Here is a 72,089-nt window from a genome sequence, read left to right as displayed (position 1 = left end):
ATGGTGGGGGACAGTAGGTAGCTGTTGACTTCAGCTTCAATAGCTTGCTCCATCTGCATGTCGAATGTGGTGGAGGTTGGACCTGGATTACTTTTGAGCAAACTGCCCAGTGATGGCTTTGCCCTCTTGTCGATGGGTGGATTCACACTTTTGGCCTGAGAATCTTCTCCCTCCTGAAACAGAGAGAAAAAAACATGTTGCATAATCACTTTTAGATAATACATAATCTGATCATAATCTTGTATCCCACCAGTGCTCGTGCCATTGAAATTTATAATCTAGTAGTTACCTTCTGCGATGTATCTTTCATCTCCGACATCACCCTGGTCTTGATGTCTTGGACCTTCTCAACACTGATGTAGCTGCTCTTGAACCTGGGGTCCATGAATGTTGCAACATCTAGAAGTTCTTGTGTTGCTGGGTCATCATATTTTGTATTCATGTAGTCCAGGATTTTTGCTTTGATATCATTGGTTAAATCTGTGTCACCTTCTTTTTCTGTAAGAACTGATGTCTTCAAGAGATGGAGGACTGGTTTCACATATGAAACACTCACATAGCCTTCCCCTGAAAGAGCATCAGTGAACTCTTACAAAGGGTGTAATGCTAGATTTACAAATTCAATTACCTCTAGGTCTTGCCAGGAGGGATCCAGATGCCGTGTTTTTCGGTCTGCTAAGAGGACATCAGATAAGGCCCGCTGCTGCTCCAAGATCCTCCCCATCATTTTCTGTTTTGAGCCCCACCTGGTTGGGCATTCAGTGACAAGGGCATGCTCTGGAAGGTTGTGCTTCTGTTGTGCTCTCCTGAGAGCTGTCTTCTGCTTCCAACTGTGGGAGAAATGTCCCATCATTTTTTTGCACAGCCCAGTAGCACGGGCAATGCGCCTGTCATCTTTAAGAGCATTTTCTGAAAGACATGAAAACACAAAAACAAGTTAACATTTTAGCATTATTGCAATTTTGTAACATTTGCAAAATAAAAAAAATATATACTAATTGCAGATGCATAATTTACTACACAATAAATCAGAGACTACATGCATGTTAACTACAATGACTATTAAGTCATAATTTATGGATTATTACAAGATTAGATTTATTGTCATTGCATATAAAAACACAACAAATTTTCGTTTGTAGCACCACATTGATGGATCAAAAAGCAGCAAAAAAGGGCTTACATGCTGTTTAAAAAGAAACTAAATAACTCACAGTATGTTGCAAATAATAAATAAATAATGCACAGTGACCATCAGTTGCACAGTGTACGTGTGCTTTATGGGGCAGATTAATATGTCATTTTATTTTATTTTGAATGAGCTCAAAATCAATAATTGTATTCATTTATTAGACCATACAAACTGTATGGTACACTGTATGATACAGTGTGCATGTGACAGTAAGCCTGTTTCAGGGCTGGCCATGCGGTGGGGGAAATGAACTTTATAACTTTTATGAAAGGATTGGATTTTTTTCTCTCTCTTTTTTTTAATAAGATCTATTCATTGCTTTTGAACAAGTACTGGTGAATTACTGATAATAATTTCACGTACAGCAAATCCTCTCCGAGATGCCAGCTGGTCAAAGCTTCACGTAACCCATAAGCAATGTTCTCGCCGGTGTGTTCTCCTGGAAAATACTGTGTCTGGAGACACCGTGTTTTCAGCTGAAACTCCCGGTCCAAAAAGTGAACAGTGAGACTGATGGTGGGCTCTGTGGTTCGGCTGGACCAGAGGTCTGTGGTGCAGGCAAAGTACTCGACCTGGTCCAGCTCCGACTCCACCGTCGTCCTGCACTTTTCATACATATTTGGAATAGCAACATCAGAAAAATAAGTCCGTGATGGCACCTCATATCGTCGATCGAGTTTGTGAACTAGACTCAGAAATCCGTGTCTGGTCACGGTGTTGGTGGGCATCATATCCTTCGCCAAACAGTGGGTTATGGCCTCCGTTATTTCAATGTGTCGTTTAGAGGACTTTTCATATGGAGTCAGTCTCACAAAACTCTGAGTAATGGACTGTGGCTGCAGTGATGGTCGTGTTGCATTACTACTGCTCGGCGCTCTCGATTGACTGGCCTTGAACAGCTCGTGCAGCTCTTTATGGTGGTGCAGCAGGTGGTGATGCAGGTTGGTGGTGTTACCTCTGGATGTTGCAACAACCGCCCTGCAGGTCCTGCACAATACCTGACTCTGTAGGTTGTCTTCTTTTTTGAATCCGAAGTACTGCCAAATAGCAGAGGTGCTATTTGTTTTTGGCACAAGCGTTTTCTCCGCATCCTCTCCTTCTGCCTCCGCCATCTTTGTCACTCCAGGTGTGCGCATGCATGGCCCCGAGTGTCCAGGGCTGCATCTGATTGGCCAAATGTCAGAATGCCACGCCGAGTGTGCGTGGCGAATTTATCGCATTAGAGGACCAGCTTTTGCGATGGGTTCATCGCGAACGTTCACATCGCGATGACGATGAAAATTCGATTAATCATGCAGGCCTAGTTTTCTCTATTCTAAATCCGTGGATCGGTCAGTCAAATTGTTGTGTTTCTTCTTGGTTCTTTACACAGAAAAAGATTCAAGTTAGATGGTAGGAGTAAAAGCATAAAAGAAAGCTCATATCTGCCATTATCAGGAAGGCAAAGTACTTCATTGTTAGTCCAGGTTGGACCTTGATTCATTCTCCAGCTCGCTGCTAGCAACGGATGATTTGCTCATCTGCTTCCCAGCAGGCAAAGAGCACCAAGCTATGAGACCTGTTTATCTGAAATTTGCAAAGTACGCCTTAGTTATGAATAAATTCTTGGTTTTGTACTTATATTTCAGTCTTGCACTAGTTTTTCTCCCATTCATCGTAACAGAAGGCCCTGTCTCCGTTAACATCCATTTGCAAGAACAACTTAGGAGGCTTATGCTGAGACCATCACTGCTGAAAATGATCATAACAACTCCAGACAGGAACTTTTCCACCTTGAAGAAGAAAAAAACTTTAACTTGTAATACCATGAGACACTACTAAAATTTCGAAAGCCAGCTGATTCAGCTGCTACATGACTTCATCCCCAATGTCATGGAGAAGTTTGGTTCATGCATTGGCCATATTATTGTGCTGGATGGATTGATGATAATGATGACGCCAAGTGTGAGTGTGTTCACATCTATGAAGCATATTGTTATATGGTTGTTGTCATGGGTTGGATTGGTATCTCCAAAAAAATGTCTGTGAGGTGCTGGAAGAAAGTCACTTTGTTAAAAACACGTTCTCCATATAAAAACACCACTGTAAACAGTGGTGGGAGCAATGGCGTGCTGGAATGACCCAGTCAGGTCTTAGACAGGTCTGTGTTCAACACTGATAGCTGTAGTATGTGAGTTGGAACTTGAGACCTTCTGGCTTCAGAATGGATCTCTGCAACTGCTACCCTGCCAAAAATGATAATGTTCTATCTAGGGATGGCTATAAATAAGAGCACTGGCAGTTAACACCAAAGCTCATCTGCTGAAGAAGATTAATTATTGCTGTTTGTCTCTCAGGAGTGTGTTATGGGCACAGTGATGTGTGATTGGATGCATCTGCTTTCCAACAGCAGCGGCCACGCAACCTTGTTCCCTGCATACACACCAATATAAGTGCTAATTGGCACTTTGTCGTGTGTGGCTTCCTGAGCTCTCTGGCTGTTTACTCAGATTTACCAGCAGGTATGAATGTGTGCACACACTCTACTACTTGTGCACAAAATGACATGTACACACACTGAGTGTCCAAGGTGGAAATGCTCTATAAATAGCTGGTGTTAGGTGTCTGGTGATATCTATGGAGATAAATCCCTTTATATGAGCGTTATGCATTGTTAAACATGTATGCACACACACACACACACACACACACACACACACACACACACACACACACACACACACACACACACACGCAGACACACAAACAAACCTCAGCAATTCAATCATGTTCTCCCACCCTAAATAAAAATAGGTCCAGAGCTGACATCTTATGCCCCCTGGTTCTACTGCTCTCATTCGTCATTAACCCCTCATGTGAGAAAACAGGGCCAGACCCAGTGAGAATGTTCCTGCTTCTTATGTGGTCTGAAAACACAGCCAGGGGTTCTCTGTCCTTCTCTGCTGCCCCAGATACATCACCGCACTCATTTTCTCCCTCCCAGCAAATAGACAGGGTCACCTTGATCAGGTACACAGAGGGAGGGCTGCTGCTGTCCCACACAGACCACTCAGCCTCTACCCATGGCTCTGATTAATGAGAAATCAGTTCACTGGCTCTTTCTTTCTCACATTCTCGCGCAGACACAGGCTACTGCTCACTTATCTTACTATTGTTGTATTTTATTCTATCCAACTTTTATATTTACCACAGCACACTATATTCAATCTGTTATGTTTGGAATCAGGAGGACACCAGAACCAAGTGGATCACTGCTACCATTTTAAACCATGCTTTATAACTGGATCAAGATATACAGTAAGACACCTGGAAGTACAGAGATTTGACTGTCAAAATAAAACCCTTGATTTAGATAATTAATTGTCAGCTTAAACATGAAGCAACTTTTTAATCCAATTTCCTATCTTGAGAGTTATCTTAACTCATGTAGTCAGTATCAATCCAAACACAGACTGGTCTAATACTAATTGAGCAATTTTTTTTTGACAAATACAGTGCAAAAGAATTCAGCTAGACTGGATGCAGCCTGCCGTCAGCTGAGCACCGGGAAATTAGTGTAGTTTACTTTTTGGGTATTTGCCTACGTATATCATATGATCAGATATTTTTTGGAAGTACCTTTTATAATTTATTCCTATACAAAATGCAGCTCCATGGTGCATAGGCTTAGACAACAGTAGACTGACTTAAAGACTGTGTAAAGTGAATTCAGACATTTTCTTCTAAACACATTAAATAGGTCATAAATGTATTTCAAAGGTGTAAAAAGCATTTCAACCATTTAGATTTGAATTGTGGAGCTAGGCTTCACAAACTGTGTTTCAAGATTTCTGTGTTCAGGATTTAGTGGGCGGGTCTGAAAATCATAAACCCGCCCCTGCTGCTGTAGAGGTATAAATACATTCAGCACACTACTACTACTACTACAGTCTACAGTTAGCCAGTTAGCCGCCGAGTTAGCCGCTGAGTTAGCAGCAGAAAGCTCTCAGATGTAGCGTCCATGTTTCTGGTAGAGGTGGTGACTTTGATTGACAGGTGACACTTGGTAGGGGGCGGGGTTTCAGTGAACCGGCGGGCACGCCCACAGCATTTGGTAGCAGAGAAAGAGGCTGATTTTTACACAACTTTGAAGCCTAATGTCATATATTTGGTGATTTTTTTAATCATTCAAATTTGGCAGGGTGGTTAACAACACACTTTTCTGTGGTATGTCAAACTCAGAACACATATTTGTTCTTACTTTACACAGACTTTTAAGAAAAATGTTTTGTATAGGTAGCTTTTATATTGTTTTGTTCGTTCACTTACTGTATTTCACAAACTACACACAGTATCTTGTTTGCAGCTATGATTTGTTTGTTTGGAACAAATATCAATCACCAGAAGTTGTTATTATTATGTGTGATGTAATTCCATGCAAGATGTATCATCTTTAATGATACGACCTGAAAATACATTAATTAATTCATATATAATTTACTGAATATCAACATAATTTAGGGTTGATTAGGGTAAACATTGACTAATGTGGGACAACTAGGCTCCAGTGGATTTATCTCTTTTTCTATTCAATTATTTTAACTACTATATGCGTGCTGTTTAAATTATATTGTTTAACATTACACATGTGAACATAGGCTACTTTTTTTTAACCTATGTTACAAAGAAAGCAAAAACAAAATGTGTAGGCCTACTAAATTAAATGAATAAATAAATCCACAATTTCTGAAACTATTGGGTACAAGGAACATTAATATGTGCCATTTTCCTTTTCTGTACAATATTTAAAAAATGTCTTCTGATTTAACAAGGAAACATCTTGGGGATTTCATAATGACATTATGTGTTAATATGTGGTAAACAAGCCCAACTTGCAAAAAAGTGTCCCACATTACCCTAACCAACCCTACACTTTAAAATGTTTTTCTTTCTCTACTTCTTAGACCATTTGATTATTCACTTGTTTATACAGTAGTATGTTTGGTCCTCCATACATCTGATCCATTCTACAGTACATTAGGCACTTCTCCGTCCTCTCAATACATTTTGTTTTGGAGCTTCGTCTCTCTATCATTGGACATGTATTAGTTTCCGGTCTGGTCTCAGCTGTCACAGTCATGTGAGTGCTGGTTGACAGGTTGTCTACTGTAGCTGTGTATGTGTGTGTGTTATCCTGTGTGTTATCCTCTATATAGACTGTGTGTGATATGTGCTGCTAGTTTGATCACTTGTGTAAAGATGGAGATTCCTGACTTTGAAGCGATGAACTTAACGGCGGATCCTCCGGTAGAAACGTACCCGGTGTGTGAGGCATGGAGAGACGGATCAGAGGGCTCCGTCTTCCACCTCGCTCATATCTTCCTCTTCCTCGGCTTCATGGGCGGCAGCGGCTTTTACGGACTCCTCTACCTGTTCACCTTCCTCTCTCTGGGCTTCTTCTGCTCCTCTATCTGGTCGTGGTCGGACCCGTGCAGCACAGACTCGTTCCTGTGGACTCTCGCGCTGTTCGGCGTGAGTTTGGGACAGGTGCTGCTCACCTCCTACCGGCTGAGGAGCATCACCTTTGAGAAGGATTTCACTGAGCTCTATACCTGCATGTTTAAGAAGCTCGGAGTGTCGCTCTCACATTTTGGGAAGATCGTGTCGTGCTGTGACGGAGACATCCACACTTTAGAGAAGGACCACTGCTTCGCCATCGAGGGGAAAACTCCTATTGATAAGCTGTCTGTGCTGCTGTCTGGCAGGTGATCCTCATCTCTCACATTAAAAGTGTATAGTTTAATGTTCAAATGTTTAACAAAGATCAAACACAACTGAACACAGAAAGACTTCATGTTATTTAGTTCCGCATTGATTTTTTCAATTGACTAAGGAGCCTGAGTAATATAATTTGGATTATGGTAATGTGGGACATTGACTAATGTGGGACAAAGAAGCTCCAGTGCATTGATCTTTTCTTCTTTTAAAAAAAAAAAAAAAAAAAAAAACTATGGGTATGCACATTTAATAAGGTTTTGGCAGATAAAGCTGCTTTCTATAAATCAAAGTATTTCTAAGCCTTAAAACTAGTGTCCCACATGACTAACTCTACAGTAGGGAATATTATTTTAAGTGCCATGTTACTTTTGAGTACAATATTCAAAAGTCGTCTTCTGATTTAACAAGCAAACATCTCAGGGATTTCATAATGATATTAGGTGTTGATATTGTGATTCATATGTAAATAAGGTAAATAAGTCAGATTTGCAAAAGTGTCCCACATAACCCTAATCTACCCTAGGTTAACACATCAAAGAAGTCAAGTATTTTACAGTACAGAAGACATTTGGACACAACTTGGTTTTTGGAATGTAAAGACCTTGTTTGAGATTTTAGGATATTTTAACAAACAACGTGTGTGCCTAAAGCACCATAATACACAGTGACTGATTAGTTATTGAACAGTACAGGTGAGAATAATGAAACCCTATCATAATGTAGATTTAGCATCCCTGTTCTAGCATTGGTCCCTAACATGACTTGTGTGAGTGAAGATGTTTGGAGTGACAGCAGGCTGTGGCAGTCTGTGTGTGCTTGTCATCTTAGACACTGCTCAGCATTCAAAACTTAGGCTTAAAATGATCTTAAAAACAGCATATATAATATACAGCATGAATAACAAACAGCAGCTTGTGTCATGATATGTAGTGTCATCATGTTAAACAGGAAGCTATGATGTTGAGTACATGCAGTTGTTAATAATGTATTTATGTATTTATCACACAGTCAGCCTGATATCTGTTGCAACACAACAGATGTATAAGCAGCCAGAAACACAGTATGTGTGCTGCAGATAGATACTAGTATTATAGGCATGTGTACTTAGTGTATGATTTAGAGTCTGACCGATGTATCGCTCAGCCGATATTGTCAGCCGATATTGGCCTATCACAGATAGTATCGGCGAATATGTTGTCTGATATATGCTGATATTTTTGATATGACAATATTTTTAAGGTTATATAGGCAGCATTTTATGTATATTTGATCCTTTTTCTTCATTCAAGTTTAACATATACATGTATGTCATTTTATACCCTAGCCCTAAGTTTATTGTTAAACTGTAATATATCAATATTAAAGTGTTTGATGAGCACATTTGAGAAATCATTGCAATACATATATATTATGTACATATAATCTTAACGACCAATATATTGATGAACTTTTTTGCTCCCTAATATCAGTATCAGCATTGGCCCCTAAAATCCAGTATGAGTGGGGCCCTAATATGATTGTTACTCAGTAACTCTTTAGAGCTCAGATGGTCTAGTGAATTGGTCCCATTTATGAACCAATTCACTAGTAAACAATGAAGTAAGCATTGTTATTGATGGAGCACTTCATCAGATATAGTGATGTAGTGTATGTACTGTTCATTTGATGAGGTAGATGTTTGCAGCATGTATGGAAATGTAAATTCCAAACAGCCAACTGCACATGGAAAGAGAGAGACACATTTACACTGTCATCAGAAGAATTGATTTGTTTGATTAGGATTGTTTTTTACATGTATTCATTTAGAGCTGAACTGTTAAATTAGTTAGATTTTTTTTTATTATTATTACTGATTAATTCCATGTGTTTCTGTTGCTTTGACAAGTGAACATATGTGTTGTGAAGATGGCTAGATGAAATCTCAATGATAAAACCTATTAACACTGTAACATTGTATCAAATCTGTGCAGTAAGAGATGAAACGTTCACTGCAGGTGTTTCTGTTCAACTCACAACAGCTGAAGTGATGAATGTTGAACAGCTCAGATAATGTCAGCTCTCCATTCATTCTCTCATAGAATCCGTGTGACAGTGAACGGGGAGTTCCTGCATTTCATTTACCCCTTCCAGTTTCTGGATTCACCAGAGTGGGATTCTCTGAGACCATCAGAGGAGGGAGTGTTCCAGGTTACCTCCAACTCACACGCAGACTTACATGTACAATTATTTCAGGGGTTCATCATTCACAGTGTCTATTCACTGAACCTCAAAAGTCATCATAGTTGACTGCAGGCTCTGCTCAGTCCATTCTCTTCTTCTGGACAAAAACATACTACTAGCAAGTATCAGAGTGTGATATATCTTCCACTCTGTTGTCCACAAACTATTCGAAACACAATGAGTCACACTGTTCCTTCATTACTATGATAACACACACTGTACCTTATTTTGACTAGAGCACCAAATATGGATTCATCCGCTGCTGAGTATTTAAAACCATAAAACAATATATTTGTTGTATGTTTTTAAAGATGTATAGTGAGTATGGTTAGAGGGAAGCAGTAGTTTGGGGGTTGAGAGCCACAGACAATAATAATAATAATAATAATAAACTAACACTGCTGGTTTAGGCAAGGCAAGGCAGTTTTATTTATATAGCACATTTCATACACAATGGCAACTCAATGTGCTTTACATAAAACAGAAACATTAAAACATACAATTAACCCCCTCCTCCCCCCTCCATAATAAATACAAAGTACAGAAAAATAGAAAGACATAAATAAAATGCCAGAATAGAGCATTAAATATAAGATTGCAGCATAAAATTGTAAATTAGCTTTAAAATCATTAAAAGGACATAGAGTGCAAATGAAAGACATAGAGTGCAAATGAAAGATTAAAATGTAAAGTGCTTTTTATCATAAGCACAGAAGAAGAGAAATGTTTTTAACCTGGATTTAAAAGTGTTCACAGTTGGGGCTGATTTCAGTTCTGCTGGTAGTTTGTTCCAGTTGTGTGCAGCATAACAGCTAAAATCTGCTTCACCATGTTTAGTTTGAACTCTGGGCTCAACTATCTGACCTGAGTCATTAAATCTCAGAGCTCTGGGCTCAACTATCTGACCTGAGTCAGTAAATCTCAGAGCTCTGGGCTCAACTATCTGACCTGAGTCAGTAGATCTCAGAGCTCTGGGCTCAACTATCTGACCTGAGTCAGTAGATCTCAGAGCTCTGGGCTCAACTATCTGACCTGAGTCAGTAGATCTCAGAGCTCTGGGCTCAACTATCTGACCTGAGTCAGTAGATCTCAGAGCTCTACTGGGTTTATATTCTACTAACATGTCATTCATGTATTCTGGACCTAAACCATTCAGTGATTTGTAGACCAGTAGCAGAACTTTAAAATCTATTCTATATAAAAAATCTATTCTATAATATATTCTATATAAAATTTGATGACATTAAGAAGAATATAGAATAACAGACTTATTCTTAACTGTTGTATGTATGTCTGTATATATGTACTATATGTACTGTGCTCTATTTTCTAGAGCAGGGGTGTCAAACACATGTCCCACAGGCTAGAACCGGCCCCCCAAGTGGTCCAGTCTGGCCCACTGGATACATTTACCAAGTATGAAAATTGCAGAAAAATAATTTAAATTTTCTGGGGATTTTTTTCCCCAGCCTGACCAGAATACAATTCTATGAAAAAACAATGAACACATATTGAGGTCATATTTAAACCATTCATATATTGAACATTTTGCAAAATGTTGTCAAACAGCAGCTTCTGTACAAAATAATATGTAAAAGACAATGAGACTAATGTTGAAATCACACTCACCGATATATCGATCAGCTGGTTTTTTCAGCCAATATTGACCTATCATAGATATATCAGTATTGGTGAATATGTTGTCCAATATGTGCCAATATTGTCTATTTTAATACTTTTTTTTGTCTGTTATGCATGTTTATTTGTTTGTTTGTTTTTTAGCATTTTAGCATTTTTTATATTGGAATTTTATCACTTCCTAATATTGGTGTCAGTATCGGTCAGTATGGGTTGGGCCCCAGTTATAATATAATAATATGTATTTTATGTATTTTATTATGCAGTGGTTTTACTGGTCCGGCCCACTTGAACTTGAACTGGGGGGGTATGAGCTAAAATGAGTTTGACACCCCTGAGCATTGAGGGAGCTCCTGATATGGAAATGATCAGATATTTAAATGATTGTATTTAAAGTGTATTTAAAAGCTTGATTTCATTTAAACATGTATCAAGTATCAATGTATTAGCCACATAAATCTGCAGCAGCATGGGGGGGTTAGGGTTAGGGTTAGGGTCACGAACCAAATGTCTATACATCATAACTGATCGAAATGATGGGCATAGTCCTTCCCCCTCTCTCTCTCTCTCTCTCTCTCTCTCTCTCTCTGTCTGTCTGTCTGTCTGTCTCTCTCTCTCTCTCTCTCTGTCTCCAGGTGACGCTGCGTGCTGATAACCCCTGTAGATACGTGGCGTGGAGGAGGAAGAAACTCTACCTGCTGTTTGCAAAGCACCGCTACATAGCAAAGATCTTTGCTCTGGTTGTGCGTAATGACATTGCAGAGAAACTTTACTCGCTCAATGACAAAGCCTTCGACAGCTCAGGGCATCGCTACGATCTCCGCTTACCCAGTTACTGTCACATGCCGGCGACAGAATTAGAAAAGGCAGATGTCTTACTGAAAGTGCCGGTACAGGCTGGAAGACATGCCTGAATACACACACACACACACACACACACACACACACACACACACACTGCTGTGGCGCTTACACATTTAACTCTGGCTCACTGGGGAAAGGAGCGGGTATTATTTGGGTCGGATTGTTTTCTGCACACATGTTCTCGTTAAGTTCTTTCTGCATTATGATTGGATGTCAGTATGTTCAGGTGCAGGGAGGCGATGCAGGTGACTCTAAAGTTGATGTGCAAGCTGTGGGTCACATGATGGGGTGATGCTAACTAGGCTAACATACCATAAGAAGGTAGTGTTCTGAAAAAGCAACATGCTTTTGCAGGACACACATGTCATTTACATGTGGCTGCATGACATGAACAAATCACGCTGATAAAGATTAAAGATGAAGATAAAGATGACTTTATTGTCATCGTACAAAACATACAATGGAATTCAGGTGCACTCAAGACTGGGCTCATTTATCAAAAAAAATAAAGAAATAAAGAACACCCATAGCAGTATACTTGAAGTGCATTTTATTAAGTATGCTTGAGTGTAAGTATAAGTAAAGCAAGTATACTACGGACCATGTACTTGTAGTGTACTAGAAAGTATACTAATTTAATACCTCGTCAGACTAAATTGGAACATTTTTAAGTTTATAAAAGTATACTTTAAGTATACTTTATAAGGTCATTTTAAGTTTACAAAAGTACACTTTCAAGTATACAACAAGTACACTCTATATACTACTAGTGAACTAGGTATATACTTCTAGTCCACATTTTAGTTTATTGAAGTATACTTAAAGTATAGCACAATCTATCCATCCAGTACTTGTGTGCAGCATGCCTGGCTCAAACTTGTATCCACAGACTGTAGTGTGTGATCACACATACAGTCTGTGGATACAAGTTTGAGTTCTGGAGTCTGAACAGACACAATGCTAACACAGTTCTGAGGTCTGCTCCAAGAGCAGGTTGAGCTAAGGAATGATTGAATAACAGACTAGAGCAGGGGTGACTCCCAATCTGATCCAGTAATTATGTTTTTGTTATGTTAGACATAACTTGGGGGTCAATTTTGACCCAGTCTAAAAATCTCCTCATAAAAAGTGTCTATACCAAATGTTGAAGCACAGATGTGTTTAGAAAGCATCAATAGTCAATCTGACTGATCAATAAATGTAATTAATAATATGAATAGAATAATACTGAACTATTCCAATAAGTTGATATAGTTGAGTAATGTGTTGTGTCATTATCAGAGCTCAGTTTACTGTACAGTCATACAACAGCTGCTGTTGACTGCAGTAGACCTGACTGTGTAGCTGTGACTCTACTCATCGTCTAGCATTTCTTTGAATGTCATTGCTGTTTGCACATCAGTCTGTAGTGGACTTCTCTAGTGAAGTTATGTTGTTCTCTCTGATAGACTGTATATAGTAACACATGAGCACTTTGTCATTTAAAAGATGAAATATAAAAACAAATACTAGATCTGATAGTGTGCCTTGTTCATGTAGTATGATGATCTTTACTGTGTCACAGTCAGTCTCCTTTTTATCTTCTGTTAGTCTCACAGCTTTCAAATCTAACAACATGTAAAGCTTTGACTGAAGACCTGAAATCCATTTGACCTCACCTCTGATCACTGTCCACACCTGGTCCACAAAAGAAGTATGATTTGCATTTGCGTGTGTGTGTGTGTGTGTGTGTGTGTAAATGGTTTTGGTTCATGCCACGTAACCCACTTATACCATGGTTAAAGTAGATCTACATATCTACATTAAAGGCAAATCAAGATCTTTTTGAAAAATACCAATTCATGCTCATCTATTAAAGCAGTGCTTACTTTGGTTTATAATTATAAAGTGAAATCAATACATGTGTGCGGATGTCTTAACAGCTGGAGATGATGTAATGTGTAATACTGACAGATTAGATCATGTGTTGTCAGTGTATCATTGTGTAAATGTGGATGTACATAGTGTCTATTGTACTGTAAAAAATAAATGATTTACTGTGTGGATTATTCTCATGTTGAGTGTCAGTGATAATAAGCAGAACACATTATACTGTGACACAGTAATCTTATCTCAAGGTCCATACTGCTTTTTTGGCTTTCAGCTTCATACCACAGTCTTCCATCAGTGCATGTATTGAGTTAAAAATGATTTTGTCAGAAATAATGTGAACACATTAAAATCATTACACCAAATGTATGTTACGATAGGAATAAAATAACAAAACACATACATTGTGCTTTTACTTCAACATATATTTTGGAAAAATAAATACAACTGTTTCCAATAAATACAAATAGATTGTCCCTGAATGTTTTATTTAAATCATTTTCAGCACAGCTTCTTGAAAATAGTTAGCTCCAGTTTAACAGCAGAAAGGTTCCAGAGAGCAGAGCAGCAGTCTGGCTGTGTGTTTCAGCCAGCAGGAGAATAAACTGTAAGTTATATGAAGGTTATATGAAGGATATTTATTTATTTTTTATTAAAGTCCAGCTGACAGAATGAACCGTTGCAGACACTCTCAACACTGTGGCTGGTTCATGTACAGATGTGCAGTGCTTCCCCCTGTCGGACTGTCCGGTCACTGCATGTGCTCTGCTCTCCGCTTCTTGTCCATTTTAGTCTCTCCCTGTCAGCTGTGTGGAATGTGCGACGCACATTGTGCAGCCCCCAATCTGAGGGTCCAGTGTGCAGTCACAGATCTGTGCCTGCAGTCTTTCACACAGCTCTCTGCTCCTTCTGCTGCTCTCATCCCACCAGCTGCTGCTCGATCGGTGAGTAAAAGTCTTTTTTACCTTCTCGGTACTTTGAACAGCAGTTAGAAAGTTATAGATGACAGATATTCCACTGTGGACCGTCTCTGCATGTGTGTCCCCTAAGCTATTTTTATCCAGGAACCCCCCGCCCCCCCCCCCCCAAGCACATCATCCTGAGCCAGAAAAAACACAGCAGCTGATTCTGAAGCAGCAGGGAGAGCCTTAAATATAAAGTTGTAAAGTAAATATAAGTGTAGTGTGTTTTCTCTGAGACATGTTGAGTGTTATTGTGTGTGTGCACGTTTACTTGAATGACTTTTAGATCAGAACAGATGCAGACAAACGTTTCTAGAGGAGCTGCAGGCCTGCTGTCACTTTGTGACATAACTGATCTTAATATTTCATCCAACCTATACATCTGCTTTTACTAGACGGTAAAACAAAATACAAAGGCTACAGGTGTTATAATAGATTATAATATAAAATATATAATTGTTAAGCAGTAAAGAAGAGCATCAGCTAAATGAATGAAAGTATTGATGGTGGGTTTTTTTTTTTTTTTGTTTTTTTTTTACTGTAAAACAAATAGAATAATAGGTGACTCTTCCAATGAGCTTATTTTTAATGTCATGGATTTTTCTTTTTATTACAAATGTCCATTTTATTCTCCACAGAAAGACAGTTTTATGGTTTCACAGTTATTTTGGTCACTGACTGAGAGTTGGAGCTTTTTCCTCAATAAAGCACATGTATGTTCAACAGATAGACTCCTCTGTTCTGAACTCAGCATCCATCTCATGATTAAGGATGAAGATTAAAATCAAAAGGCAACTCATGTATCTATTTAAAAATGTATTTTTTCTATTTTTCTATTCTATTCTATTTTTTTTTAAGTCACAGACTGCTAATGTTGCTCTGCTGCTGGAACTGTAATAAAACATGTTAGTCATATAAACTTTATTATGTGATCAAATGATGGCGTCTACAACTCATTCAGCCTCCTTAAGTGAACAAAAAATCACATAATGCAGCTTGAAGTTACAAACATGTCAGGTAACATTTAACATAATCAACAGTTCATCACTTTCATCTAAAGATCACATCTGTGTCACCTCAATGTTACATTATTTTCAGCCTGTAGTGCTTCATCACTCTCTGCTCACCTGTTCTCCATCCTCGCCCTGCTCTCCAAGGTGACCCCGTTGCAAGGATGTCTTCTACACCAGGGCTGCCCCCCCTCCTCCTTACCACGCTGCCCCCCTTCCCATCAGCCACTCCTGGACTCCCAAGCGTGGAGCCCAACGCCACTTCCTGTGAGGAGTGGGAGCAGACCCAACACCTGCTCTTCCACCTGGGCAACCTGTCCCTCCTGCTGGGCCTGGTCATCCCAACCACAATGAACCTGCACATGATCCTACTGCGCTCCCTGCTGATGACAGGTCAGCCCCCCCACCCCCAATCCCCTCCCCCTCCCTTAACTCTCACCCCACCCCCAAACTCTTGCTGATGGCATTCCTGCTGTGATAATACTACGGGGAATATTAGAGAAAGCTAAATTTATCTCAGCCTCTTCATGTGTATCTTTACGCTGTCAGAAGCGTCCTGCCACAGGCTTGTTAAAGTCTGTGTAAAGTAAGAATAAATACGTGTTCTGGGTTTAACGTACCACAGAAAAGTGTGTTGTTAACCACCCTGCCAAATTTGAATGATTAAAAAATCGCCAAACATATGAAATTAGGCTTCAAAGTTGTGTAAAAAGCAGACTCTGCTACCAAACGCTGAAGGCGTGGCTCACTGAAAGTTCACTGAAACCCCGCCCCCTACCAAGTGTCACCTGTCAATCAAAGTCACCACCTCTACCAGAAACATGGACGTTACGTCTGAGAGCTTTCTGCTGCTAACTCTGCTGCTAACTCTGCTGCTAACTCAGCTGCTAACTCAGCGGCTAACTCAGCGGCTAGGTCAGCCGCTAACTCCGCTAACTGACTAAATGTAGTTGGTTGTAGTAGTAGTGTGCGCTGAATGTATTTATACCTCTACAGCAGCAGGGGTGGGTTTATGCTAATCATTTAGACCGCCCACTAAATCCTGAACACAGAAATGTTGAAACACAGTTTGTGAAACCTAGCTCCACAATTCAAATCTAAATGGTTGAAATGCTTTTTACACCTTTTTTAGAAATACATTTATGACCTATTTAATGTGTTTAGAAGAAAATTTCTGAATTCACTTTACACAGTCTTTAAAGATTTAGTTTGCAACATTTGGAAGTTTAGGATTTTGTTGAAAAAGCCCCCCTCCCTCCCCTCACACACTCTTTATCAGAGCCAGAGGCCAGAAAAAGCTTGTGACAATGGAAAAAAAAAAGTACATCCAACATGTTTATCTTCAACTTGGAAGGAGAGAGGACACAGGAAGCGGCAGGATTCATGGGAATTGTGGTTGTAATTTCAAGAGAGCCATTTATTTATATTGCCCTCTAGTACAGGAACGTCTCAGCTGGGTTTTACAGGGAAAATAAAAAGGAAAGAGGAAGAGAGGGAAGAGTGTGGAGAGACGGCAGTTAATCTTGTCACAGTGACCATCAGCCTCAAACACACACACACACACACACACACACACACACACACACACACACACTGCTCTGTTCTTAAGAAATCCCACAGTTTTCTTAGACTGAAGTGTGTTCATGTTTGTTGCAGGAAGTGAGGAAGTTTTAAGTCAACAAAGTATCAAGTAAATAAATAAATAAATGGTTTATATATTTTCCATCAGATACTTGTTGTAGTGTGGTTGTTTGGAGGAAGCTTTGAAACAACATGTTGGTGTTAAATAACTGATCCATAAACATTATGAAAGTTATGAAAGTGACTCAAATAAAATAGAAATTCACATCTGGCTCTACTGGTGTGGGAGAATCACAAACTTGTAGTTGAATGTTTTAAAGTTTTATCAGGTTTTTTTTCAGTGCCCTGTTTTTAATTTTATTTCTACAACCTACATGTTCAAACTAGTAGTGATCATTCTCCACATCTGCATACACATCTGCATCTACTGTAAGGTTGTAACTATAGAACTATATGTCTTTTATTGTCTTTAAGAAAAGAAGACGTTCATAATTAAAAATCACTTTAAAAAGTTGTAAATAAAACTGCAATCTTAATGCATTGTTGCTATGACAACATCTCCTTGTTTATATCGTATTTTGTTTGCATGTAAATATTCCACGCTGGATTGAAACTTGATTTATTGATTGGTTATCCATGTTTTAAGTGTTCTGTATTATCTGTATCAGGATAAGGAGGATCTGATGTTTATGTTGCCATAGCAACACAGCGTCAAGCCCAAACCTGCAGAGTTTATTTGTGTTTCAGTGTCAACAAAGGTCAAGTCATTTTCAGATGTGAACGTGTTCTTCCCTCAGAGGCAACCAGAGAAATATATTAACATCACTGTGTGAATTTAAATGAAAATGTGTGAATTATTGTTAGAGTTAGAGTTATAGAGTAATACATTTATTTTATTGAAAGGTTATGTAACATTTAGTTTGAGACTTTATAAGCAAAAGTTTCATAACAAAAATGTTGTAATTAAAGGAACCAGATGAGCATTTATCACTATGTCAGATGCATCACATCCTGTGTCTGTATAACTGAAACAATCAGTTATTGTTTTGTTAAATTTGAGGCATTCATACAGTATATATATATATATATATATATATATATATATATATAGATAGATAGATAGATAGATAGATAGATAGATAGATAGATAGATATATTAGTTATTAATGGCAAACTGATGACTGATACATTCTATCTACATGATAATCTAAATGTTATTTCTCTACAGTAACAATCAAGACATGATGACATCAGACTGTTCACACATGTCCATTCACTAGCCTTAAAGATTGTTCATGTTGTCCACTCACATCTTTCTGATCTGATTCAGCTCCAGCATGTACAGATGTGTACAGATGTATTCACAAAAACTGACACAAAGAGAAAAAACGGTCAGAGCAGAGGGGGATCATTGGGAGGGGGTAGAGGTCTTAAAGGACAGTATTTTAGGATTTTATTAGTTTCCCCATTAGCTGAAGCAGAACATCGGCTACTCTTCAACAAAACATCAAAACATCAAAACATGACAACAAATAAGACACTTCTAGACAAAACAACCAAATGATATTTAAATCAGAGTGTAACAAACCATTTTCTTGAATACAAAGGGACATTTTACAAAATATTCATATACATAAAAATTAAAGAAAAAAACACAAAATGCGGTAGAAGGGTGAAGGTGTTACTTTAGCAGTCTGAGCTGGAAGTTCCATAAAAACACAACTTGATACAATACTGTGTTGATTTAATTGTGTTCTAGATTTAGGAACTGATACAACAGGCTGTTTAAACGTCTTTACAACATTAGCTGTACATGTATGATGTCTCTACATAACCTCTCCTTTAACCACTGCGTGTTGTGTCCTGCCCTCTGACAGGATGTGGTCTCTTCATTGCGTGGGCGGCGCTGTACAGGTGTAACCTGGACGTGATGGTTTGGAACGTGGTCTTCCTTGTGGTCAACTTCATGCACCTGTTCTACCTCCTGTACAAGCGCAGGCCAGTGAGTTCAGCATCAGCTTCCCCTCATTCACATTCTCACAGTCACTTTACATTTCAGTCTTTCACCAAATTGGAACGCTGGCTTCAGGCGTAGAGGGGAACGGTGTGTTTATTTATACGGAGGCTCAGGGTTGAGTTTTTCTCGTTGTCTGCAGACTGAGGCAGCATATCCTCCTGGGTTTGGTCCTGCTTTATGGTAATGACATGCAAGTTTGATCAAATCCATGTGTGCCACTGGGGGGTTTAGTGTAAGGCAGGGTCCTCCAGCAAGCTGACAGAATCAGACCAAGACTTTAAATAATGAGACAAGAGACCTGTCCTCAGTCTGTGCTCCTTCACCAATTTACCAGCAGTATGTGCTTTCAGACAGCCAACTGGTTGAAGTTTGCGTTTTACTTGAATAACATCTTTTCATGAGAATGATCATTTAAGGGTTTCTGTCGGTTTTTCCAGATTAAGATTGACAGGGAGTTGAGGTCGGTCTACAAGCGAATGTTTGAGCCCCTTCATGTGCAGGAGGCTCTGTTTCAGAGGCTCACAGGACAGTTCTGCACCATCCAGACGTTGAAGAAGGGTCAGGCCTACGCTGCTGAGGACAAGACCTCTGTGGACGAACGCCTCAGCATTCTCCTCAAAGGAAAGTAAGTGCCCACTCTGGATGTTGCTGTGTGTTGGTTGGGATGATAGAAAAGATTGGGATTGTTATTGGATTATTGGTAGGGATTTAGCTAGCCTGGATCTAGCCATATGGTCCTTTACTGTGTGTTTAAGGGCTTAGCCATCAAGTTCAACCATGCACTAGTTTTACAGGATTGTTCATTGATGGACCATGAAACAATTGGTGGAAATGCAGGCCTGTATGTTTTCTTTATATTTTTGATTTAATTTAAGAATCAAATAGATGTGATTCTCCTTATTTTAAAAGCATTGATGAGAGTATCTTTGTGAACATGTTCTTGTTCTCAGTATTTTAATCAGTTCATCACCTGACACTTTTGTACATTCACTAACATTTTGTATTCAGTACTGATGAACTCATCTGTCTGTAACTCAGTGCTGTACTGTGTCATTATGTTGTCCAGTACAGGTCTCTCTTGAAAATGACACCTTAAATAATGAGATAAAGATTAAATCAAATATTCGTGACTCCAGAATAACATAGACATGTTTCTAATCTGGCTCTTCCTTTTGTAATTTGTAGGTCACCATCATTTGTCTGTGCTTTTCAAAACCATTACACATCACTGTTAAAAAATAATGATGTTTCACACTGTGTGTAACGTCTGGTTAGGTTTAGGGATGGGTGATGGGCCGACTGTGACTCAGGAGGTAGAGTGATCGTCCACCAATCGGAATCCAGTCCACATGTCCATATGTCGTTGGGCAACTTAACCCCAAACATGTGTGTGAATGTGTATGAATGGTTAGTTTTTCCTCTGTGTGGTAGCTCCTGTCATCAGTGTATGGATGTGTGTGAATGGGTGAATGTGACATGTAGTGTAAAATAGTCACTTTGTTAAGGTTAGAGAAACTTGTGGGTTAAATGTACTACTTCCTTAAAGCTAGGTGACATTTGTCATAATGGCTACAATAATATTCAGGAGGTTAAAGGATGATTGTAATTACCGACTGGTTGGAAATGTGACATTTGTAGTAAATAGGAAACCAGCAGCAGTCTGCTATGTTGAAGTCCACTTTATGACCTAATGTATGGTTTTATCTGGAGAGGACAGTCTGTGTCACTGCTTTACAAGTTTCACTTTATCACACTGAAGGTTCAGGACAAAGTTTTGTGATGCATTTCTTTCAGTTTCATGTAATGTTAATATGTATGGATTCTAACCCCAGCATGTTTAATGCTGTAAAATTTCAGCTGATTGATAGAGCCTAATAATAATAAAAATAATGGTGATAATAATAAGCTTTATTTATTGAAAACTTTTTTTAAAAACAAGTTACAAAATGCTCCACAAGGCAGCAAATTACAATTTGATGAGTAAAAACCATTTAAGGTAGAAAAGGCAAGAATAGACTAACAATATTTAGAGGAGATAAAAGCAATTCAAGAAAAAATTCAATTCAATTCAAATCAAAACTCAGAGAATCAGGAGAGGTTCTCTGATAATAGTATGTTTTAAGAAGGGACTTCAAAGAGATAACTGATTCAGCAGACCTGATTTCAACAGACTCTGGACCGACACATATGGCACTAGAAGGTTTGAAATATGAATATGTGCTATCCTCTACAGATTAGTGAAAGTTCTTGTATCCATCTACAGTTGTGGTACAGTGGTCTTTATCTGTCTTCATCTTACCCATCAAACTAAATTCCTCAAAATGTCAAACTTTTAAATGGCCTCATGTTGTCACCCACTTACATACTCTCATTAACTCAGGATTGGGTGACAACTGTTGTCAAGCTTATAAAATATAAAATATTAGCTTAATGTTTGTTCACCCTTTGAACTCTGATGAACCATCATTGAAAAACTTGGTTATTGGGAGACATTACATGATTTTTTTTTACTTTTGTGACTTTTTTATCTTGCAAATCAATGTCAATAAAGTTATCATATATGTTTCGTCACCAGTCTAGGGTAAAACATTTTCCAAAAAGTCTTTTTATAAAAACTAGAGGCATGGGGAGGCATAAACAATAAACGGTTAAGGTCAGAATTGTTTTTCCTTTTAATGAAATTAGCCATATTTTTGAATAAAAGCTTTTTAACCTAATCCTAAGGTTTTATTTTGCCTGAAGCTTGTTATTTTCCCTCCATGGATTCATTTTGACTTGAAAGTTTCTGTGTGACAGGATGAAGGTTTCATACAGAGGCCATTTCCTCCACAACATCTACACCAATGCATTCATCGACTCTCCAGAGTTCAGATCCACTTCCATGCACAGAGGAGAGAAGTTCCAGGTAATTACAAGTCACACATAATGCAGATAAAAGAAATGAAGAAACTCTGTGCTATCATATTTCTTCTTAAGACTGATATAGTATATCTTCTCATCTCCTCATAAGTGTTAATGACCTCTTCTTCCTTGTGTTTGATAGAAAGAACAATCATTGCAAACAGATGTGAGGTGACTTTTTTATCTGATTTGATGAACAGGTGACCATCGTGGCAGAGGAGAACTGTAAGTTTATGTGTTGGTCTCGAGAGAGGCTCACCTACTTCTTGGAGTCAGATACGTTCCTCAATGAAGTGTTCAGGTACCTCATTGGCAAAGACATCACCAACAAACTGTACTCTCTCAATGACCCTTCACTTAGTGACAAGGTGGGTCCACATCTGCTGTCTGGCACATTAAAGTCTATGTAAAGTCAATTCATTGATTTACTTCTAAACATATCGGAATATATATGTTGGAAAATGGTTACAGAAAACATGTGAAAAAGCTGATAACTATGCAGTACTGAATTGTGGAGATAGGGTCTTAAACTGTTTCTCAGCTAATTTTTCCTGATTGTCTGAGCCTGCAAAAAAGGGTTATCCATGATGTGGTGGCATACCCTTGGTCCCTCCCCTACTATTTAAGACCGAGAGACCGCTCTCCTCAGTGGTTAACCTGCCTAGTGACGAGTTATTGTTACTACATCTAACACTACTACCAATACAGTCTACAGTTAGCTGAGTTAGCTTCTGAGTTAGCCGCCGAGCTAGCAGGTGAGCTAGTGGCAGAAAGAGCTGTAGCGTCCATGTTTCTGGTAGAGGTGGTGACTTTGATTGACAGGTGACACTTGGTAGGGGGCGGGGTTTCAGCAAACTCGGCGGGCACGCCCACAGCGTTTGGGAGCAGAGAAAGAGGCTGAGTTTTACACAACTTTGAAGCCTAATTTCATATATTTGGCGATTTTTTTAATAATTCAAATTTGGCAGGGTGGTTAACAACACACTTTTCTGTGGTATGTCAAACTCACAACACATATTTATTCTTACTTTACACGGACTTTAAGCACTGCAAGCATTTAAAAAAAATGCTTGTACTGATGATGATGATGATGAAGATGATGATGGTGATGATGATGATGATGATGATGATGATGATGATGGTGGTGGTGGTGGTGGTTGATGTATCCCAGGCAGTGAAGAAGATGGACCGCGAGCCCAGTATGTGCTCTCAGCTGTCTATGACGCAGATGAGGAACAGCATGGCCAGCACCAGCGACACTGATGACGTCATCAACCAGATACTAAGAGGAGGATCTGCTAGCTCCTCTAGCCGTAAGTCACATGATCACTGAGCGAGGTGTTTTAATGTGTTTCTACTTTAGTGGAGGACACCAAGTTTATGGCAGATGATTCCTTTAGTTTTAGTCAATGTCTCTGTAACACATATTTGAAAGTTTTTATGGGTATGGGTATGAATGTGTATGTGGTCATGGGTATGGGTGAGATGTGTTTGGGGCGCGTGTGTGTGTATTAGTGTTATGTGTATATATTTTATATTTTTATCCTGCATTGGACTGCTCAAACAGAGCTTCACTGTACACCTGCAATGGCAGTAAAGATCTATCTATCTAAACCCAATGCTTTTAGAAATCCAAACCTAAAAGAACCCTATTAGTGTGAATCTGTGAATCATACAATCACATCTAGTCTTAAAGTCCTCCACTGAAACATATGTGTTTCTTCTTGTTCCTCCAGTTAAATCTTTATGCGTCAGGTTTGTCTGTGCTCATTACAAATCTGATTTTAGAGGAGCAGGAAACTTGAAGCGTCCAGTGCACAAACACTGAGAACTGATTTTACAGTGAAGTAGGAGACATCTAGTGTCCAACAGGACTGAAGTGAAAAACAAAAAATATTTGCATATATATTCTGGAATGTTTTAATAAAGGAGATAGAAGAGATGTCATTTTATGTACTGTAGATGAGATTGTATTTCATTTATCCCACAACAGGGGAATTCACTTGTTACAGCAGCAAACAGAAGCAAACAGATGTGTAATATACACAACAAACAGAAACCCTTAAACATATACAATAAACAAATGTGTATTTTAACATGGTAATTATACTAGTAGAAACTTGTAGATATAAATTAGACACACATTATTGTTCCAGGTTTCAATGCATGTGTGGAAGGACTCAATGACACAAGCTAGGATATCAATATTACATAACATTGTAGGATCCATACAGGCACATTTACATTGAGACAATCTCCCAGAATCAGTGTTCATTAAAGGAACGTTTACACAAAACCATTAGTACTGTAAGTAGTAACATGCATAATGGTGTAAAATAAAATATATTGCTTGTATGACAGTGTGATGACACCTTTTCCTAATCTTCCTCATAAAAACAAAAACTTTCTGTTTGTTAACAGATAAATGTGACTATGTATGGCTGAATATGAAATATGTGATATTTAGTGATAATGTGTCCTCCATCCTGTTAACACTGGAATATGTCAGCTTGTCAACAGCTCTGTTAAAGTGGCAGAAAAATAGAGCAGAGCAATTATCAGCACAGTAATAAGTAGTCATCAGTGCCAAACGCACACCTGCACATCCACATTAACAGGTTTCCTCTAATTAACAGTCAGACTATTGACTGCTGCTCATCATAAAGACTGGATGTTTCTATCCATTAAACAAATGAATAGAGATATTTTCAAAATCAAGATAAATATTCATCTGTGTTGGAGAACCTCACAAAATATATTTTTACTTTAATCTTTATACATTTGACAGATTTTGGTTGAGAAAGCAGCAACTAAGGATTGCTACTAAAATATAATATTCATAGTCTGAATGGGCTTTAAATAATCTGCTGTTAGTCACAACAACACTACGACATATTAGACAATGATTTAGCTTTCAAAATGCTATGTTAATAACAGGTGCAACAACTTTAAATGATAACATATAACAGTATAAAAAACAGCTGACATGTTTTAAGCATTCATTGAATCCTCTGGACAATAATGAATGATGCACACACACTCCAGCTTTCTGTACTTTCCTTGGAGTGTACTGCTTCAACAGCACTGAGAGAGGGATGACAGATGTCAGGTTTTTGTTAAAATGTGAAAACATACTTTAAATCATTAGGAACTGCACAGTGGAAGCAGTTTTTTTTTCCTGATTGGTGGCCTTGCTCTTGTAGAAATGATGTCAGCTTTTCTCTGATGTGTTCCTCCTGTTGCTCCTCCAGCTGGGACTCCTCAGATTGAAGCATTCCCTGACAGGACTGTAAGAGCACCTCTTTTATCTCAGCCCCCCCCCCCCCCAATCCTCCTCATGTCCCAAACATCTCAAGTCACCATGTAACCAAATCATTGCTTCTTTAAACCAATCAGGATTTCACTTTGAGAGCTCCATATTCTGCCTGCTGTTAAGTTGTGTTCAGAGCCTGTGTGGTATTTTTAACATCTGCTTCATTACTGCTTCATTTCATTAGAGTGAAACATTGGTTTAAATTATTGTTAGAATTATTCAAATGAATTCAAAATCATTCAAATGAAATATGTTGATTCACATTTTATGGTCTCTAATAATGGCATCTAAATGTTTTTTTAATGAACATGTGGGCACAAAGGAAAGGCATAAACATTAAGGCACATTAAATAACAACATATAGACTTTAATTACTAAATAAAATAAGCAAATAACAGAAGATACATCTGTATATAGTATCTGTGTATATATATCTTAGTATAGTATTGTGTAGTATTAGTATAGTATGAGTATAGTATTGTGTAGTATTTGTATAGTATTGTATAGTATTAGTATAGTATTGTGTAATATTAGTATAGTATTAATATAGTATTGTGTAGTATTAGTATAATATTGTGTAGTGTTAGTATAGTATGGTGTAGTAATTAGTATAGTATTGTGTAGTATTAGTATAGTATTGTGTAGTAATTAGTATAGTATTGTGTAGTATTAGTATAGTATTGTGTAGTATTAGTATAGTATTGTGTAGTAATTAGTATAGTATTGTGTAGTGTTAGTATAGTATTGTGTAGTATTAGTATAGTATTGTGTAGTAATTAGTATAGTATTGTGTAGTATTAGTATAGTATTGTGTAGTAATTAGTATAGTATTGTGTAGTATTAGTATAGTATTAATATAGTATTGTGTAGTATTAGTAAAGTATTAATATAGTATTGTATAGTATTTTACACTACTCTGATATAGTTGTGTAAGAACAAATGTTGATTACTGTTTGTTTATGTGAGGTTGGACTTGTAGAAACTGAATTGCCCCTCAGAGATAAATAAAGTTGAATCTGAATCTGAATCTAACTATCCAATTGAAAAAAACTATCACTAAAAATATCCAAAACTAGTACTAATAAAACACATATTGGTTCATAAAGGTTCCAGAAAAAGTTGAGCGAGGTTCAACTTTTTTGGCAGAGGTTTGTTTTTTTGCTGGAGCCCTCAGCACTGATTGATCACAGCACTGACTGTTGGTCTGAATGCAGCCAGCAGATAGTGAACTTTCTTTTAGTGATCAGTCTCTTGTGAGTAGAAAAATCACAACAAAACTCATTTTAAATGTAATCTATCAGTCACTTCCTAGCAGCTTATACATATCCATGACTTATTTGATGAACCAGAGTGACATCACTCATTCAGAATCTCCAAAACAAAGTGAATGCAACACACGCACGAAGTGAAGACACTCTCTGAAACCAAATATTTGCATGTGCTGCTGCTGGGAACAGACTAAAAGCTCCTGTAGAGCAGCTTTACTCTTCAAAATGCTTTTAGTGCAGAGGAGCTGCTCCATTTCTACTCTGCACAAGAGCCCTTCTAGTTTTAATGCAGCAACTGTTGGTATTAATGGAAACACATTCACAGTATCTGTTCATCCACTCGTCCATGTGCTGGGTTTGGGGTTGTATGTGTGTATGTGTGTGTGTGTGTGTGTGCGTGTGTGTGTAAAAGATGGAGATAATAACCCGCTCTAGTTTGGAGTGTTTACTATAAGGAGAAGGGTTGGTGATATGGTTGCTGAGCCAGTATGATGCATCTACTTTTTAAATTTTTTTTTTAGAAAAATCACCTGGCACCAAGACCTCTACAAAAATGAAGCCCATCGAAGAAGGCATGGAGGACGACGTTTTTGAAGAGGCTTCTTCCTCCAAACCTCGCCGTCTGTCCAGCACCTCCACTGAAGAAGTGTAGCCTGCAGCTGGAAAACACACACGTGATTTATGTCCTCATGAAACTGCAGAACATGAAGATATGTGTCAGGTCATTTAGAAACAGTGTCTCCATGTCATTAGTTAGTCAGTCAGAGAGCACTGACATAGATTTCTACACTGCTACATGTCTCATACCCCTTTTCCACTGAGCTGGAGCTGGAGCTGATTCGGAGCCAGAGCCTGACTAAGCACCGGTTCTTTGCCTTTCCACAGCCAAAGCTCCAGCCCGAGCCTCAGAACAGGCTACGTTATACATTGACGTAACCCCGTGGCTCCTTGCTGGTGGAAAAGCAACAGGTTCATAAGAGGTGCTCAGGTTAGCACCAACTGAGCTCTGGCTCTAGCACCAGCTCCAAACCAGCACTGGCTCCAGCTCAGTGGAAAAGGGGTATCACTCACTGTTCTTAAATAGCCACATTTAAGAGATTTTCATCAAAATTGTTCATATGCTAAAAAGAAAATGAACCATTTTGGCTGATAAACTAAAATAATATGAAGATGTTGTTCTTCGTTCAACGTACATTAAAACATTTAGTTTGTATTTGTGATTTTAAAGTTTGACCAAAGTGTTTTTCTAAATTTGGATGAAATGAAGTTGGAGGAGGAAACATATGGTAGCTAGTCTAATATCAGTATAGTTTGTGTGAGGTTTGCGCTACAGTAGGTGTGTAGGGAGGCCTCCCAGCATGCAACTGGACAAAAGACTCATGGACATACGTCTCATTTTATTTTATGTGTCTGTATTGTTACTGCTCTTGTTGCATTTTACACTGTGTCCACTGTTTCCACACATCCATTGTTGAAAATATCAAATGTATAAGACTGTAATATTTGACATGATCATAAACTCTTTCAGTTGCAGATAACGTCTAGAACAGAACAAATAGAACATTTCTCATTGCAACAGTTTTGTGTGATTGTGTGTTGATGCAGATGTATTTATATTATATTTTTTATTTTACACAGACACATTAGTAGTTTCCAGTTTTAGCCACAAACTCATTAATTGTCACTTTCACAACAGTCTTTATTACTGAGTTTAGTGGTGTATTGTTTTAATGTGTGTTGAGGTACAAGCCAGTGCACTGTTTGTGTGTGTGTGTGTGTGTGTGTGTGTGTGTGTGTGTGTGTGTGTGTGTAGAAAGTGTGTGTATTGTCCTACTGTGTGCTGTATGTAAAACTTTGAATTAGTGATTTCACTGATGGACCCTAATAAATATCAGTCAATGGAGTGTTGTTTACTTTTCCACATCAGTATAATCTCCACAGTCAGTTGCTTTTAAAGGGAAGAGAAGTACTCTATGTTTTTTTCTTTCAAATAAGCTTTATTTATCATTCACTTACAAAACATACACAGTAACAGTACAGTAAACATATAAATAAAAGGATAAACATTACATTAATAATACATGAAAAACAAATAAATCATACAAAAATAAAAATATGCAAGAGGAAGTAAAGAAAAATTAAATAGAATTAAAGATATTGAAGTAGGAACACAGTCTCATAGTTTTCATAGCTTCCTTGTTTGTTTGTTTTTTAACTTAAAATACATTTCCAGCTATTTCATAATAACACAGAAAAGAGGTTTCACTTTGGCAAATTTACATTTGTGGATGTGAAGGAAGTGCTGTATGTGTATTATTTGTAAGATTACAGTGCCCCCCGGTGGCCATAATATGCCATGCATGCTCAGTTGTTTAATAAAGTCACAGATGAAAGCAGTCAGTGCTGCTCAGTAAAAACATCTCAACAAGTCATTCATCTTTCTTCAGCCCAGGGAAAAATAAATAAGTACTTCTACTTTATTAACAGGGCATATTTCATCATTTCATGAATTAGTAAGAACTATTTGTTAATACAACAAGATCAAATAAGTTGGATCACTCTTGCTCTCTGCAGTAATTGAAGAGTAGGATCTATTTATGAGACCACACACCTGCCAAATTAAACAGCAATACAATTTCTCAAAATACCTTTTTTACATATAAAATATGTCATTTTAAGCTTTTGCATTACGCTATGAACTACAGTAGCCTTTATCATACTAGTAATAACACCAAAATCAATTATCAAAAAATGCTGTTCAATATGTGTTTAACTCTTTTAAATGACCTGTGCTACAGCTCCACTTTATGAGTATATACATGACTGCTGATATTCTTTATCATTCCATGTATGTCTGTGTACATGTTTGTGTTTTTCTTTATGTATTTATATAAGTTTTATTATTCTGATCATCTTTATTTAGCACCTCTCTTAACAAGGTTACACAGTGCTGCACAAGTTAATAAGCAGAGTTAAAGCACAAATAGAATACAAAGAATGGAAGAAATAAGATACAATAGATGCATTAAGTACAAGATCACTAAATAAAAAGTTGAATTTAAAATAATAATGTAGTGTATGGAATGGAATGTACTGTAAAAAGCTTTATTCATTAACAATAAGAGTTCTTAAAATAAATGTGAGACAATGCAGGACAGCTAAATAGTAATAATGTGCTCATACTTCCCGGACACACTCAAGGAATCTATAACATACAGTATATTATAGATTCCTTGGAGCCACTTAGAAGCTGTGCTGCTGCTTTCTACTAAGTACTGTAGACTGTGTTTAGGCTGAGCCCAGAGTCTAATGTAATGCAATAATCTAGACAACATAACAAGGGAAGCTACTACTTTTTCCCCGGTCAGCTGAAGACAAGCTGGATTTTACAAATGCTTTCACTTTGTCCTCTGAACATCAAGTCTGACCCTTTCACATAGTACACCCAGATCTTTAAAATGATCATAATATATCATTTTAACTTCTCATTTAGCTCACCATTTGTAGTTTTAGAATAATTGACTAGACTATAGTAAATGAGTTAATTAACACAATTTCCTTCTATAGATTGACAGAAATGAGCAAGTTTTACACAGCTATTGATTCAGCAGGCTGTTAAAATGATCCTGTGTGAAAACAATGCATTATTGATTCAAACAGAAGCAATTTAATGTTGACTGTACTGTCCTGTGGTGAAGCAGCTGTTTCAGCTTTCTCTAATAAGGAGGGAAATAATCCATTAGCTTCCTGTGAGGCAGTCTGATGGAATTAGGTGATTCCTGCAATACCAGAGGCTGCAGTTACAGGACCACATTTCCAAGACCCTAAATTTTCTTAATGAATTGGTTGACTTGTGGCTGGAGGCTGCCATTTCTGGTGTTTATCCAAAGACGGACGACATGAGTGTGAGTACCGAATGTGAAGAATGTTTGATGTTAACAAACAATCATGGTGTCATGAATTGAGTAAACCTTTAAAACTATAAGTGGTTAGTCAAAGTAATATTTGGGTGGAATAAACCTTTAAAACAATCAAAGTAATATTTGGGTGGAATAAACCTTTAAAACTATAAGTAGTTAGTCAAAGTAATATTTGGGTGGAATAAACCCTTAAAAATAGGGTCCTAGAAATTGGGTCTTGAAACCGCGGCGTTCCTGAAACAGCAGCCCTGGAATTGCAGGAAGAGGAAAATAGGTTTTGATGGCGGGCTGTAACATAAAAACAAACAAACAAAAAACACTGTCACTGTCCTTTAAGCCAAATAGCCTTAAAAACTACACTACCCACAAAACATGGCGCTTGACCGTCATCAAAACAGGAAGTGTTAAAGGTAGGGCAGTAGCGTTGTTGGTGTCTCAGAGAGGAAAAATCAGTGTCAGAGAAGCGGCTCTGCCCCTGTCAGCGCCCATGGACGACGCCCAGGAACAACACATCCTCACTGGGAACAAATAAAGTCGACGAGCGACGCTTTGTTCCCCCGTTTCCTCTCGGTCGACCGTTCACCTATGATGGAACGGGCGATGGAGCAGCTCAACGTACAGCTCAGCCGGCTGACCCGCTCCCTCCGCCGGGCCAGGACCGTGGAACTCCCGGAAGGTAACGACGAGCCGCCGGCATGATGAAAGGCTTTTTTATAAACCGCACGAGCGGCCAGCGGGAAGAATGGTGTTTACTGTTCACGTGCTAATCTAATCATAGAGATGCACAACACTCTGCCTCGGCCTGTCACTGTCATTCTGCTGCTGCCTTTACACGAGTTAAAATGTGTGTGTGTGTGTGTGTGTGTCAGTGTGTATGTATGTATGTGTGTGTGTGTTTGTGTGTGTGTGTGTCCAGTGTGTCAGCATGGACATACTGGACACACACGGTTTTGTTATTAGTATAACTTTACAGCAGGAATTGAGACTCCATTTAGAAACAGTAGGAATAGGAACAGAATGTGAGTGTTTAGGTATGTATTAGTAAATATGTCCAGTTTAAATGCCTGGCAGTTAATACTGTGTTATTGTGTTGATATTAGGAACAGGGTTAAATATTTATGAAGCTGTCTGACCCATGTTAGTTTAGGATAACATCTCTGGTTATTAACACATGATGGGAACATTATACTGACAGCAGGAGCAATGGGGAAGTAGAAGTGGAGACACACTCCTCCTGTTATTGCTTTATTACAAAGGCATTAATACATTTATCAGCATCACAAACAGCACTTTCAATATGATCCACCTTTCTACTTAAAACAACAGTCAGGAGCCCAAATGAACATGAAGTGTGTTTTTCTTACTGTAATGATTCCTGCTGTTCATACTGACCATTAGATGATCCCTTCATAATGAACTTACAATGGAAGTGATGGAGGACTAAATATGTTTAGATTGAACTCTGTTATGATATGATGTTTTCCTCTTCTTCTCGTTCTTCCCCTCACAGACAATGAGACTGCAGTGTATACACTCATGCCAATGGTCATGGCTGACCAGCACAGGTAAACATTCCCATCACACACTCTAACATGTGTAGTGTGTGACTGACTGCATGTGTTGAGTTGTGTTTATTTGGTTTTGCTGGTAGTCATGAATAGGCATGGGATGATAACCGTGTTCAAGGTATAGCCTACGCCATTTGAAAAAGCCACGATAACTGAAACCGCCAAATTTTCTGTCATACTGTTCCTAAGGTATGAGCTGTTTATTGTCTGGTCAAAGACAGGAAGTGCTGGTCAGGAATCCCTCAGGTGGTGCAGCTGCAGCGTAGAGTATCATGACCCCTCACACTGTCATTACAGTGTATATTCAGGTTAAATGAACATGTCTGTCTTTATTTTTCTTCCTTTTAGGAACATTTTAGAGCTGTAATCACAATACTGCCATACCATGAAACCGTGATATCTTTTCTTATGGTTATCATACCGCCAGAATCTCATACCGGCCCATGCCTAGTCATGAGTCATGCCTTTGTATTTACATGTGCATAGTTAAGTGAATGTGTATGGTTGTCTCCTGAGGATATGATTCACTTGTTGCCATCCTGTTCACCCACAGGTCAGTGTCAGAGCTACTGCTCAACTCCAAGTTTGATGTGAACTACGCCTTTGGACGGGTGAAGAGAAGTTTGCTGCACATTGCTGCCAAGTAAGATGTTTCAATTTCACCCTCTGTTTCTGCCTCCCAGCAGTGTATCTAAAAAAAAAAGCTGAAGTGTGTGTGTGTGTGTGTGTGTGTGTGTGTGTGTGTGTGTGTGTGTGTGTGTGTGTGTGTGTGTGTGTGTGTGTGTGTGTGTGTGTGTGTGTGTGTGTGTGTGTGTGTGTGACATCATGGATACACAGTGTGTGATGTGGGGAACGAGGCCTGGTGGTTAGAAAATGGATAAAAGAGGGCTGATGGACAAAAGCCACTTCAAACTAAAAATACTGAATTGAAAAGTGTAACACAACAGCACAGGAAGTAGAGCAGAGAGACAGAGGATATAGTTATGATGTAGTCAGATAGTCACATACTGCTAATATTACTCTCTTTTCATTCATTGGTGGCTCAGTGAGGCAGATTTTAATGTGAAAGCTTCTGCCGTTGTTGTTCCACTGAGCACTGACTACATCACTACACTGTTTTATCCCTCCGTGTGATAAATGTAAATCAAATGATGGTTTTGGTACAATGGTGCTTTTATTTTGAAATTCATTCATTTTGGTCCTTTTATTTCTTATTTCCTGGGATTTATCACAAAACTCTTTCTCCTGACAGAGACGTGGCTTTGTTTGAATGCTCAGAAGACTCTTTAACTTTCCCTTTACATATTCAAATAGCTTCATTAAAGGGCTCAGTATTAGCAAAATAAAACAACAAAAACTATAAACTATTATTAAGGACTGGACGGCTTCAGAGACTGTCTGCATGATCTTGTTTCAGTTATTCATATGAAAACTTTTTTTTTTTTTTTTTTAAAAAGCCAGCACAGATATGTGTAATGCTTTGACTGCATCTGTATGTGACTATTTTGTGTGTGTACCCCTGGGTCGTATTTGATAGGTGTATGGATTGTGTATTAATTGTGTGTGTGTGTGTGTGTGTGTATGTTGATTTTATGTCAATTTGAAAAAATAATAATAATGGAAAAGAAAAAGAAATGCCCCTAGTTCTCTGCAGATACTGAATGTACACTTTATTACTATTCTGTTATCATTTTAAAACAATGTAACAAACCACTCATCATAATGCAGACTGCAAACATCTGCAGAGCAAACATCTGCAGACTCTGCATGAAGCACCACATAACAACAGCTTCTACCAGCATATAGACTCTTGATATAGACTTTAATCAGTGCAGTCAAAAAGAAGCAAACATTTGACACCTATACTAAGTATATACAGAGTATATACATTCCACCAAAGAAGACCAGCTTTTATCCAGCTTTGACTGAAACATTTATGATCCAATGTGCCTGAAAAAGATTTGAAAAAATAAATAAATAAAAAAATTCAAAAATGAATGAGACAGTGTATGGAGAGCCAAAGGATATTGTACATGTATGTCTCCCTCTCACTACATTTAAATGAAAGGGGAATCTGTATATCTGCAAATAAATGATGAATGAAAAGAAACATCAAATCTGTTCATGATCTGAAAAGCAGCAAATATATGAGAATAATAGAACCAAACCTTGCAGTGCACCACAAGACAGAGGAGAGGGATCGGACACAAAGTCACCAATAGAGACAGTAACATTTCTGCCAGTGACTTTTTTGGGTGATTTAACAAAAAAAAGAGAAAAAAATTGTGTTGCACATGAAATATCATGTATATGTAACATTTTGTTATCCAAGTAATTTCAGTAGAAGTGTGTTGGGTTATGTTTAGGTGATTTATCTTTACTCAATCAAAACAAAACAACTGCATTTTTATTGATATTACCTGAAATACACAATTAAATAACATGACTTATTAATATTTTCAAAAATGGATTTATAGCGTTTTGGAAAAGAGCTCTTCATATGTAGACAGTCTGTTTCCTCTCCACAGCTGTGGTTCAGTGGAGTGTCTGGTGCTGCTGCTGAAGAGAGGAGCCAATCCAAACTACCAGGACATCTCAGGCTGCACCCCACTGCACCTCGCTGCCAGGAACGGGTACGAACCTCACACTGCTTTCACAAGCACATAAGACAGTCGCTGTTAAATGTTGGGTCATGTTGTTGCATCATCACTAATTCCATCAGTACATCAACAGAGTCACGCACCACTCTGCTCACTCACTTTAGGACTGGTTCACAGTTTTCTAGTGTGTCTTAAAGCAGCAGTCAGGTGTCCATATGAACAATAAAGTGGTTTTCCTCTCTGTAATCATTCCTCCTGTTCATACTGACTATTAAAAGATCTCTTTCTAATGTGCTTTCAATGGAAGTGATGGAGGACTAAATCCACAGTGAGTCCATACAGTCATTTAAAGTCTCTGATCAGCTTCTATTGAGCTTCATCAGTGTGAGTTAGTCATATCAAGTGATATCTGACACATTTACAGTCTTTTTACCATCAAATCTCCTCTTAGTGTTTCCTGTTGAGCTGTGGTGGAAGTATAGTAACAAAAAGACTTTGATACTAAAAACACTGTAACGTTGAAACATAGAAGATGAAGATTTGACTGAAGCTTCATATTAGCTTCACATCAACTTTTAAATCCATGTTTACACAGAAGGAGGACTGTGGATTTAGTCCTCCATCACTTCCATTGTAAACATTATGAAGAGATCTTCTAATGGTCAGTATGAACAGGAGGAATCATTACAGCAAGAAAAACAAGTTTCAATGTTCATTTGCGCTCCTGACTGTTGATTTAAGACATTTTTGAAAAATTGTGAACTAAAATATTGAATGAAAACAATTGTTCTATTTAAAAGTGATGAGCTTGACATGTTCCACTGATGAAATGAGCTGTGGAAATGGACAAATACTGAATTTATCAGAACAACAGTTAAACACAGGAAGTGATGAGTTTGCATTAGAAGGGAACAGAGGAATTAAAGCCTTTCTCTAATAATAGAAGCCAGTTAGAATGAATGCTGCTTCTCTCTGCAGTGCAGATGAATAAAGGCCCTGTTTGACCATTTATCTTAGCTTGAACTTGAATGAGACTTTTTTAACCAAAAGTTAGAAGTTTATTTGAGAGAAATGAGCAGAGAGGATGTGATGAAAGACAGGGCTTGATCAGGATTTCTGGAGTTAAACATTGAAGGTATCTCACTCTATGCTGCTTTGATTTGAACCATATGTCATCTTTTAACATGAAAAGCTCTTAAACTGTCCTCTAGTAATGGTGCCAGTCACATTAGTGGAGGTTTTCACTGAGTTCAGCCTGTCAGTGGTTCGTCCAGTGATACAGCATGTACCATCCAGACACTGTGTTTTTGATGTGTGGACATTAACCGAGCCTTTGAGCCTGTAATCTGAGATCTTTCACACACACACACACACACACACACACACACACACACACACACACACACACACACACACACACACACACCCATTAACATCAGTAGGCTGAGCCAACATGACATAAACATTTAGCATTCACAGAGGAGAAGATGTCTTTCCTGCATATCTCTACTGGACTTTACTGGAAGATGTTAATGTTAGAAGCATTTCCTGCAGGTCATTTCTATCAGACAGTCCTCATAGCTCCAGCTTCTACTCATCATGCACTAAAGGCCTGATTTACTAACATCCCAAATAAAGGTAGTGAATTGTGTGTGCAGTGCAACAGATTGTGCGTTTGGTTAGTGTGTGTTTTGCAGGTGATCTACAAAGAATAACTGTGTAAATAACAACAGGTGCACACAGCAGTATTTACATGAGGCTTTTGTGTCTTAATGGAGAGTTTGGAGCATAATGAAATGTGATCCCATGGAATTAGAGGAAGAGGTTAACAAATATATTGAGTTATAGCAAAATTACCAGAAAAATATGCTATATGGGAGAGTATTAGTGACAAAGTCAATGCTGTTAATAAAACCAATAATATTAACACAGGTGGAAAAAACCTGTTGTGTGTGTATTGTGTCATTGTGTCTCCTCGTCTCCATAGTAACAGCTGGTTAATAGTTGTCCTTCAAACGTATTATTTATAGACAGAAACATATCTTCAGCTTTGTTAAATCACAATGTGTGTGCTAAATAACATATTTACATTTTCTCCTCCCTGTATTTCTCACACTGGGGTTAAAACGCCTCACATTACATATTCATTATAACAAACGTACTAAATGGACAGCGTGTATTATCTTACACATTTAATATGCACTCACACACAAGACACAAGCCTCAGTGCACCTAGTAGACACACATTTTGAAATGTACACACGTTTTTACACACACACACCTTTAGTTAATCACACCTACACACTGTAGTTAATATTTTGGATAGCTTTGTACAGCAGAATCTTTGCTTCTGTACATTTAATTTGAAAATAAAAAAATAAAGGATACTACATCAAAGGCTTAATTAGAGTGGGTTTACGTCACTATACAGTAGGATTAAGTGTGGGTGGGTGGGTGGGGGGTGGGGGGGTGTAGAGCTCTTTTAAAACATAGTTCCTATAATTGGGCTGATACACAAGAATTCATCAGCTGTAAGAAGAAATAATGTGTAACTGTCCAATTACTTCCTGTCTGGACTGTGTGTGTGTTCTTTGACACACACTCACTTGTGCTACTTTATGTCAAAATAAAGGCTGAACCTGACCTGAACTGAAGCTCTGGAGTTAAGTAATATAATAAAAGAAAACATGAGGTGAGCAGACTCAGGGAAACAGACTGTAACTGACATCTGGAAACAAATGGAACTTATCAAACTGTTTACATGATGTAAATATAAGTGTGATGTGTCATTAACAGGTCAGCGTTATGTTTTGGTTGTCCATTTGTTCCAGTCTCATGAACCTGATATCTCAGGAATGTCTTCAGGGAATTTCTTTAAATTTGGCCCAAATGTCCACTTGGACTTGAGGATGAACTGATGCGATACCTCAGAAATACCTGGAGGGAAATTCATTACATCTGGTAAAACATCCACTTGGACTCAATGTGTCCACACAGTAGAGTAAAATGAAATGATGGCATTTTATATCCAAGAGGTCAAAGGTCAAATGCACTTTTCTGGCCATTATTCTGCCTCATTACAGGAACAGAAGGGCAGATTGTGACAGTATTTTACATTTAGTCAGATGCTGAGTTGGTGACACTGATCATGAACCTGTGGTCATTGTAAAGATCTTCTGTGCCGCTGGGTTGAACATGTGTGTAAAACATCCATGTTTTTTAATCTGTAGCTTCTTTTCAGCAAGAAGTAATATCTAAAGCATCCTGTCTGCTGTCATGGTTACAACTTTGTGTTGTATCAGAATCAGATTTACTGTGAACATGTGAACACATACAAGGAAACTCCACTGAACAAACATGAGTCTGAACAAGCATGCATGTAGATAGATCTTCATGGTGGTTAAAATTAGTGAAACAACATGAAACAGACTGTGTGGGATTATCAGATGTCTGAACTCTTTCCTCCACTGTTCCCTCCAGACAGAAGAAGTGTATGGGCAAACTGCTGGAATACAACGCTGATGTTAACATCTGCAACAATGAGGGACTGACTGCAGTAAGTGGACTGTAATCCTCTGCCTCATGTTGTACTCAATGCCTTCAAATCATTGTAATACTAATGTGATCTACTCTATGTGACTGCTGGTTAATGACCTCCTGTCTCTTTGCTGCTGTGCTGCAGATCCACTGGCTGGCAGTGAACGGGCGGACTGAGCTTCTCCATGATCTGGTCCAACATGTGACTAATGTGGATGTGGAGGACGCGATGGGGCAGACAGCTTTACATGTAGCCTGTCAGAACGGACACAAAACTGTGAGCCCATTACAAAATAAAAAAAAATGTGCTAGTGAGAGGATGGGACTCAGTGTTGCCTCTCGGCTTTTAGACCTTTAAATAGGAAGTTTTACCAGCAGTGCAAACCATTTTCAACATGTTGCAAAGCACTGTGGGACATCTATTTTGAAATTACTTTTTGGCATTCTATTTTGATCCATATTTGCAGATGAGCACAGTGTGAGTAGATGCACACTTTGCTGTGGCTGCTTATGTCTGGCTGTGATTGAATACCATGTCGCTATGGTTACAGCTGTAGCTATGATTGTGATTGGCTGGCTGCTCTTTACAGCACCTATGATAGAAAAATTGGCCAAGACAGTGTTGAAAAAAATAGACAACAGATTACAAAACTAATTTTAAGGGACCCTGAAACTTATTGTTATGCTTACATGTAACGAGGTAATACAGTCTACAATTAAAGACCGTGTAAAGTGAATTCAGACATTTTCTTCTAAACACATTAAAACCAATCACTGGCTCCTGTTGTCCAGTGTGTCAGTGACACATCTCTCTCTCTGTGTGTGTGTGTGTGTGTGTGTGTGTGTGTGTGTGTGTGTGTGTGTGTGTGTGTGTGTGTGTGTGTGTGTGTGTGTGTGTGTGTGTGTGTGTGTGTGTGTGTGTGTGTGTGTGTGTGTGTGGTCAGACGGTGCTGTGTCTTCTGGACAGCGGAGCCGACATCAACCGACCAAATGTCTCCGGAGCAACACCTCTTTACTTTGCCTGCAGGTGATAGAGATGCATGAATAGATGTCTTCCTGTCATTTAAAAAAAAAAAAAAAGGATTTCCAGTTATTCATTCAAATCATGTCAGATTACTGAAATATTGAGGACAGTTATATTTTAGAATACACAAGGACTGCTTCATTTACTCAATACTCAAATATGTAAAAACTTATTTTGTAGTCACGGCCAAAGAGACACAGCACAGATCCTGCTCTCTAGAGGTGCCAAATACATCGCTGACAAGAATGGAATCACTCCTATGGATCTGTGTGTGCAGGTGAACATTTGAACACCTTTCATACACATCAGCCTGTTTCCTCTGTACATGCATATACATCATGCTGGGCTTCTGTGTGTGTGTGTGTGTGTGTGTGTGTGTGTGTGTGTGTATGTGTGTGTTCAGGGAGGATACGGGGAGACCTGTGAGATCCTCATCCAGCACCACGGCAGACTCTTCCAGACTCTCATCCAGATGACACAGAATGATGATATCAAAGAGAATATGGTATGAGCAGCATGTCTGCACACTCACACATTCATGCATTCATTCATTCATAAGCCCTGTACGCACACTTCTGTTGACGTGTGTGTGTGTGTGTGTGTGTGTGTGTGTGTGTGTGTGTGTGTGTGTGTGTGTAGCTCAGGCAGGTTCTGGAGCATGTCTCTCAGCAGAGTGACAGTCATTATCAGAGGATCTTAACCAGTCTTGCTGAGGTTGCAACCACCAATGGACACAAGCTGCTCAGGTATAACTGTACATATCTTACTTTTTTTAATATTAGTTTAATTTTGCATATACAGGAAGATGACTAATTAAAGGAACAACAGACTTCCTGAAGCAAAAACACTTCATCTTCATGGTCTCTACACACACACACACAGCAAAGAGGAAGCTCTGTTTTTAAAGCTCTGTGGTTCCAGCTCTCAGTACTGAATCTCTGAGGTTTGGAGTAGAGTGTATCTGTGTCTATGTTTAGATATCAGCCATGTGCCTCAAAGTGCTTGAGGGTTTCTTTCAAAACATCAACCATCAGACTGTACAACACCACACCACAGCTCCCAGTACCTCCCACTCCCACTAATAACACTGAGGCTGTTCTTACTGTTTAATCCCAGGAACAGATATTCTTTATATTGTATATTTTATTTTTATTTTTATTGTATTCTATTTTTAGTTATTTTTTATTTTATTTTATTTTATTTTATTGTATTTTTATTTTTATTTTTATTTTTATTTTTATTTTTATTTTTATTTTTATTTTTATTTTTATTTAATTTTTTTATATATTTTTTATTATTATTATTATTTTTTTTTTTTAAATATTTTGATCACTTCACCATTACAAGGCTACAATTGTGTCAATTTTGAACTTCCCCCTAGAGAGATCAATACACCTTATCTTATTTGACAGTTTAACATCAATCAATTTCAGTCATGTCAGCTGTATTTGAGCTGTGTTCATTTACTTTTTATCAGTTACAACAGTACAAGCAGAAACAGCTCAGTGAATGTGACTGATTGATAAGATGAGTATAACACACTGTGACAGTCACAATCACCAGATCTCAACCCAACTTTAAATACCTATAGGAGAGAGAAAGTTAGATGTGCAATGTCTGATTGTATGGCAAGCGCCTGGTGAATAATAGTGCTCTACTATAAACTGAACAGATCTATCCAAGAAATGAATCATCAATGTTCATCATCCATATGTAATGTTGTAAAAATCCATAGAAAATAAGCCTGGCCTGTAACACACTCACTGTTTTTAAAATAGTGCTTCATGGATATTTCAGTGACAGATTAAGACACATGTCAGGTACTGTGATCACATTCATGGTTCACCTTTAGCCAAGATTTCTTCTCTCATTTCCTGTCACCTCTCTACTGTCCACTTTCAACTAAAGGAATGGAATGAAACCATAAGTTTATACAGCACATGACATTCTTACATATGCGTTTCTATGGTAGCTCATGTCTGCCATGTCATCCCATGTTCTTCTGCATAGGTTACTTTATGGTTGTAATCACACGGTGAGATTGTGCTCTTCCTGACCTTTTTCAAACCTTGTTCCAAAAGTAGAAAAAATGTCTGTTAAAGAGTCTCACAGGAGATTCAGGATCGTCGGTTTGAATTGATGATGAAAGTTTTATCGAGGTGTCATCTCTGGCCTTCACCAGCCTAGAAACCTTAGCGTATGGAGGGAAAGCCTACAGCTGCTGCAATGCTCCTTAACATAGATTCTCATGCTTTGATGTATCACCATCTCTACAATGATACCAAACCTTTTCTTTTTTCAGTTGGACTCATTAAAGTAAAAATGCCTAAACATCCATTATGTTAGTGTTGTAAAAGATTGCAGGTTATTAATCTCTCTTCTGCTCCTCCATCTAACAACCTGTCCTCTTAAAGGAATGTTAGACGTTCTTCATCATTCCTCTTCCTCTCCTCAGCCTGTCCAGCAGTTACGAGGCTCAGATGAAGAGTCTGCTGAGAATCGTTCGTATTTTCTGCCACGTGTTCCGCCTTGGGCCTTCATCACCCAACAACGGCAACGACATGGGCTACAATGGCAACAAGACGCCTCGCAGCCAGGTCTTTAAGGTTAGTGGAAGGTTTGTGTGCAGTGTTTATCATCTGTGAGGTGTTGAGAGTGCTGGGCTTTGGCCCATTTAAAGACTTAATAATATTTATTTGGTGGTGGGATAAAATGTATTATTAGTCTGTAGTGTTTTACATTTAGAACTAGAACAATGTAAGCTTTGAACCTTTCAACACCTGACACGTCTGCTCCTCCAGAAGCAGCTGTCATCTCCATACTTCTTCTTTTAGTAGCAAGTTCTGCATGATTCATTTAGTCATTATTAGAGCCCGACCGATACTGGATTTTTGGGGCTGATGCCGATACAGATTGGGAAATTAAAAAATTCCAATATCAGTATACAGTTATGTTATATATACAGGATATATACATAAAACACAAGATATGTAATGGAGGCATGATATTTTACAGTATAAGAATAAACTTATAAAACTTATAAAATGACATCAGCACATTGAAAGAGTAAACTTCACTGGGAATTTTATTTGTATTAAACTTGAATTAGGAAATAGGATTAAAGATACTTCAAATCTTAATAAAACATTTGTGCATATCTTAGACAGTATAAGCACCAGTACTGATATATCTGTGATAGGCCAGTATCAGCTGATAATATTGATTGAGAGATATATCGATCGGGCTCTAGTCAATACATATCATGAAAAAACACAAACCAACATTGCATGTGTTCTACTAATACTGTAAGTATTGTGTGTGTGTGTGTGTGTGTGTGTGTGTGTGTGTGTGTGTGTGTGTGTGTGTGTATCAAAGCCTGATATATCTTATTCCTCTTAGTCATAGAGCTCCATCGTTGTCCAAAAACTACTAAAAACACATCAAGGAGCCACACTGTTGAACTGAATGAAACACACACACTGTACTTTATATTGACTGAGTCCCACACACACACACACACACACACACACACCGTCCTGCTGCCAGAAATGCTCAGTAGAACACCCAAAGGACTATTTCTTCTATTTCTTCTTCTTTCTAAAATCTGCTCTAATGTTACTGATAAAGCAACACTATATGAAGCAGTTAAAATGATTGGAGGATGATTTGGTTTACCTCAGAATGAATTTATGCCATCAGAAGTTTTTCAAGATTATGTCATCACATAAAAAATCTTCACAAAGTGGCTTCAGCTGTAATTCTAAAACTAACACAAGACTAATGATGTTTGATGTCTCTCATCTGGTCAGATCACATGACCAGAAAGGCAGAAAGAGAGAGAGAATGAAAAAAAAACAAAGCATAATGTGACTTGATAAATTAAATGTACCTTTTTGGCAGCTATTTCTTTCTGCTTCTATCTCTTAGTCAGTAACACTGGCACATGTTTCCTCTGAGCTGACTTGATGTTTTCTAACTAAAGCAGTGTGCCAATAAGAATTGACTCCATTGGTTGCAGATGTGTGTGAGACAGATGGATGTGGAGACGATACAAAAAGACGGGTGTTCCTGGACAGGTTCTCCTTTCTTAGATGTGAGCCACAGACATATTTCATATTTGCAGTAAATCATAAACCTGTGCATGTCAAATACACTGAGCCTCATTCATGAACAGTGCTGTGCTTCAACTGTGCATGATTCATTATGTTTCCTTACCTGAAGCTCTCAGTCTGTGCACACACACTTTCTAACTAAATACAGAGTATATTATAACCACATGCATTAAAAAAGGCTTTAATAGACAACCATATGCAAAACCATTCATTCACTAATACGTTGGCCAAATGTATTTAAAAAAACATGAAATTGACAATCTTCCATCCTCATCAATTATTGTCATAATTAAAATATTGAAATAGTATAACTACTTAAAATGCTCATTTTTAAATGTAACAAATCTGGCTTTAATTGTTTTTATTGACTTGGCCTATTATGATTGGCTATTCCCACCAGTTTCTGGTGCCATGTAATTGTGCATATGTAGCCAGTGTTCATTAGTAGTCATCTGGTTAACCCTCCTGTTGTCCTCGGGTCAAGGAAGGACAGGAGGAAGGAAGGAAAGGAGTAAGGAGGAAAAGAGAGAGGAAGGAAGGAAGGAAAGGAGTAAGGAGGAAAAGAGGGAGGAAGGAAGGAAGGAAGGAAATGAGTAAGGAGGAAAAGAGGGAGGAAGGAAGGAAGAAAGGAAGGAAATGAATAAGGAGGAAGGAAGGAAGGAAGGAAGGAAGGAAAGGAGTAAGGAGGGAGGGAGGTAGGAAAAGAGGAAGGAAAAAAGGAGAGAAGGAAGGAAAGGAGTAAGGAGGGAGGAAGGAAGGAAATTAGGAAAGAAGTATGGAAGGAGGAGGGAGCAAAGAAAGAGGGGATGAGGGGAAGAACAAAGGAAAAAAAAAATTAAAGAAAGAGGGAGTAAGGAAGGAAAGAAGGAACAGTCAAAAGAGATGGGGTCAATTTGACCCGGGAGGACGACAGGAGGGTTAATTAGTGAGCTACAGTATTGAGACATGCAGGTTATATATAAGATTCTGATGTACCTCTCTAGTCATGGTGGTTAATGCCAGATATTCCACATTATTGCAACCCAATAATTGTTTTTTTATTTTTTACTATAGTCTGTCTTCAGGAAACACTGTGGAGAAGGTTGCCCTTTCTGGCTTCCACCTTGGACACTGTTGTTTCAATATCACACATTTTTGGCCCATGCTTTTCTCTTACCACTTCCCTGCTCTCTCCATCTAGGAAAACGTTTTTCTTATAAAGACAAAAAAGAGTGTATCAGTACGCTGATTGCAAATAGCAGGCTGTTCTGATTCACTAACATTCAAACAAAATCAGCTGATGTGCACGTGTCATGAGCCGACAGTCATTTTGCATGCACACTCATTTTGTGTGCATGCAAGAGAGCATTTGTACACATAGTGAATGAGGCTCATTGACATGTTGAGATTTGGGAAATATGATCTATGGAACTGGAGATTCAGTTTTCTTAAGTCTCATTGAGGTAACTTGACTTTTTGATGGAATGGGAAGATGGATAATATAATCTGATGGTGTTTAAAAAGAAGAAAGTGCTTTTCAAAATGATGGATGCTGTTTGATTTGTGGTGGGTTTGGATAGAGCTAGGGTTGGGCCATATGGACAAAATCTTCCATCACATGTCATTTTATATTATATTTATATTTATATACATTTCGTACGGTGACCTGATTTGGCTACATGAATAGAAACAGAATAGCAACATGGATGATAAATTTCTATAGTCTGAAGTTATAATATATATTGTCATATTGCCCAACCCTAAGCGGAGATTCCATCCTCTTGGGGCATGATGTGATTTTGATACACACTGTTCTGGCTCATTTCATTCATTAAAAACCAAAGTAATCACTCAAAGTTTTTGGACTAAATCAATCCCAAAACTTTGAACCATTACTTTCTATCCAAGAGCTGGAGTCAGGACCTGGTTATCCTAGCTTAGCGTAAGACTGAAAAGACATTTGTAGGAACCTTTCCTTTAAAAACGTCTGTGCTGGTGAAACTGACAGGGTGTCTTCAGGTCCTTGAAAATAGTTTCTTTGAAAGTGGCTTTAATTCGGTCCCAAATAAAAAATAAAGAGCCTTGAAGGACTCTTTACAAAACCTGCAGATGCCCTGAAGCTCAAAGCCATTCCTCTCTTGTGATGCCTTAATGGTTGCTTCTCTTTGTTATCTCTTGGATCCTTGTCTTCCTCTGACCTCCTGTCTGTGTGTGAGCAGCCGTTGGAGCTGCTGTGGCACTCTCTGGACGAGTGGCTGGTGCTGATCTCCACAGAGCTGGACAGGAACAGGAAGAACCCCTCCTCTTCCTCCTCCACCTCCAGCAGCGAGATAGCCTCTCTGCTTCTCAAACAGCGGGAGGTCGACCACTCCGGCTCCACTCCCAAGCTCCCCTCCTCGTTGGACCGTCAGATCGTCATGGAAACAGAGGCGTACGCTGACGGGGAGGATGTCATCTCCATGACAGCCAATCGGCTCAGCGCTGTGATCCAGGCCTTCTACATGTGCTGCTCCTGTCAGATGCCACAAGGGTCTGTATTCATCTGTTTGCGGTCATATTTAGTAGAATAAGGAGGTTTAACATGATGGCAAATGTCTATATTTTTATTATTTCTTATTCAGTACAAAGTAAAAAGATTGTATTATTTGTTGATAGTAAGAAACATATTGGAAATCTCTAGCCATCCGTTAAATATTAGCTCTAATCTAAAGAGACCTTAAGTTCCTACCAATATACTGCAGAAAACAGTCTTTTGTGGAGGAGCTGACATTACTACTACTAATTAGGGATGCAACGGTACTCGGTAAAATATTGAACCATTCGGTCCGCTCTGCACGGTACAATACGACCTTATGGACCGCTGGTTTTCGGTTTCGCAATTCATTTTGCATTGATGCTTTACAGACTACTGTGTGTGTGTCTGTCTGTCCGTCCGTCCGTCCAGGCAGGTGAAAAGCCCTCCCCGCGAGTTAATGTCCAATCACTGTTGTGCCTCCACCCACTCAACCCCTCTCACACAGTAACTGGAGCAGGTTCAAGGTGCAGCTCACACACAGAGGTGGAAAAAAGAAGACAAAAAGGCATGGCCAGCACTAGCGGAGAAGTTGACAGAGAAAAGTTTGAAGAAGCACCGGCTTCATTCAAATCTCCGGTGTAGGTTAATTTCGGTTTCGCCGTTGAATACATGCAAGAGTCTCCCGTATATTGATAGCGGCTCCCTGACGCCCACAAATGAGACACAATCTCCCGGAATCTGGATCGAGCAAGCAAGGTCCAAATCCACTTTTGCTATTTTAACGGCGGAAAAATGGTCACTGTGCCAGGCGCATGGTCTAAAAGGGATGGACTTAAGTCCCCTCATTAATCATAGGCGTGTTAATCACACTCGGTAAACCCATCACAGTGTCATCTCCCATTCCCTTAAATATCAAGGAGCGCTGTCACATTGGCGGATTGCTATTATAACATTTACCCAGCAATGTGTTTTAATAATATAACATGAGTTACTTTTCCTGAAAGTTGGCTGATGAGCTACTAACCTCACATTTAATTCATATAAAGGAAGAATATGAACATATAACCAACCAGTCTGATGACTGTAGAGGTGTGTGTGGTTATACTGCAGCAGCCTGGTGTCATCAGCTGATTTAATAAACAGTGATCAGCTGTGTGTAATGGCACTGCGCTCTGTGCAGCATCAGAGGCTACAGACTTTCATAGGTTGTTAGGACTGTCCACAACGGCACTCTCCATTTTTTACAGGGCCATTGACTTTAGACCTGATTTTTTTTGGTCAGTAGCTCAATCACTTTCCTCTGCCTCAAAATAGCGACGTGCCACCAATGAAAGTGCATTTGCTATTTAGACAACGTGGGCGCAGGGTGAGAAAATGACAACTGCGCCGGGGGAAACTAACAAAGACACATGTGCCACGCACGCCATTCGCTGTGCGCCGACCGCAAGATGGGGCCCTTGGAATTAGTTAGACAAAAGTGCCACTAGTTGCTGAAAAAGAGTGACTGGTAAGAGTTTTTGTAGTATGGCAATGTAGGGCTGGGCAATATATACCGATATTATATCGATATCGTGATATAAGACTAGATATCGCCTTAGATTTTGGATATCGTAATATCGTGATATGTCATTAGAGTTGTCTTTTCCTGGTTTTAAAGGCTGCATTACTGTAATATGATGTAATTTTCTGAACTTAATGGACTGTTCTAGCTCTAGCTTGTGTTATTTTTTACCTTTTACCCACTTTGTCATTATATCCACATTACCAATGATTATTTAACAAACATTTCATAGTGTAAATATTCTGTGAAAGCATCAAGAATCATCTCTACATTATTGTTGCAATATCGATATCGAGGTATTCGGTCAAAAATATTGTGATACTTGATTTTGTCCATATCGCCCAGCCCTATGGCAATGTCAGGACTAAGTAGAAGCAGGTTTGGTTATTAGCAATAAGTAACAATGAGAGATGAAGGAGGAGGGACAAGTTGGCAGACATAGACTACATGTCATGGTCTGACCATAAGATTTTAACAGACACTGTGGTTAAATGGGGGCCAACTACCAACACGTGCCTTTGATCACTAAAATGGCGTTGGACTAAGCTGAGTATCACTGTTGCTCAGCAACACATCTTTGACTATAGAGTAGCACGTGTGAGCTTTTGAACCTGTGTTTGTGTGTGTGTGTATATACCAACAAGGTTAGTGAAGGAATGAGGGTCAAAGAATCAAAGAACAGAAGATTGCAGCGCTTGTGAGGAGAAGTCGTGTTTGCTTTTATTTCCACAGAGCCAGGGTGTCCTTATTGGTCTGCCACAAATAAAATACAACCCACGCTCTCATACACAATGTCAGGCTAACACATAGCAGTCCAAGCAGTTGGACAAATATAAATCAGATTAGTGTGATAAACATCTACACCCTTGTGACACATGTAGCATGGCGCAGGTAAGAGGGGTGGTGGAGGGTGAAGCATTTCCAATAGTGATGGAGAAGATTGTATAGTTGAGGTATGATTGGTGATATAACATATATCAGTAAACCTATTCAGTAAACAACAGACTAATCTAAATGATCACTTCTTGTCTTGGTTCTTACATTTCAAGAAGTTGGGACAGCTTGTCCTCCTCCACTTCCCACTGTGAGCTCCCCTGCTTCATTTACCTCCTGTTTGCTCCCACATTTATCCCTCTTTGTTTAAACTCTTCACCAGGCCCATAATTATACGCAATTAGATCATTGAGGATGCTTAATTAACAGCCAATAGAGGCTTGTTATTGACATGCCTGCTGAAATGAGATGTTTGTCATTCAGTTTTTGTTGCTCTTCCCCTTTTCACCCCGTTCACTATCCTGACACCAGACCAATCTGCCAAGCTCATGTTTTATTTGCTGTGGCAGATATGTCTGGCCCCATTCACATTTCCACCCACCCTAGCCCATGACTGGCCAATCACAAACCTTTTTTCTACGTGCGAGGGGATGTACAGGGGGGTGCCCACGTGGGGAAACCATACTGTGATTGGCCAATGTTGCTAAACTCTATCGGAGCACCTTATTGGTTAGTGCAGAACCTGTGACCGTCAGTCTGCAGAGGTCTGTCCATTGCAGCACATCTAATATGTATCCAGATTCTGTTACTGCATTGTCAATTTCTGTTGTTCTGGTGTACTGTTTATGTATGTATGTATATATATATATATATATATGAGAAAGTCTGTGTCCAGGCCACCATTTTTTTACTTCTTCAAAACTGACAAAGCATTGTCCAATTTACATGTGTGGCTTGGCGCTACATCCTAGGTTTCATTGCCCTGATTGGTTGTGTACAGTGGCCAGGAAGTGCACATTACAAAGTGTGAAACACTTTTACAATTTACATTTATATCATACAACAAAATGACATGACCAAAACACTTTTAACAAGGACAAAACAAAGTTACATTTTAGAAAACAAATTGACAAGGTGCTGAGACAAATTTACAAGAAGCGAAACACTTACCGGTCCCGAAACAATTTCACAAATGACACAATCTTCACGGAACGGGAATGTACCAAATATCAGAAGCGATAAAGTGAGTGGCGAAAGTCCACCAGTATGTTTCCTCAGCTGCTAAATAAACCATAGACATATATATATATATATATATATATGTGTGTGTCTATGAGATAAACCATAGACATGTACTATATGTATACATGTCTATCAGCTGCTACTCTCATGCTGTGTAAAACACTGAACAGTTTTCTTCTTCTCTCTCGGCTTTCACAACTCATTTCTTACTGACTCTACAGCACCACCTGGTGGTGGAATTTATACAACGCTTAACTCATGAATGAACCAACTGCAATGCAAATTGTTTTCTAAAATGTAAATTTGTTTTGTACTTGCTAAACCTGTTTTGCTCATGTCATTTTGTTTAAGTGTAAAAATGTTTTCCAAAATGTAAATTTGTCTCAAGCTTTGTAAAAGTGTTACACACTTTGTTGTTTTGCACTTCTCTGCCACGGTAGTTTTGGGTCTAATTACTAACAGAGACATTTTGGTCTGCAACTGTAACACCCTTTTTGAAATCAAACATGAACTGAGAGGTCCCAGACTAATACGCATTTGTAAATAATCTCCATTATATTATGACTTCATTTCATTTTCAGTGTAAATATTTTGCTGTTTCAGAAAGAACAGAGCGATCCACATCTAATTGTAAAACTGATGCTGTAGCAGAGTTGTTGCTGCTGTCCATCTCTTCTCCTTTCTCACTCCATCTTTCTCACTTACCTCCCACCCTCCCTCCTTTCCTCTCCCAGAATGACGTCCCCTCGCTTCATTGAGTTTGTCTGCAAGCATGACGAGGTGCTGAAGTGTTTTGTAACCAGGTGAGTCAATGTGGCGCTCTGCCATATATCAACCTCCTCACACAGCACCGAGAGACCGGGTATTGATTTAGCAACTTCTTTCCTCTCTGTTTACTTCCACTTCTCTCTTTGTTCTCTAACTTCCCTTTGTCTTGTTTCTTTGCGTCCCCTTTTTAAGGAATCCAAAGATCATCTTCAACCACTTCCACTTCCTGCTAGAGTGTCCAGAGCTGATGTCACGCTTCATGCATATCATTAAGGGCCAGGTGAGATGTACTTGGTTACTTTATTAGCTGTTTTTTAAATGTATTATTATTTACAGCCACACAACTCCCCTTAAACCTTTTTCATATGTCAATTCATTTGATTGACACCCTATTTTTTTCTTCTGTTGTGTGAATGAGCTGCTGCCACTCAGTGACACATGTTGATATCCAGTATATACTGTACACTGTATACAGCACCTGCATAGTTTCATGATTTTAAAGCAATAGTTCACCTTGGATTGCATCCTAGTCATCTACTTAGCCTTCATGTCAGCTGGAACCCCACTGAAAGGAAAATTCTAGTATTTTTCAGGCTGGGTATGCTATAACTGAAGTGCTTGACAGGTTGAGGAACAGCATCAGAATACCTGCCCTCCTCCTCCTCTTCCTCCTCATAATTTCAAGTTCTAACACCAAAAAGTCCTAGTGACAGGTGCGTAGGATCAAGATCTGTTGTATTAATAAGTTCAAGTAAAGGATAGTGTGTGGGATCCTTTGTTTTTCTTCACATAAATCATTTCAAACACTTCTCCAAGTTCCACTTAGACCCATCAAAGAAAGGAGCAGTCTGGTTGAGCTATCCTCACTAACTGCACAAAGATGTTCTCATGGTGCTGGCTAACCAAACTAGCTGCTTATCATACATTTTACACAATTGTACAATTACATAGTAAACTTGTTAGTGCTCTCTACTAGACAAACTGTCGTTAAGACACTGTGTCTAAATGATCGCAAACATATTGTGTCTTATGCATGTCATGTGTTGTTATGAAGCGCTGACATGTACAGTACATCGATACTGAATTGATATCTGGGATTTTTTGGTAAAATGCAGATCTGGTGATATGTCACTGATCATAGATTTGTAGGTTTCTCTGGTACAGCACAGTGTCTGTAGATCACAGTCAGTGACTGTAAGTCCAAAGAGCTATTTCCACTGCAGGAACTTCAGGGTAATTTTACAGGGCCGTTGTTGCGTGTCTCCGTAGCAGGAACTGCCCCTGAAGGACAATCTGCTGAAACTTTTATGAGGACAAAACGAGTCCCAGCCTCATTGTATGTACTCCGTGTCGCCCCGAAAATTCCTGGGTGGGGCTTGAGGTTGACTCGGTGCTAATTGGGTATACTCAAAGCGGGATGTGATGTCAACAGAAAGTGCCTATAAAGTGTTACAGAATGATTAGGTCACCTCCAGAGTCCGGTGGGTTCTATCAAGGTCCTACTCTGCAACAGTGACACAATGGCTTAGACTCCAAGGAACGTCCTCTCACTCGGTCTTCTTAGCCTTAGCCGAGTGAGGACGTTTCTGTAAAGTTCCCGCTTCCTAAATTTTACCAGGAACTTCCATAATGGAAACGGAAGTCAAGTCTCAAAATTATTTTTAGCTCCTCTTTCTTTACTCTGGCAACCCTCATTTTCATAAAAGACTCTCACCCAGGTGTACTCTGTTTAACTCAGAGTCAGAAACTTCTAAACAGATTTAGCTCCTAAACATTAAAACCATTTCTCTTGTATGTAACCTACACTATGGTTCCAGAAGTATTTACCTTCTCTTCTCCTATATTTTCTACTGTGACAAGCAGTCCCTGTTTCTGTCTTCGGGGACTTTATGGAAAGTGACTTTGAAAGTCTCCTATCTTCACTTCAGGATCATTTAACAGTGTTACAACCATGGCAATAACACTTGTCTTAAGTTCCATTTATATGGCTTCATAAATTTTGAGTGCTGCTCCGAGTTGTGTGGTGTTCACTCACTCTTCAGTATTCATATTTGAGCTGCAGCGTTCGAGCCTCGTTACCCATGGATTATGGCTCGCCTGGGAGTAGGCCCTTGTTTTAATTACAGACTTTAACCTGGTGAATTTGATTTCATCTCCTGATTCCTCTCTCGGTACATCCCGCAGCCCCAGGAGGAAAAGCCTTTCTCTCTCTTACACACTCATCCTTCACTCTACCTCCAACGCTTAGAGAAGAAAGGCATACATTATGCAAATAGAGCCCAGCCTCATCTCTGTATTACAGACGAGTTTTTCTGTTCTGAAGGCTTTCCGAGCCGTCGGTTGAGACTAAAAAATCCACAGTCTGAGAGTTGAAAGTGAAGTGAAGTGGTAATTAGTTTAGGAAAGTGCAGTGCAGTGTGGGTTGAAGGTTTGTGTTCCCCCTCCTCAGCCCTTCAAGGATCGCTGTGAGTGGTTCTATGAGCATCTGCTGGCCGGTCAGCCAGACTCAGACATGGTTCATCGTCCGGTCAACGAGAACGACATTCTGCTCATCCACCGAGGTATGAACCACAATCATACACTTCTATTGTTCATGTGAAGACATCATCACCACACAGTGCATTTAAAGATGCCATTTACTCTCCAGTGTAATGTTGCCTGGCTCATTGGAAAATATGAAAAACAACTTGAACATGGCTTTGGTCAGAGTGTTTTTATAGATGTGTTAAAGCACAACCAATGTGTAGTTCAGGAAATGCTTAATATACTATTACATCAGTAAAGCTTTCTAAATCTGGATATGTGCGGTGCATTGTAAGACTGCATTGATGAAACAGACGTTGGGTTAAGGCAGATTTTAGTGTAGATTTTATAGACTGACAACTGACAGGACCTTAAAGGAAAAGTTCAGTATTTATTAGATTTCATTGAGAGAGTAAGATGCTCAGATGGATATTAGTCAAGGTTGTGTCTTAAGTAGCATACAGACTGGAATCAGGGTAAAATAGCTAACCTAGCTCTGCTCCCAGCTTTTGTTTGTTTAAGAAATAATGTTAAAATAACAAATTGCCTTCTTTACATTCATTCATTTTTTTAATTTTAGAAATTAAACAGGTAAGATACAATTGTCACGGTCGGCTCAAAGCCACGACAAATAATGAGAGATGAAACAAGAAGTTAAAGCAAGGAAATCATAACTTAATTACTAACTAACTCACAATAACTAATCCAAAATCAACAAATCGAAGAATGGTATGAGGTGTGGCAGTCAGTAAATCAGTAATGTTAGTGTGTATGCATGCTTGTCAAAATAGTGAGTGGGGTGTTGTAAGGTGGAATCAGAAGAAATTAAGCAAAAATTAGGAACGTGGATAGTAGAGAGCAGAGTTCAAGCTTTGTCCTCTCTCCCATCCCAGAGCTAGTGAGGTGTGCTCTTGTAGTGCTGGGAACTCCGGGCCCAGGTGTTCCCAGCAACTAACTACCCCCCCCCCCCCCCCCCCCCATAAAGACAGGGTTCCATCTGGGACCACGACAATCAACTCAAATAAATCAAACAAAAATATACTACCTCCATCAACCTCAGCACTTAATACAACACAGGCTGCTTTACATCATAGGGGCACGGGACAGCGTCACGTAAGACACTTCAGAGAGTTCAAAAAATTAAACGGATTATGATCCGTAAAGACAAAGAATGGCATTCCTGAGCCCACATACACTTCAAAATGACTCAAGGCCCAGACCAAAGCCAACGCCTTTTCAATGACAGAATAGTTCAGTTGATGCTTGTTAAACTTCTTAGAAAAGAAACCTACAGGTCAATCCATCCCATGATCATCAGATTGTATCAGTACTGCACCTGCCCCGACTGGCTGGCATCAACCTGCACTTTTAATGGCTTCTCCACACAGGGGGCAGCCAGCACCGGAGCACTACACAGAAGGGCCTTAACGTTCTGGAAAGCCTGCTGACAGATAGGAGACCTCACATATTTGACACTGGTCTTTAACAAATCAGTGAGGGGGGGCAACCACCATGTTACTGTTGCATGAGCAAATTCGCATTTTGCTAGATTAACTGTCAGGCTTGCTGCAGCCAAACGTTCAAATAAGTGGTGAATGTGCAAGACATGACTGGTAAAGCTGTCACCGTAAATAACCACATCGTCTAAATAGACAGCACAACCGTCGAACTCACCAACCACCATATTCATTACATGCTGGAATGTAGCTGGAGCCAAAAGGCATCCCCTTACATGAATACAGGCCAGAGGGAGTCACAAATGCGGAAATTTCCTTTGCTCTTTTTGACAGCGGCACCTGCCAATAGCCTTTCAGAAGATCGAATTTACTCACAAACTTCGTATACCCAACCTCATCAATGCAACCTGTCGCCTTTGCCTCTACCTCAGGCTTGACTGCACCTGCAGAAAACAAAACATGCCTAGTAGCATTATCCCTAAAGCCACCAGCACTACGCGCACTTCGCCAACCACTGTGGTGTTTCAAGTCATATAGAATGCAGCTGCCTCACCAACTGTTGTCACCTGTTGCTCTGTTATATATGTAGCAATATGGTTAGGAACAGCATTTTTGAATTGTTCCAAAACTACAAGATCACACAAATCTTCAAAGGTTCCAGCCCCAGAGGCAGTCCGCAAACTTTCACTAAATCCTGTGAAAACTTGAGGTAGGACTGTTTATCCTCCTTTCTACTCTTCCTAAATTGCTGGCGATAAGCCTCAGGAACCATCTCAAAGGCCTTAAGAACGGCAGCTTTCACTGAACCATAACCAAAGCTGTCTGTCACAGACAAAGCCGAATATGCCTCCTGTGCCTTCACAGTCAACACACATTGCAACATGGTTGTGCGATCAAAATCAGGCCAGCCCCTAGCATCAGCCACTCTTTCAAACAAAGAAAAATGTCTCAGGGTCCCTTTCATTGAACCTTGGAACAAGCCGCAGGTTACCATCAAAATCAAAATGTGAAGAGGAGCGAACACCTGAAGAAACATTATCTCCAGCCAACCCCTGACCAGCTTCCAGGCTCAACTTACCCTCTCTGATCAAACTTAATTTCTCAAGCTCCAAATTGATCTTGGCTTGCTCTGTGGCAGCATCACACCTCAATTTTTCCACGGCCAATTCTCGGTCAACATCACATCTCCTTGTCTCAGACTTTTCGACTTCAACCCTATGCTTCAACTTCTCATGCCCCATTTGTAACTGCAGCAACTCCTTCTGCTGTTCAAAGGACAAACCAGTGCTATGACCTACTGCTAAAGACGAACCAGTAGCCTCAGCAACACCTTCCATTTTACCAGGCATAATCTCCATCTCATACAAGTTAGCCTTTAACATAGACTTAACTGTATCCTTCAGTCTTTTGTCACTAATGTCAACCCTGTAGTGGTCTGCAATTTTTAACAACTGCTCTTTTGTGGAGCCATCCAAAAACCCCTCTGATAGAGTCTCAAAAAAATCTTCAACCAGAGCCATTTTACCAATCCAGGCCAAAGGAGAGCAATGATCAACACACTGGCTGTAACAAAGTCAAACAGGAGCGTCCCCTATATCTGCCTAACCAAAACTAAAGTAACTCACCACTAGTCTTCATGTGGTTAGTTACGGCAGGCATTTATGCACTTATGACCACTGGTATGAAGAATTGACCAGAATCTGGCAATCCCCCCGCAGCCATGGACATGCTCCCGAGACAAAGTCTCCAACTGTGTTCACCTCAACACTACAAAAAAAAAAAAAATCCAGCAAAGCTCAAAGGAACAATGCTTCTATGCCTACCAGGGGAAGTCAGCTTTAGCTCCAACACAATTACCAGCATGTCTATATTCACCTTCCCTTGGACAAACTAGTCTTCAAATCCACACTCCCACCATGCTCTTCTGCTTGTTCAAAGAGACAAAGGCAGACTTACCCAGGTGTTACCTCTCAAGTCCTGCAAACGGACTGGGAAACCCCAACAATCAATTGCACCTGAAGGCCTTCAACACAAAAGAGAACAGCTGATTAAATACTCACAAACAAAACATCTAACCCAAACTTCGGCAAGCCGATTTGTCACGGCCGGCTCAAAGCCATGACAAATAATGGGAGGTGACACAAGAAGTTAAAGCAAGGAAATCATAATTTATTTTAACTAACCCAAAACCATCATATCAAAGAATGGTATAAGGTGTGGCAGTCAGTAAATCAGTTATGTTAGTGTGTATGCATGCTTGTCAAAATAGTGAGCAATGTGTGGTAAGGTGGAAACAGAAGCAAATAAGCAAAAATGAAGAGCATAAAGAGCAGAGTTCCCCGTTTGTCCTCTCTCTCCCTTCCCAGAGCTAGTGAGGTGTGCTCTTGTAGTGCTGGGAACACCGGGCCCAGGTGTTCCCAGCACTACAATATCAATCTGCAATACAAAAAGAAAGAGACAACCAGCCCAAGAGCCACAAGAGGCATGGTCGTTGTTAATTAGATGTGTTCAGAAGTGTTAAGTGTATTTTTAAATCTTGGACAGCTGTTTCCTCCTGCGTCCAGTCATACTAAGCTAAGATAACCACCAGCCAGTGCCCACCAGCCTCTAGCTCTGTACTTAACACACAGACGTCACATGAATATCCATGGCAACATTTCACAAATAAATGTTTCCCAGAATGATGAACTATTTCTTTAAAGGACCAGTGTGTAGGGCTTAGTGGCATCTGGTGGTGAGGTTTCAATTAAACACCCATTCCCCTCACCCTGTATGGTGGAGAACCTACAGTGGCCACAACAAACACAAAAAACAAGAAGGGCCCTCTCTACCGCCAGTGTTTGGTTTGTCCATTCTGGGCTACTATAAAAACATGGCAGTGCAACATGGCAGGCTCTGTGGAAGAGGACCCTCTACCTATATACATATAATTGGCTCAATCTAAGGAAATGAAAACACAATTCTTATTTTCAGGTGATTATACAGTAAAGTAGTGCATATAGTTTTACATTTCTGCCAAGCCTGTTCCGCTAGAGCCAATATGATCATTTTCTTCGATATCTTACTTTGAGGTATTGATTGATGTTTTATCATTAAATGTATTAGTATATTTTCTATTTTTACTAAAAAAACTGAACCTCCAAAATGTTTAATATTAAAGCAACTGTATAAGAACGTTGCCTAAGTAATATATAGTCTACATTTAAAAGATTTGTTCATTAAATAATTAGTAAACAGGACTATAAATCAGCCAGGCATTGAGATCTGGACAGCTTTGCATGCTCAATGCTGCAGACATATTGGTGTTGGCACCAATATGGTGTTTAGGTACATTATCCAAAAAGAAAGGATAAAAAAGACAGGCACATCCCAATACCCAATAGGATGGGAGTTGGATCAAAAACAGAGTTGAACAGATATTCACACACCAGGTAACTCCTGTTTAAAGGACGTTTAATATTCTGCTGTGACGATTCGAGCACAAGGCTGTTCCTCAGACTTCTGATAAATACAGAGTTGCGATCTTAAATGCTCATATTCTATACTACAAACACACATGACATAGCTTACCTGGTGCAGATTGTAATCAGTTAAATTGTATTATATTAATGTTTATATATAGGCTACATATACAAAAGATACATATAGAATATTACAGTATATACAACTAACAAACGACTCAGGCTGAATAGTTGTCATACATATTACCTAGTAGAGGTGCCTTTATCTATTTATGTACTTTCCTTTATGTTGACATAGAGAAGATCTAACACCAAATGCAGAAAAGAACACTCATAACACAACATACAGAAAGTCAATATTTCTGTTAAAAACATGACACATAGCCTATTTATTCTCAGAAAATGGTTTAATGTCAAAGTCCACATTAAGGCCCAGTGTACTGTATGTATCCAGAAAAGCTCATGTGTTAGGAGCATAGAGTTAATGTCTCCCCCGTTGAATGTTTTATAATCTCAATCCCCACAAATCTGAGAGTGGAAGTGTGGTGTCTTGAGTCTGAAATTTTTGATTCAAGTTTTTAGGGGTCTAGTGGTCCTACCAATGTATGCCAGTCCTCATGGGCATCTTTGATGTTGCATTTTCTTACTGTGTGACAGTGTTTGAACAAGTTAGTTTTGTGTGTGAATTGGCATTGTTGGCATTGACCACATGGATCATTTTCAGAGAGGACTGAGAAAATGTGAGAGTGATGGAAGGGAAAGGTCTATCCTCACCACCATGTTACATAGGTTCGGGGGTCACTTTTAGACCACACAAGGCAGAGCTGATGATGATGATGACGATGATGTTTAAATAGTTCTTATGTACTGAATCTGTATCAGTACTGATATGCCAGTATCCTTAGATTGCACTCTCTGTGTCCTTGGATACAGGTGAAAACTGAACACCACAAACAACTAGTGGCAAGTAAATAGTAGGCACATTTTGGAGACATTTTTAATCCCATGGCAACTGCTGAAATTTGAGGGAAACAGTCAGGTCTCAGAAGCAGCCACTCTCCGAGGTTCAGTATCGAGTCTTATGAGAAGAGGAACCTGCGTCATCAATCAATCATTTAACATTCATGAAATTTTAACTTATTAGTGAAAAATGTTGTGCTACATTATAAAACATCTTGTTGTACCGGGTGGTGATAGGAGGTTACAATTACTTAGATTCTAAATAGATAAAGAATGTTTATAACTTCAGTGTTAACTTCTACAGTATATTTTCCACCTGCCCTCCCCATCTTCCTCTCCCTCTTCATCTTTAAATACATACTAACTCTAACTATTATCAACTTTTTGCATCTCATCACCAGATTCCATATTTAGGAGTAGCTGTGAGATGGTTTCCAAGTCCACCAACGAGAAACTCAAACAAGGCATTGCTGTCCGCTTCCATGGAGAGGAGGGGATGGTGGGTTTTTAATTCAGTTGTCAGTCCTCTACTCTCATGTCTCAATTCATCCAAAGTAGAGACTTGTGTTGTGGTTTGAATTCAATGTGTCCATGTGTTCCAGGGTCAAGGTGTTGTTCGGGAGTGGTTTGACATCCTGTCCAATGAGATCATCAACCCAGACTACGCTTTGTTCACTCAGTCAGCTGATGGTACATGGCTTTTTCCTTACTGTGATACCATTCATTCACATGCAGAACTTTTATTATGAAAGATTAAGTTGTGTTTGTGTGTATGTGTGTGTGATCTACAGGTACAACTTTCCAGCCCAACAGTAACTCCTCAGTGAACCCAGACCATCTAAACTACTTCCGGTTTGCAGGTCAGATCCTGGGTCTGGCTCTGTATCACCGCCAGCTGGTCAACATCTACTTCACCCGCTCCTTCTACAAACACATACTGGGTAAAATGAGCACAGGATTCTGATGCTTTTCTAAGATATGTGGTTAGTTTAATGCTGTTTGCATCAAATATCACCAGAACTCAAACTGGAATGTCTCTCCACTGATTGTAGAATCTGTTGTGGATGTATCAGAAAATACATGAAAAGGTCATTTCAGATCTTACCTGAGAATCACAAATGTAGACATTCTCTGTTGTATCCAAATCAATCCAGGTGATTGTACAGCTACAGTGCACACGGGAACTGCTAGCAGCTAACTCAGCATGACTTTCACTGCATGGTAGAGATGGGGTTCAACAGCATTTTATCAAATTAGAATTCTTGCAAATCTGTTTTACAGTCTAATTAGGTTACCTCTCAACATTTGCAAGGGACTAAAGGTTAACACAATGAAACCGCAAATATGTTTAATCACCTTATGTTAACTGAGAAGTAGAAACACAATAGTTTGTAGTGGTAGCATAATTAATGTGGACATCCTGGGAATGAGTTGAGCAGCAGAATGAATGAAATGTATCTATCATGTTGAGTTAACAGCTGCAGCCTGCTATACTTCACCAGCTACTGACTCCACTATGAAGCTGATCTGATTCATATTTTGATATGAATCATAGTTTAACTGGGTGATTCTTAAAGTGAGGTGAGGTGGTCTTTTCATCTTCCATCTTTCCATCCATTAACCAGCTAACACATCCACTTTTTATTTTAGACATTGCAGAATTAACATTACATACCTACATGTGATCTAATCAGCTACTTATTTTAACCAGAGGTGTTTGGCTAAACATGAGAAGCTGTTAATTAAAGCAGGATGAAGTGATTTATTTAGAGAAGTGTGTCTCTCTTTATTATACAAAGATGCTGGACTTTGTTCTCTATTATAATGTAAAAAAACAACAATGTTAATGGATCTTTGTAAGCAGATCTGTGCTCATACTGTGTGTCACTGCTGCAGCGGTGCACTTTCACACACTGCACCTCAACATCTGCTGTGTGTCAGTTTGGTCTGTAAATACTGAAACATTACAGCAACTAGTGTCTGAAATACTTCTGATCAACTCACTGAATCAGCACACACCTCTGAACTCTTCTGCTTTTCTTTTTATTAACATACTACAGCAGTAACAGCTCATCAATAATTAGCTGCAGACACAGCTGGAGCGTGCAGCGTGTGCTGGACACAGCTGTTTACAGGACGTTATCATTCTCAGTGTGGACGGCCCTTTATTATGCTTTTCCTTAGTATTAGTCATAATGTTACAATATCAGATGTTCATATGAAGAACCTACAGTGGCCCCTGTTAACACAAAGCATCGACATGCTCATGATGGCTTTCTTTATAAGGACATCTGCTCCACACGGGCGAGCGACTTCACTTCTCCGCTCCGCTAACATTATGACATTTGTTTTAAGAGGTGTCACGCCAAGCCATGACTCAAGTCGCCCTGGCACACTGATTGTTTTTCCATTACACAAAGTCAAGTAAATAGTTTATCTGTTGGAGGTGTGCTGGTCTGCAACTCTTCATCAAACATCATCATCAACTCAACAAAGAGCTCCAAATATCTATCATAAAAGGCCAGTAGAAGATAAATAAGGATTTTTTAACTGTGTTGAACTGTACAGCTATTGTAGTGGAGTCCAAAAATAAAAATATAGATCTGGAAATGAGCAGAGCAGAATAGATCCTCTCTAATGACCCCAGCCACACATATAATGGCCTTTAGTCCCTGCTGCAGTCAGGAAGACATACACTAAGCCACTAAGTCCCAACAAGACCTTCTACCCTCATGCCACTAGGATCTTAGGATCTTAAGTCTGCCCCCCCTTCAATCATACACAGATACATATTTATTACTATTCCTATTCTATTTAAACTCTTTTTAACGAAAAATTGAAGGAACTGTGATTATACCTTTTATCATTATATGTGACATATTAACTTGATTGTCTTTTAGATTGAAACTTTCTGTTAAAGAGGGTCAATGCTGGATAAGATTGATCATTTCATTGGTTAAACATTATTGTATTGTTGTGGAAGATTTTCCATCCTAACATGAAGAAAATCATGGGGGGGAAGTCAAGTCCCTGTCAATATGAATTATTTTATAATTTTATGATGATAACTAATATTCTAAATAAATTAATACATAATCCAAACCACTGTTGACATAGTTATATATTTTACAATTAGTATTGTTTAGGATAATAAAACCTCCTGTATCCAGTGATCAGGCCTGTCTGTAGTGTGTTTAATGTGCGTGTGTGTGTGTGTGGGGGTGTGTGGGTGTGTGTGTGTGTGTGTGTGTGTGTGTGTGTGTGTGTCAGGTATCCCTGTGAACTACCAGGATGTGTCGTCCATCGATCCAGAGTACGCTAAGAACCTGCAATGGATCCTCGATAACGACATCAGTGATCTGGGTCTGGAGCTCACCTTCTCTGTGGAGACAGACGTGTTCGGAGCCATGGAGGAAGTCCCACTCAAACCAGGAGGCATCAGTATCCTAGTCACCCAGGATAACAAGGTACATCAGTAACAACCCAGTCAGACACAAGCAGATCTTTTTTTCTTCTTCAAGAAGTGTTTTATGTGTATGTTGTTTATGACAGTATGTCACAGATCAGAATATGTCAGACCTGATGAAAGTGGGTGTGGTGATTAAAGATAACTGAGTGTTATTTTGCACAGATTTGCCATATGGTGGTATCAATAAAAATACTGTATTCTTAATAATATTCTGATATTAATTTCAGCCATATCACCCCACCTTACCTTTAGTGTTCCATTACCAACATTCTGTCTCCTTTCCTTGAATAATTTTACCTTTTAAATAAATGATAGAAAGTTTATAGATTCAATCTTTTAAAAGAGTATGATGAGAACAGACTTCCAGACTTTTCAGTGTTTTTGCCGTGTCATGCTGCAGCAGTGTGACTGAAGATGAAGTTAATGACCAGATTAAGTCCCCCTCTAGTACATTCATCCCTAGTTGGTCTCCTATGAGCGATTGATCGCTCTCCTCCAGCTTTTTGCTCAAAAAGAGTCTCTAATTAGAGATTGCAGTACTGCAGTTATCCTGCAGATGGCAGTGTCTTCTCAAGAGAGAGCAGTCCAACAAGAACAGAGAGGATAACTATGTATGTATTCTCTCGTTCTCCTGTCTATCAATATTTCTTGGAGACTTTGATCTCTGTGTGTGTGTGTGTGTGTGTGTGTGTGTGTGTGTGTGTGTGTGTGTGTGTGTGTGTGTGTGCGTGTGCGTGTGCGTGTGCGTGTGTATGTGTGTGTGTGTCCTCTCTCAGGCTGAGTATGTCCAGTTGGTGACAGAGCTGAGGATGACACGAGCCATCCAGCCTCAGATAAACGCCTTCCTGCAAGGATTCCACACCTTCATCCCCCCCTCGCTTATCCAGCTTTTCGACGAATACGAATTGGTGAGTCGTCCTCCTCTGACCTCCCCGTCTCTCCCCCTACTACCCCCCCACTCCCACCCCCACCCTCTCTTTCATCCATCGTCTTCCACAGTTGGTATTCTCCTCGTACCTCCCCGCCTGCTCGCCCCGCTTGCCTCTGATGCAGGGATTGATTAGCCATGTCTGGGTGCAGGGGTGTGGGTTGAGGGGGGATGGTGCGGGGTGGAACCAGGAAGCTGGGGTCACCTTGAAGCCCCTCCCTCCTCTTCAGCTCCATCAGATAGGTTGTTTTTTTTTCTGTGTGTGTTGGCAGATTTCATGTCCTCACTTGCATGTGGATCAATAGTGTAGCACGATGATTATCCCTCCCTGGATTTGTTGGACATGCCTCGGTCATTCTGTCATTGTAGGCCGTTTCGTGTTTTCATGCCTCAGTAGCTGTTTGACTCTCAGCTGCTGGTTAATGTTACTGTGAATGTAACTTTAATGAGTTTAAAGAAAAAGGTAAGGTTGGCCATATTCTGTATTTTTTCATATGGTCAACAAATACTATTAAAAACACTAAACCAACAATGAACTGATCTACTAAGTATCATGATATATTTTGTTCTTCTGTGCCATAGAGCTCCAAAAACACATCAGTGAACCTACACACTGTAGTTTAGTTTGATTCAATCACACACACACCATCCTGCTGCCAGAAATACTCAGTAGAACATTACATGTGGGTTAATCGGTTGCTGAAAATAGTCCCACTATTTCCTCCTGTTTGATTAACGTTTGCAAAAAAAATACAGTGACCAGCTGTTTTAGGAAATGACTGAGACTTTTAAACTCTGTATTTGTGAGCTGTTTTTAATGTTTGACTTCTACTGTCTTCAGTAGGTACCAATGGGTTTGAAGATAGAGAGCCACAGAGAGAATAGGGAGGTCAGAAAGTAATGATAGACAAACACATTGTTGGTTTTCTGATTTAGTGACGATAATAAAATCATACAATGTCTCATTCTTAAAAAAAAAAACATTAGTCGGATGGTAAATGTGGTCTAAACACAAGCAGCTGTACAAGAACTTTGCCCAAATCAAGTAAATCAATAAATAAGTACTTGGCAGTGTCGCTGAAGTCAGGTTGGGCACTCAGAGTATTTATATGTGACTGATTCACATTAAAAACACAAAAACTCAATATTTCTGCTACAGTTAGATTCATTCAGTGATAGCAGGTGACTCAGGCCAACTCAGTTTTCAGCAGCACAGTAGTCAATCAGTATCAGAAGTGAAAAACTCAGGTGTGTGTGTGTGTGTGTGTGTGTGTGTGTGTGTGTGTGTGTGTGTGTGTGTGTGTGTGTGTGTGTGTGTGTGTGTAGGAGCTCCTGCTGTCAGGGATGCCAGAGATCGATGTTCAGGATTGGTGCAGGAACACTGAATACACCAGTGGCTACGACCCTCAGGAGCCAGTCATTCAGGTGGGCTCTTCTTCTTCTTCTCTCTTCTTCTTCTAGCAGCCTGACACGAGCTGAACAGTGTTTGACTTGATTCATCCGGTTTTCTAGTGATGAAATCGATCTTTAGCACTCAGGTCAAAGAATTGAAGGAAAGCTACATTTCCCGAGCAGTGACGTGAAGGAAAATCTTTTTTGTGTCATTGATGATTGACTTTTGAAATGCTGGACCATGAAAAACAGCTGACTAGATGATGTGCACCACAAGTCATAAAAGTTATGTCATCAAACTTTCAGCTGTTGTGTTTTCAGTCTTAATGTCTAATCTAATCGTTGGGAATAACCAACCACTAATTGAATATTCGCTGCATGCCGACATTCACAAGAGCTAAATAGATAATGCGTCAAAAAGGAACTCTTAATATTCATAACAATCTTTAACTGCACAACCTCATATTTATTTAAATGATAATCAGCTTTCATTTCTTTACAGAAACACTTAACAATTTAAAGAAATAAATCTTACAGGCTTACTTTTCTCCCCGTCATAAACAACGCTGATCATTTCCTTTACTATCATGTTAGCAATGAGAAACGTAACATTAGTTTTCTCTCTGAGACTTTTGTTCCAGATGTTGACGTATTAGTTTGGTGATTAGTGTCAGGTCCGTCTCCCTCAGTAACCGTCACAGCAGACAGCAGCTGTTTCATGAGTCAACAGGTTGTCCACTGTTAGTGTGGCTTCGTCTGCATCATGTTAACTACAGTCAGCTAGCTAGCAGACTCAAAGTAGCTGAGGGCAGGAATAAAAACGTTCCACTTCAACACAAGGTGGAGGTGCTTTACAGAATCTTAGAGCTCCTCCTAGTGGCTGAAAGTGAACATTTTGTATTGTATTGTGTAACTTATGTGTACACAGTGACGGCCAGTGTTGGGCACGTTACTTTGAAAAAGTAATTAATTATAGTTACTCATTATTTCTCCCAAAAAGTAACTGAGTTAGTTACTGAGTTACATCAATGTCAAAGTAATTAATTACTAGGAAAAGTAACTATTACGTTACTTTTTAAAAAATTGTTCAAATATATCAAATTACTTGGCTGCACCAATCAACAACAACTGGCCCAAAACACATTCAAAAGAAATGTACTAAAAAGCAGTAAATAATATAATTGTACATGTAGCAGACTATGTGCAGCGATTTAATTTTATTCATCAAAAAGCAACAACAATATAAACTTCTCTTAATATAACTATGAAAAATTGTACTGGAAATGAATAAGTGAATAAAAAGGTCCGGTGGGGGGGGCGATTGGTCTAATAAGCGGCAGCACAGAGCTATCAGGACGCTGTGCTCACACAGGCTGCATTGATGGTCACATAAACACACACACATACACACACACAGTCACTCTCTACAGCACAGTCTTGCTCTCTCGCTCCAGATTCCGGGAGATTGTGTCTCATTTGCGTTGCTGTTTGGGTGAAAACCGCTTCAGTGAGATCTGATGAAGTAACGCTGCTTTTCTTTTTTTCTTTTGGCATTAACGGTAACGGCGTTGTAACGGGGGAAACAGTAATTAATTTAATTACTGCTTACCTGAAAAAAGTAACGCCATTAGTAACGCTGTTTATTTATAACGCCGTTATTCCCATCACTGGTGACGGCAGGTAAAGCATCCGACTGCCTCTTTTCTTCTCCCTTAGCTGTTAACTTGTGTGTGAGGTTGAGAGCCAGATGTGCCCACACATTAGATGTTTCACCATAATACGTGACATCGCCATGACAGCGTTTACACACAGTTTTATTCATCAAGCTTCTTTTTATTTTAAACTCTAAAATGTACCAGAACCTGGATTTAACCCAGGCAGGTGCTTCTTAAAGCAGCACTTTATCCTCCTCCATGCTTTCATTTTCAACATTTTATTTCAGTTCAGTTCTTTGAGTATCAGTTCATCATTTAACATTTAAAATAACACATTTTATTGTATTGATGTTGGTGTGTAAAGGTTTCTTGTTTGTGTTGCAGTGGTTCTGGGAGGTGGTGAGGAGTCTGACCCAGGAGGAGCGAGTCCTGGCGCTTCAGTTTGTCACTGGAAGGTTTGTCTGATGGATTTCCACTGTGGGTCTTCTTATAGATAATAAGAGCATCAGGAGTAAACTGAAGCTTTTCTCCTTCAGTTCCAGGGTTCCTCACGGAGGCTTCGCCTACCTGATGGGTGGCAGCGGTTTACAGAAGTTCACCATCGCTGCAGTGCCGTACACCTCCAACCTACTGCCTACCTCCAGTACCTGGTAATCACTGCTTCTCTCTTTCTCCTGACCCGCTTCACTTCAGGAGCTTGTGTTTTGAAATGTTAGTTGTAATATTTCGGTCTTGGCCACCAGTACAGTCCTCTCACTGCATTCTTTAATATCTGCATTTTTAAGTTCTACTAATGCTTATTTTCCATCTAACAACAAAGAATCGTCATTTTATTTAAATTTAAATTTTATTGCTGTTCATAAATATTAACAGGCAATTTTAACTATACAGGAGAAAACTAAATCACCTTGAGATTTGGCTTCATTCCACACATACAAGGTACATACAAATAAAATACTAGCTTTGGTTAAAATGTTCATGTAGAATGAACATTTTAACCAAGGTCCATCTCCTCATAAATAAAGGCACTTTTAGCTGTAGCTGGGCAGTCAGTCACATGTTCCATCAGGTAGATGTGCCTGATCTTTTGCTGCTGGGTTAGGCTTCATCTAATTAATAGTAATCATTTTTCTTGCCGTCTTGCAGAATATATGTATTAGATAGCGCTAATTTGGTATCAATTATATATTAATTAAGTCTAAGACAGGAAATTAGTGAGTTGAGTTTACATGAAGGAACTTTTTTGAGAGCTGTAAACATCTAGCACGATCACTGAAAGCTGTAAACATCGTCGAAATATCGCACGATCACTAAAATCACCCACACAGGTCTCTAGATGTGCTGTGCGGGATATCGCGCGATCACACAGTATTTTAGTGAATGCTTACAGCTTTAGATACACTGGTGGTCCCGTTAGTGCCTGTACTAAGACATTCGGCTGATGGCTCTGACTCCATTATCATATTCTCCATGAGTGGAGCATATGACGCTAGGTCGTAATTACACCGAACCGTCGCTTTAAGTGGTCTTAGACTGCAGAGTTATTTCCAGGAACTTATCACATATCAGTTTGTTTTCTAGGAAACTAAATGAAACACATAGAACAGCATTTCTAATAAGTTGTTTTTCTCTCTCAGTGTTAATCACAGTTTTAGATAATTATACATTTAGGCAAGTTTGCATAAAAATACCTCAATTAGCATTTGTTAGGGAACATGAATGAAATGAGTGGATTGTGTGATGTGATTAGACTGCAGCACTGTTTGTTTCCTGTTTCTGTCACATTTCAAATTTTTCTAATTTTAATGATGACAGAAGAGAGGCTCACATTGTATGTCCTGTCTTCTGTAATAAAGAGAACAGCAGTTAGTGTGAGCGTGCTGGAAACATGCTCTACATGTTAGTTGATTCAGCAGTTTGAAGACAGCACTGTTTAGTCTCTGTTTAGACTCCATCTGGAAAATTCACACTTGCTCACTCAGACTCGACTTAAACGGACTTCCAGCATCACTGTGCCCAAGCTGTAGGTTGATTCTTCACAGGAAGAGACAAAACCTGACAAAATAAAAGCATCCTAGAGATTCAGAGCTGAGATGAGTGAACACACACATCCAGTTCTACTCAGTGTACAGCATGAAGTGAAGGATAGATGACAAATGTAACAAAGCACTAGAGGGCAGTGTGTTTCTTTACTGTTACACTGGGTGGAGGCGTTATTGTACTCTGATGGCACAGTTTGAAAACAGGGAGCTTTCTACATGGAGGAATGTTCAACAGGTAATTCATATCGCTGCAGGTCTCTCTTTTTGGACAGGCATGGTGTGAGACGCCATCAGCTGGATATGAGCCGCTGTGACCTCAGCACTCCACCGTTTTTTTTGACTGTGTCCTCTTGATTTTTTCTTTCCCTCCGCAGCATCAATATGCTCAAACTCCCAGAATACCCGAGCCAGGAGGTCTTGAGAGACCGGCTGCTGGTGGCGTTGCATTGTGGGAGCTACGGGTACACCATGGCATAAACATCATATCCCCCCCCCCCGCTGCTGCTGGGAAGGTCTGCACACTCATGCGACGCTCCCTCCTCCACAGATACTCACTCTGTGCTTTTGCTGGACAAAAAAAAATAAAAAGGGAAATCCAGATTGTTATGAAAAAACTGCTGGAGAAGCTGAACAGACAGAGCTCTGCCTCCAACAGCTCATACCTGTGCCAGTAATTCTTTTCTTTTGTTTTGTTCTGACTGATGCTGGTATCTGGTGATTTATGCAAATGATAATTTAAAAAAAATCTTTAAATATGATTATTTTCATTTTTACATTTATTTAAGAAAAACAGCTTTTATACCATAAATCCCCTATTTAAAACACAGGATTATAGTCACAGTAGTATATATTAGTGCAAGCTTACTGTGTGTCAAATATCAACCATGTTTAAGGGGCTTCCACTTATAAAACAGTCTGACTCAGATTGTGCCTAAATTTTAGATTGCTGTATTTTATTAGCTGTTTCCATCCCTCGAGCAGAGGTTCTGCTTCTTCTTTGGGCTAGTTTCTATTCAAACATCTTCTTATTATGACTAAGTATCAAAATACAAGTGCCAATATCATACCTGACTTTTTGATGTTTAACTAAAATAAACCAAAGGTCTTTCAGGCACTGATGTTTAATATGCTGTGTACCATATGGCTTAAAGTATGTGGACTACTGATCATCCTTATATGATGAGTGAACATGAACAGCTTCAGTCATGTTGAGAAAGGAACAGAACTATTGGAACAAAGCTGGAATTGTCTAAAAATATGTTAGTATGCTGGGACATTTACATTATGAGGCCAGAATACTAGAGCTGCAGCTAATTATTATTGTCATTCTCATTAGTGATTTTTTTAAAAATGAACCAAGACATAGTTTAGTCTTATTCTGTCTAACTAGCTGTAAAAACCCAAATTAACAATCATAATACAGAGAAAAGCAGATAATCCTCACATTGAAGAAGCTGGAAGCAGAGAATGACTAATAAACATATTGGCTTATTGTTTTGGCACAACACAAAACAGAATTACATGCTTTTAATTCAGGAAATCAAGAAATATCTAGTCAAAGAAAATAAGAAAACAAGACTAAAATACATAAAATACTTGATCATTTCTAAGTTGTACACAGACTGAAGCATGGCAGCAGTCAGACAGTCTGCACAGCTGTGCTCAAAGGTCAATTCTCACTTTGTGTCATCAAATATAAACTGTAATGTTTCTGCAGTTGTTGCACAAATGATTTCCTTTTTTTTTTGGACATATTTGTGGAACACTTGCAGCCCCTGAGTGGGTGTTTCCCCTTGATGCCGATTGAGTGACAGCCAGTCCACATAGCATTAGCAATCAGACATAACACATTTATGCTGTCTGTCCCTTTACAACATTCAATATTTGCAAAGACCCATCATGCTGCTGAGTTAGTATCAGAAAGTAGAAGCTAGTTTACTGATGTGTAATGTCATATAGCACTGCACTGTACTGTTCATGCTGATTCCCACGAGGCATCACTCTGTGGTTATGTTTGTTTCTGCTGAGTCATCAGTGTGTCTCACATTAGCTGTTTGTCTTTCATGGGTCCAGATGATAGACTGTATATCTATCTATATATATATATATCATTATATTTATAGACAGTCAGTGATCCAGATGTGCTGATGTCATATACAGACCAAACTAATAGACATAGTTCATCCTGTGACTTCATCACACTCCATATGTTAGTCTGTGATGTCTCACTTTGTTTCTTTATGATACTACGTTGTTTTTGTTTTTTTTAGAAAATGTATTCATAATATTCCAATTTTAAATATTACACTATAAAATGCCACAGATGATGAAACAAAAGTAATAAGAGCAAAATGAAGAAAATTTAGTAAATGAGTGAATGGAAACAAAACAAATAAGTAAAATTATAATTTATAAAACCTTGACCAAACTTTACCTCCACTAGAGAACACTCACTCACATTGGTGCCATTATTACTGCAGAAAAATTATTACAATTTAAATGTCTACTTTTGTGGTAATTACAAATTTGACCAAATCAAATGTTTGACTTTAATATATGTAAGATGTTTCCAGATGTAGTGGAACAGCTGTAATGGAACATGTGTTATTAAATGTGTAGGTGTTGGACATACAGCATGGCCATGCTGGTTTCTTCATGTGTCTACAAAGCTGCCTGAACATATTGGACCATCCCTGGAGCATAAACAGCATGTCCTGTACTTTACTGTGTGAAATTCTTTGTCATTTTTTTGAAGTGAGTATTTGGCTGTCATCTGTCGCTGTGCTTCTGCGTCTGTTGTCATAAATAGCAATCTTCTTTAGTGATGGCATCCTGTTTGTATTTGTGTTTAGTGATTTCTGGAGCAATATGAGATATCTACATGACAAATGTTTGGCTCGCTGTGCCAAAAAAAAAGTAAAAAGCTGGAATCCTTTTTAAATACCTTTTTGTATTTTTGCCTACACAAGCATATTTTTATTCAAAAAGGGACGGGGATCGTGTCAAGAATGTATCACAGAAACAGCTACCTTGGGTTTCTTTCTTTCCATTTGTAAAGGAGTGTACATAATCATTCAATATTTCATATTATCTATCAGTATTGTTTTGAATGCCTCGCCTGGAATGCTTTTGTAAACAGATGTTAATGTTTATTGACAACAGAGCCTTTATACATATTTCTGTAAATGTCATATGTATCAAATGATGTATTTTACCATAAATACCATATGTTGTGCTTTGAGATTTTATCCAATAAATCTTGTTTTGACAATCCAACCTTGTTTTGCCAGTGAGCTGCTGAGGAAAACATGGATCTAAAAACAAGAGGCATTCAGAGTGAAGAGAGGGAATGAGCAGCCCTTGTGTGTGTGTGTTTATTTTTGTTACCTAATTGGGACCTGTTCCACTATAAACACTGACCTTGGCGGGACCAGTAGTCTTCGGTCCTAATGTGGCAAAACATCATTTGTGAGGTCCTGGGTGAGGTCAGTTTTGGGTTTGCATTAGGCTGTCCACAATGAATGGAATGTCCCAGCGAGGATAGCTGCACAAACTTGTGTGTGTGGGTCTGTCATTTGCTACTATCAGAGGCAAATTTCAGGCTAAAGATGAATTAATTGGGAACAGCTTGTCCAATTAGAGACAAAAGTCATAACTCCAATTGGGTAAAAAGCTTAATTTTGTGTCAATGGTTAAGGTTAGTGTTATGTTAGGCTGGTAGGTGGGTTTGGTTAGGATTAGTTTAAGTCTCCAGGAAATTAATGTGAGTCTAAAGTCCCCAAAAGTGACCTAGGACAGCTTGTGTGTGTGTGTGTGTGTGTGTGTGTGTGTGTGTGTGTGTGTGTGTGTGTGTGTGTGTGGCCACAGCATGAGCACTGTGTTGGGTCACCAGTTCAGAGCAGCAGGTCTTCTGCTGCTAAATGGCCCCTAACCAGCATTCATGGAGTCCAACATCTGCTGCAGCTCTGTCCTAACAGCACATTACACTGACTGTAACCTCTGCCTCTCTC

At 39.1% G+C, this 72,089-nt stretch overlaps 4 protein-coding genes across 4 annotated transcripts in view; 3 read left to right on the top strand and 1 right to left on the bottom strand.

The window, feature by feature from the left end:
* Window positions 1-2,304, bottom strand: part of LOC128366884 (E3 SUMO-protein ligase ZBED1-like) — a 2,518-nt gene extending 214 nt beyond the window's left edge. Inside the window, exons 1-4 of the mRNA XM_053327649.1 lie at window positions 1,596-2,304; window positions 629-909; window positions 290-514; window positions 1-173 (exon numbers count right to left, since the gene is read on the bottom strand). The exon at window positions 1-173 is cut by the window's left edge and continues 214 nt beyond it. Coding sequence (XP_053183624.1) covers window positions 1-173; window positions 290-514; window positions 629-909; window positions 1,596-2,304 — 1,388 coding nt within the window. The remainder of the gene's footprint in view (window positions 174-289; window positions 515-628; window positions 910-1,595) is intronic.
* Window positions 2,305-6,430: 4,126 nt separating this feature from the next.
* On the top strand, window positions 6,431-11,721 carry popdc3 (popeye domain containing 3). Its single transcript, XM_053327303.1, has 3 exons — window positions 6,431-6,936; window positions 9,028-9,136; window positions 11,443-11,721. The coding sequence occupies exons 1-3, from the start codon at window positions 6,431-6,433 to the stop codon at window positions 11,719-11,721; spliced, it is 894 nt and encodes a 297-aa protein (XP_053183278.1).
* A 3,955-nt stretch (window positions 11,722-15,676) lies between these two features.
* bves (blood vessel epicardial substance) lies at window positions 15,677-27,325 on the top strand. Its single transcript, XM_053327176.1, has 7 exons — window positions 15,677-15,905; window positions 18,971-19,095; window positions 19,548-19,735; window positions 21,907-22,015; window positions 22,212-22,379; window positions 23,183-23,324; window positions 27,114-27,325. The coding sequence occupies exons 1-7, from the start codon at window positions 15,677-15,679 to the stop codon at window positions 27,242-27,244; spliced, it is 1,092 nt and encodes a 363-aa protein (XP_053183151.1). The 3' UTR covers window positions 27,245-27,325.
* A 3,648-nt stretch (window positions 27,326-30,973) lies between these two features.
* Window positions 30,974-69,044, top strand: hace1 (HECT domain and ankyrin repeat containing E3 ubiquitin protein ligase 1). Its single transcript, XM_053326676.1, has 25 exons — window positions 30,974-31,188; window positions 32,023-32,077; window positions 32,634-32,723; window positions 34,609-34,713; window positions 38,161-38,236; window positions 38,363-38,494; window positions 39,162-39,244; window positions 39,422-39,518; window positions 39,645-39,746; window positions 39,881-39,987; window positions 41,697-41,847; window positions 43,260-43,334; window positions 45,552-45,862; window positions 50,159-50,227; window positions 50,385-50,472; window positions 52,642-52,753; window positions 58,995-59,092; window positions 59,196-59,283; window positions 59,385-59,534; window positions 61,864-62,060; window positions 62,839-62,970; window positions 64,317-64,415; window positions 66,422-66,492; window positions 66,574-66,687; window positions 68,454-69,044. The coding sequence occupies exons 1-25, from the start codon at window positions 31,098-31,100 to the stop codon at window positions 68,554-68,556; spliced, it is 2,796 nt and encodes a 931-aa protein (XP_053182651.1). The 5' UTR covers window positions 30,974-31,097; the 3' UTR covers window positions 68,557-69,044.
* The last annotated feature ends 3,045 nt before the right edge of the window (window positions 69,045-72,089 follow it).

This window comes from Scomber japonicus, chromosome 10, assembly GCF_027409825.1.
Source record: "Scomber japonicus isolate fScoJap1 chromosome 10, fScoJap1.pri, whole genome shotgun sequence".
NCBI classification, from domain to species: Eukaryota; Metazoa; Chordata; class Actinopteri; order Scombriformes; family Scombridae; genus Scomber; species Scomber japonicus.
Note: the sequence above shows the minus strand (reverse complement) of the source record. Positions and strands in the feature narration are given on the sequence as shown.

Bases quoted from the DNA above. Each gene is read 5' to 3' on its own strand.
- popdc3 (XM_053327303.1), top strand. From the start codon at position 6,431: ATGGAGATTCCTGACTTTGAAGCGATGAACTTAACGGCGGATCCTCCG. The intron at 6,937-9,027 runs GTGATCCTCATC...ATTCTCTCATAG, and splicing joins TCTGTGCTGCTGTCTGGCAG to AATCCGTGTGACAGTGAACG. The intron at 9,137-11,442 runs GTTACCTCCAAC...CTCTGTCTCCAG, and splicing joins CAGAGGAGGGAGTGTTCCAG to GTGACGCTGCGTGCTGATAA.
- bves (XM_053327176.1), top strand. From the start codon at position 15,677: ATGTCTTCTACACCAGGGCTGCCCCCCCTCCTCCTTACCACGCTGCCC. The intron at 22,016-22,211 runs GTAATTACAAGT...TTTGATGAACAG, and splicing joins ACAGAGGAGAGAAGTTCCAG to GTGACCATCGTGGCAGAGGA. The intron at 23,325-27,113 runs GTAAGTCACATG...TTTTTTTTTTAG, and splicing joins ATCTGCTAGCTCCTCTAGCC to AAAAATCACCTGGCACCAAG.
- hace1 (XM_053326676.1), top strand. From the start codon at position 31,098: ATGATGGAACGGGCGATGGAGCAGCTCAACGTACAGCTCAGCCGGCTG. The intron at 31,189-32,022 runs GTAACGACGAGC...TTCCCCTCACAG, and splicing joins GACCGTGGAACTCCCGGAAG to ACAATGAGACTGCAGTGTAT. The intron at 38,237-38,362 runs GTAAGTGGACTG...GCTGTGCTGCAG, and splicing joins ACAATGAGGGACTGACTGCA to ATCCACTGGCTGGCAGTGAA.